Source organism: Myodes glareolus, chromosome 9, assembly GCF_982192425.1.
Source record: "Myodes glareolus chromosome 9, mMyoGla1.1, whole genome shotgun sequence".
NCBI classification, from domain to species: domain Eukaryota; kingdom Metazoa; phylum Chordata; class Mammalia; order Rodentia; family Cricetidae; genus Myodes; species Myodes glareolus.
The window spans coordinates 64,722,186-64,793,959 of NC_142034.1; the positions used below are offsets into that span (position 1 = coordinate 64,722,186).

Sequence of the window (71,774 nt, forward strand, 5' to 3'; positions counted from 1 at the left end):
AAGAAAAACCAGCTTACAATTCACAATTCCAGAGAACCTAGACAACAAAGAGGTCACTAAGAGATATATACATGGATATAATCTACATGGGAAGTAGAACAGAACAAGATCTCCTGAGTAAATTGGGAGCATGGGGATCTTGGAAGAGGGTAGAAGGAAAGGGATGAGAAAGGGAGGGGAGCGGAGAAAAATATATAGCTTATTAAAAAAATTAAAAATTATAAAAAAAAGAAAGAAAATGACCCCCACAGACTTTCCTACAGGTAATCTGATGGAAGCCCTTTCTCAGCTGAGGTTCCTCTCCTTAGATAACTCTAGCTTATATCAAGATGCAGGAACAAAAACACCAACCAGGGCAACTGTGAAATAAACGACGCCGTCAAGATACCAAAAAGTTATCCCTTTGGCAACAAAATAAAAATCCACTCAATGAAGAACTACCCAATATGCTGCTGATATGGTGACTATCAAGAAATATCTTCAGAACCCTTCACTAGAGCAGACATCAGACTTCCCAAACCACATTCACTAATGGAAAACCCATACACATTCACTAAGGGGAAACCCATACACATTCACTAAGGGGAAACCCATATCCAGGAAGAGGCTGCAAACTGCTTCAGTCCTGTTGAATGCAATTTACTCAGACACATTCTCCAGGGCAACGATGAGTCTAAAGACAATAAATTATAAGAAATCCCTCCAGAATGTTCCTCTGTACAAATACAGCCCCTGACCTAATTATCTACAGGAGATAACTCAAGTCTCAAAAGATCTAAGGGGTGAACCTCAGGGGACACCCCCCCACACCAGTGTCATCAAATTCACACTTCTTTCTGCGCTCCACTTAGTCTGCCTCCTACTCCTTAAAGCCCTCACTGTCTAAGTGCAGATTCCTTGACTCAGGCCTCCCTTTCCTCACTGTTGGTTCCTCACTCTGCACCTCTTCCTTCTTCAACCTCCAGGTAAATAAGAATGGCCAGCTAAGGTCTTATGTCTGTAGCAAGTTTCTCTCTCCTCTAGCAAATCCCACAATGGATCATAAAGAACATTCTTTTCTGTTGTTTTGTTTTGTTTCGTTTTGTTTTGAGATAGGGTTTCTCTATAGCTTTGGAGTCAGTCTTGGAACTAGTTCTTATAGACCAGGCTGGCTTCAAACTCACAGAGATTTGCCTGCCTTTAAACCCAAGTGCTGGGATTAAAGGTGTGCAACACCACCACCCAACTATGAAGAATGTTCTTACCCGCTGAGTGTGAACTAGTGTAGAAAATGAGATTTTTTTTAAATCAAGGAAAACAACATAAAAGCATCTAGGAGGCTGTGCTCTTCAACCTAATTATGACCTTCTTTACCCATCACCTCAGCGATTTTCACATCCAAGAAACTAGAATGTAGGATTTTGTGTACTCTAAGATGCCAGAGCAAATCAAATTCCAACTTAAAAAATAAGCATACATGGTAGACCAAAACAGGACAGTAGCCATTCAAGGAAAATTAAGTCACTGCATAATAAGTATTAGGATTTATAAGTCAACAAATTAAATTTTCTGACATATAACATTTAATGGTGATGCATAAAAATAGCTTCAAAATATCCAGGCTAAGTCAATAGTGCTGGGGTAGTTGTAGGGGCAAAAAGGATGAAAATGAAGTTTAGAATAATGGGGGAAAATTTACTTAAATCTGGGTAGCAATCACTACAGGCACTATGAGGAGGTAGACTAGGTCATCCTAACCTGAGCACCTGTGTGGGTGGTCTTCAGAGAAAGAATTAAGCAGATACTACGGAAGTTAATTATAATCCCAATCTGAGCAGCCCATGTATAGCCTACCTATTCATTTATGAGCAAAGAAGGGAGGGATGAGGTACAAGCCAGGCCAGAACTGGGCCAGGGCCATATGTTGAGGGGTTTTTTTATTTACCAGTTTGCTTAATCATTTTTTTCAGGTGTTATTGGTACCAAACAAACAAAAACAGAATGAGCCCTTATTACAGATTGAATTTGTCATGATTCTACAATGAGTTAGTGATATGTTTTTTTTATTTATGGTTCATATGACCTTAAAAATAATGGCCTGATAGAATAATAGAGGACAGAATTGCTGAAAATTATTCAAGTAGGTTAATGTGAACACAAGATAAAAAGAGTTTAAGTGGAGTGTGATTCCTGGTACCACCTTAATTCTCCTTCATTTGTTATTGACCTTTACCAACTGCTGCTGTCCTACCCTGGTGTCCAGCTCTGTTCTCCCCCTGCTCCATTCTGTTGGTGAGGATTTCTGATAGCTTTCTTTATTCTGCTATTTTTTTCTTAATATTTCCAACATCATTTTAGTTTGATTTTTCTTCAGCAATTCTCTTTGTTGGACACTGTTTTCAGATTAAGGGTTGATTTTTTTAAACTTTCATTGGCTCTTTGTTTTTGTTCTCTTAGAGGACTTCCATGGATTTTGTGTGTGTGTGTGTGTTTTGAACATAGTTATAAACATTCTTTTGAATTCTTCATCTAAATGTCCTCGCACCCTGTTCTCACAGGAGCTGTGGGGTTAGTGATTTGGGGGGAAGACTGTTATCTTAGCGTTTCACATTTCTGCGCTGAAGCTTGTGTGCCTGGAGTTCGCTGCCTGAGTCCTAGCTCTTCTTTCAGTGCAGGCTCCTACAACTTCCTAAACTGCAGGAAGGTTGAGCTACGGTTTTCCTTTGTTAGCCTGGTACTGGGGCAGAAGACTCTAACCTCAACCTTCCTCTTACTGTCAGGAACCATTCTGTGTCATCTCCAGCCTCCTCCCTGTGCCTGTAGTTCCTGCTCCATATTGTGGAATTTCCTGCGCCCTGGGACATTTCAGGCCCCCTTCCTCAGTCCATCTTGGCGTTTCTCTGCAGAACAGACAATTGTAAACAAAAATGCTGCTAGATTTTACATCATATCTTTGCAGTGAAAGAATAGCAGTGTTAATGAGAATGTGGGGAAACAGTCCCTACTGGTGGGACAGTAACATTGTACAAAGATTCCGCAATACGGCATAAAACATGATTATAGTAAAGTCCAGAAGTTCCACTTTTGCATGTACTCAAAAGAATTAAAAGCTAAACCTCAAAGTGGTGTTTGGAGAGCCACATTCCCAGCAACTTCATTTCCAATGGGCAAAATATAGACACACTCAAGGGAGAATTCATGGGTGAACACAAAAGACAGTATAGTAAACACATGCAATTAAGGTTAATTGGCCTCTTAAAAGATAGGAGATCCTGACTTAGCCTAGAACATAGATTAATCTGGGTGAGATGGTGGGAGCAAAATAAAGCAATGACAAAGTTTACAAATTCCATTCAATGGAATTACTCTTGGACAATTAGACTAATTGGAATGGTGGGTGCTGGGCTCTCGGACTGTAGTAGACAGGAAGATATTGTCCGATAGGTATTGACTGAGTTTGATGGAGGTAATGACTCTAGCAGTGGATGGTATTGATGGCTAGATGACAATATAAATGCATTTAATATGTCAAAACCATGTATTGAAATGTAGTTAAACAAATTTGATGAGAAGTTCACATTGCTATGATAGAATCTGGGGTATAAATAAATAAACCTCTTTATTTTAGTAACTGATTCGACGACCTCTCCCAGGAGATAAAGCTAACAGAGTTGGGTGCATGTGTTACAAACCTGAGTTTCTACGTTCCCGTCTGAGTCCCAACACCCTTCTTTGTCTACCTGCACTTAAAGGAAATATTAGATAGCATCTCCCTCTACTACAGTCAACAAAGAGCTGTCCCAGAAGAAAGGACAGCATCGTCTGTTCCAGATGACATGGCAGCACCGTGTTTGCTGAACGTATGGAAGGCAGGAGACTGCGGAGGAAAGGAACAGTGGAGCAGGAAGAGGCAGAGTGAAGCATTCACACCAACAGATTCTTCTTTGACTTGCTATGTGATGTGGGTGGCCATGGAAGGTCAGAATGTGAGTTTCCCCAACACATTTGTCTTGTTGGGCTTCTCTGATCTCCCATGGCTGGAGATGCCACTCTTTGCAGTGCTTCTGGTCTCCTTCATCTTCACAGTGATAGGAAATAGCTCGATCATCTTCCTGTCCTTGGTGGACCCTAGACTCCAAACACCCATGTACTTCTTCCTAGACAACCTCTCTGTGTTGGATCTCTGTGTCACATACACCATTGTCCCACAGCTGCTCATCAACCTCTGGGGCCCAGAAAAGACCATTGATTCCTGGAGCTGCATGGCACAGGCCTACCTCTACCAGTGGATGGGCGGCACGGAATGTGCCCTGCTGGCTGTCATGGCTTTGGACCGCTATGTGGCCATCTGCTGTCCCCTCCGATATGTTCTCATCATGCATTTCTGGGCATGTGTGTGGCTGGCAACTGTATGCTGGGGTCTTGGCCTGGTCAATTCTCTGATTCAAACCACACTCACACTCTACCTTACCCTTTGTGCAAAAAATACACTGGACCACTTCTTCTGCGAGGTGCCCGCTTTGATTAAACTGGCATGTGGTGACACCACTATGAATGACCTCTCCCTAGCCTTGGGAGCTGTTCCTTTTGGAATAGTGTCTCCTCTGACCGTGCTCACCTCCTACACCTTCATTGCTAGGGCCGTGCTGAAGTTACCTTCAGCCAAGGGAAGGCGCAAGGCATTTAGCACATGCAGCTCCCACTTGCTCGTTGTTACCATATTCTTTGGTCCAGGTATGTACACATACCTCCAGCCTCCGGGCAACAACACACAGTCCAAGTTCCTCTCCTTCTTCTACTGCGTCTTCACTCCAATGCTCAATCCACTCATCTACACTCTGAGGAACAAGGATGTGAAGGAAGCATGGAGGAGGATCCTATCCTCCCAGGGTAGGCAGAAGTCTTTGAAAGCTACATGAGCTCCTTCTGTCTCCGGGAACAACCACATGTCTAAGTTACTAATGCTAATTTGCTTTCCCAAAAAGATCCGTGCCTAGGTTCAAATACTCAAAATCAACCACACAGAGGACAACAGAGACTCTTTCGACTAGAAAGGCCTGTCTTCTAAAATCTCAGATAAGGCCACGGTACTTTTTCTGAACCCGTCCCAGATATTTCTATCCACTGAGGAGAGATGGTCTATAGATCTGAGTACTGACAGGAAAGCATGGTCTATGGATCCCTTTTAGTAACTGCTCTTTGGCTATATGCTCTCAAAAAAAAGTTCTGAAATGATTTGGGACAGATACATTCTCCTCAGCGATGTAGCTACAGACAAGTCACCCATGTCCCTGTCAATACTCTATAGCCTATGTTCCTGTCAGTAACCCTGACTGAACTCTTTGATTCACCAAGAAACAAACAAAAACAAACAAAACAAAACAAAAAAGCACATGAAAATAGAAGAGGACCAGTTGGGAAACACAGGATCATCACAAGTCAGAGAGATACAGTAGGGTAATAGGGACATGGATATAATTAAAAATAAATTAGATGCATATATGAAACCCATTATTTTACATAATATATAATAATTATAAACAATTAACATATGCTAATAAAACACTACATTTTTTAGAAAGTTGCATGTAAGAATTTTAAACAGATTTTTATTAGATTTCTCCAGACACCTACTCAAACTGTTTGAACCTCTCCTGTCTGAGAATCTCATATCTCCCTTTGTCCTCAAACACTTTGCCAACCTACAAGTAATCATATCCTTACCTCATTTATGCCTACACAATTAAACATTATTATCTATGTGATATAATCATTAAAACATCACCATTATAAATTTGTTTCATGGCCTGAAGAGATGTCTCAGTGGTTAAGAGGATCAGCTTTTCTCCCAGAGGTTCTGAGTTCAATTCCCAGCCACCACCTGGTGGCTCCCAGTCATCTATAGTGGGATCTGATGTCCTCCTTTGGCATGCAGGTGTCCATGCAGATAGAGCACTCATATACATAAAATACATAAATAGATCTAAAAATTAAATAAATTTGCTTCAGTTTTCTCAAATCATTTAAGACAAGCATCCCTCAGTATCTTTATGTAACATTTTACTTTTTATGTTTTACCATTTACTTCTACTTAATTTTTCTATTTCACTACACTTTTACAGACTTGAAAGAGCCCCTTTTTGTGTACATATGAACCTATGAGGACCCATCCGCCTAACAACCACCTGCCAAGCAACAACAGTTGAACAAGGGTTTGACCTAAGAGAACATGCGGGTGTGTCTCATTGCTGCAACCCTGACAAAAGCGTCTTAAGGAAAAGACTGGTTTCGCTCACAAATAAAGGGTATAGCCCATGAAGGAGTAATGGTGGCTTGGGTTTGAGATGGCTGGCTATGTTACATCCACAGATAGAAGCAGAGAGAAAGGAATTCAGATACTCGGCTCACATTCTCCTTTCATTCAGTCCAGGGACCCAGCCCATGAGATGGTACATCTCATCTCATACTTAAATATAGGTCTTCACACCTCACTTAACCTAGCCTATAAATCCCTCCCAGAGACGCTCAGAGGTCTGTTCCATGGGGAGTCCATCCCAGTTCCACCCCTTGTCCGTTTAACTTTCAAGCACACCACTTTTAAGCCATAAATTTCTGCCTCTTGTCCTAGCTATCTTATAAGGCAGAATGCATTTCCTCCAGCTTCAAAAATCTCATCATCTTTAACAGTTTCAACACTGTTTAAAGGTCCTGAATCTAAGTTTCATCTGAAACACAGCATGATCTCTTACCTGTAAATCTCTGTAAAATTTAAAAAAAACAAATTAAATGTTTCCAACATATAATAGTACATAATAAATATTTCCATTTCAAACCCGAATAGTGGGAACTTAGCAATGAATGATCAGACCAAGACTGAAACCTAGCAGGGTAAGCACCAAATCCTGCAGCTCCATGCCAGGCATTTGGGAATCATAATGAAATCATCTTGGCTCCAAAAGACTTGGGTGGTCCTTTCCCTCCATCTCTGCCACCTGCAGCATAGCGTATCTTCTTTCTTGGGCCAGCGCTACTCCATAGCTGCAGTTTTTATTAGCAGAAATTCCCTTAGTTTATTGCATGTTCAACATCTTGAGGTCTCCACTGCTTGCAAAGTAGGCTTTTCCTACACACATTCACAAAATGGTCCTTGAATGAGTCTAACTTGACCACATATTGCCTGACTTTGGTGGCTTTCTGGAACCTGGCAGAAAAATCCACGTTGCTCTCAGTCTTGCCTTTTCCATGTCTGAAAAGCCATCACCACGTGGATGACATTGCCAGTTCTGCTTCCCCTCAGGACGAAGCCTGCCTGCCTGCCTTGCACCAGTTCCTGTCACTCTTTGTGTGCTGGCCTAGGGAAACACTTCCCTCAGGAGCTGTTTTTGAGCAAAGAACCCCTCCAGGGGCATTTTCAGTTTAGGTTTCCTTTCAAATGAATTTGAATTTTCATAAGAAGCCTTTAACCTATATCATGCCCAGATATATCCGAGCATGCCCAGAGGTTCATTTCCATAGTGACAAAAACCCTATCAAGTTGACAACTGACATTAATCATCGCAGGTATTGTCAACCTTTAATCATTATAACAGAGAAACAGTAGGACATTTATTAATGGTATGAATCAAAAACATTCTTCTGCCACTTAGACATTATCTATGACATGACTTGAAATGGCCAAAAAGCCCAGGGATCTTCCTTTCTCTACCTCCCCGGAGCTAGGTTTACAGGAACATACTTCACCCCCAAATTTTCACCTGGGTGTTGGGGATCCAAACTCAGGTCCCCTGCTCGCACAGAAGAACTTTACGAAGGCATCTCTCCAGCCCCGTGACCTCTTTTTAGTAGGGAAACTATTGGTAAAGAGATCCAAACTTGCCTTTCAAAAGATTTACCTTTGGCTACATTTTCAGCAAAAGGAAAAACTACTTGTGAAATGGAAAGTGTGTATCCATGCATGTACATATGCATGTATATACTTATAATCATAGTTATATATAGTTATTTATTATAAAATTTTCATCTTAAAAGCTACTACATTTTTATTAAGTAATTATATTAAATGTGAATCTCTGTGATTTCCTCACTGAGTCTGGATTCTAATCCTAAAATTGACACGGTAGAGGACTGAGACATGGAGAAAGTCAGCTCTTCATACATACAATTTGTAATTCTATTGTGTAACACAGTGTGTCACATAAGTGAACACACATTTTCCATACACACACTTGTGTGCTTCTGTGGCGAATTCTGTTCAAGAAAACCAGGTCAGGACTGATGAGACGGCTCAGTGGATTAAGGCACCTGCTGTTAAGCATGAAAACCTGGTTCCATCCTGGGAGTAACACAGCAGAAGGAGAGAACCAACAACCTCAAGTGTCTTCTAACCCCTGCACACACCATGGCCCACACATGTCCACGCGCACATCTACGACCAAACAAACAAATGTTTGACTTTTTTAAGTTATTTTTTCACTTTATTTCCTTCCTTCCTTCCTTCCTTCCTTCCTTCCTTCCTTCCTTCCTTCCTTCCTTCCTTCCTTCCTTCCTTCCTTCCTTCCTTCCTTCCTTCCTTCCCTTCTAGAACTCAGCTGTCAGTCATGATGGTTCATGCCTGCAATCCCAGCACTCAGAGAGCAGCCAGGTTGACCTCTGTGAGCTCGAGGCCGGGTCTACATAAAGAGTTCCAGTTCATAGTGAAACCCTGTCTCAAAACAAAACAAAACAAAACAAAACAACAATGTGTTATGGCCATGGTGGCTTACATTTGTAATCTCAGTATTTGATAGACTGAGGCGATATTGGCATGGATTTGAGGCTAGACTGGCAACATACTGAGTTTATGACCAGCCTGGCCCATAAAGCAAGGCTCTGTCTCAAAATAACAACAGCAAAACACCGCATGCGACATTTCAGGGCTGCTGGAAGCACCATGCTCCGCGGGAACAAATCCAGAGCCTTGGGGCGCATGTAGTTTTTTCAGCACCTGGACAGCGCCTCTCGCAGTTACAGTTCATAAACCTGAATGCAGAGAAAGGAAATTAAAAGAACAAGGTCTCAAGAGTCCTTTGTCACTAGTTGTCCCTACCCATATTCCCTTCTTTATCCTGCCCTCCAAAGAAAAGCCACACTGAAGCATAATACTGTAGAAGCTTCTTAAAATATACACATGTATGAAAGGAATCTCATTGGAGTTAGCAAATCACAATGGAGACAATGTCCCATCTAGACTTTTTACACCATTGAATAAAACCTTCCATGCCAGGAATGGTTATATCTTGTTGATTCATTGGCCAAATGTCCCCCATGAAACCCCAAACATCTCAGATTATTACCAAGTCTATTGATTGCTTTCCACAACCTGATGGTAGAGCCCTATTGCTGAAGACAGCACTTACTTAAGACATCATCAATACAAAGAAGTCAAGCTAGTATCTAGCTGGAAGCTTTGCCTCTACTAAATAATGTTCATGGTGCTGGAAGGCAGTCTGCGTGACACAGGAAAAAAAAGTAATCATCAATATCGCCAGTCCCAAACCTGTGGCCTACAACAGTGACCTGCCTGCAAGGTACGGGGGTGCAACAGTGGCATGGGGGTTGTGGTAGAAAGCAAACACTTTTGAGATCGTATCTAAGCCCCATTCCAGACATGTGACCCATGCCTGGCACTGCTAATATGGTCAAGAACCTGAGACTAGACCGGTCATGGGCCCCAGGGGAAAACCTGCTACTGTTGTTCTGCTAAAGAAACACAGCAATAAAATGACTCCTAGTGACATACTGATGTCCCCATAGATCAGTGCCTTGCTCAGCTCTCATCAGAGAAGCTGATTCTTGCAGTAGATGGGAGCTAACACACAGACAACACTGGACAATGTGCAGAGAGTGAGAGGCTTTGGTGATGGAGGAGGGTTATCTGTTTATTGTGTTATTTTCATTGGTCAATAAAGAGACTGCCTTGGCCCTCTGATAGGACAGAAAATTAGGTAAGCGGAGTAAACAGAACAGAATGCTGGGAAGAGGGCAATGAGGCAGATGCCATGGAGCCAGCCACCAGGTCAGACATGCTGAATCTTTTCCGGTAAGCCACTACCTCGTGGTGCTACCACGAGATTATTAGAAATGGGTTAATATCAAGATATGAGAGTTAGTCAGTAACTAACTCTCTAGAGATAATGGGCCAGGCAGTGTTTAAATGAATATAACTTGTGTGTTATTATTTCTGGGGCTAAGCTAGCTGTGCGGGAGCTGGGCAGGATGAAAAGCAGGCCTGCCCGCAGCCCCTCACTACACTTTGGAGCACTCAGCCCTAAACTCGAGCTCTGGGGACATATGCAGAAGAGAAGGCAGAAAGATAGTAAAACCAGACGTGGTAGATGATTCCAAGGAAATGGTCAGCACAAAACAGGCTCCATATATTTTGTGTTCTTTCTGTTGTTTTGTTTTGTGTACCTTTTAGTATTATTGGAGTTTTTAAGTTCATTTTGATTTTTAGGATTTTTTTTTTTGAGAGAGAGATAAAATTAAGTTGGGAGGGTAAGTAGGCAGGAAGGATCTAGAAGTTGGATGAAGGAAGAGAACACAAGCAAATATATTGTTAAAAATGGTTAACAAGCCATTTGTTAAAGTCCGTATTGCATGCCAGACTCCTGTTTGCTGGTGATACAAACATGAAAAATATGAATATTAGTCTTTAAAAACAAAGTCAACATCTTAGGTACAGGTTCGGTGATGAAAGAAATTGTGCGTCATGAAGCCAATCTCAGTGGCACGGGTGCACATGATGTAATGGTTCCTTTCATCCAAACTTCTTTTTCACTCTCCAGGCTGCAGGATGAAGCAGGTCTATTAATTAGCTGGTCTGCTGGTGCTCCAGAACCCTGCACTTGCTTTTAGGTATTAACGAAGCTCAAGAACGAAGGTCTTTGTGGGCCAGCCCTAACCTGGCATAATGTTCTGTGCTAACCCAAATTTGTCAGCTATTGACAGCCAACTTTTTCTCAGGCTGGGCATGGTGACACCACACCTTTAATCCGAGCATTCCAGAGGCAGAAACAGGCAGATCTCTGAGGTCTAGGCCAGGCTGATCTTCCTACTGCGAGTTCCCAGAAAGCCAGGGCTACATAAAGAGACATTGTATCAATTCTTTTCTTTTCACATTCCATATTTTATTGTGGTTTTCTTCTCTCATATCCTCCCAGCTTCTCCCCTACTACCCAACTTATTTTTTCTCTCTCTCAAAATCAAAACAAACCAAAAATCAGTATGATTAAAAAAATAATAATAACAAAAAACACACTTAAAAGAAAGAAGTTCATTTGTGCTGGCAAACTCCTGAGCATGGGTCCTGTCATGGAGTGTCACACACCCAATGACAACTCACTGGAGAAAACTGATTCTCCTTTTCCCGGCGGGTAACAACTGCAAGTATTTTCTTGGTCAGGGGCAGGACATTGTGCCCACTTTTCCTTCTCAGTGCTGGCACGGTCTGCTTTGAACCTGTGCAGGTCATGTGTAAACTATCACAGTCTCTGAGTTTATTGTGTGTCGATCCTGTTGTGTCTGGAAGGCACTGTTTTGTCAGAGTCATCTTCCACGTCTGGTTCTTACTGTCTTTCTGCCTCCTCTTCTACACAGGTCCCCGTAGCTCGAGAGGAGGGCTTTGATGACCACATCTGTTTAGGGCTGAGTGCTCCAAAGGCTCTCACTCTCTTTACATTGTCCAGTGTTGTCTCTGTGTTAGCTCCCATCTACTGCAAGAAGCAGCTTCTCTGATGAGGGCTGAGCGAGGCACTGATCTATGGGGACAACAGTATGTCACTAGGAGTCATTTTATTGCTGTGTTTCTTTAGCAGAACAACAGTAGCAGGTTTTCCCCTAGGCCCCAGGACCCACCTAGTTACTTGAAAGAAACAGAAACAACATAAAGCTGACAAGATTCGGAGCAGCAAATGAAACAGCAGAATAATAGAGAGCCTGTGGGACAGAGAGAGATGCTAAGGAAGAAATAACTCACGGCCAAAACATGTTTTCAAAGGTAATAAATTGTAACATGAGGGGGCTGGCTTGTTGGGGTTTCCATCCCTCCAAGTACCCCAACAGCTGGCAAGCACCAAAGAAAATCACACACAAGACTCCATAAGGTTATAAACTGATTGGCCCATTAGGTCAGGCTACTTATTAGTTCTTATGACTTATCTTAACCCATTATTCTGATCTATGTTAGCCACATGGGCTCAGTACCTTTCTCAGTGTGACAGCTTACATGTTGCCTCTTCGGTGGTCTGCACAGGAGTGACAGAGGAACCTCCCTGCTTCCCAGAATTCTCCTGTTCTCATTGCATCACCTCTACTTCCTGTCTGGTTTTCCTGCCTATACTGCCTGCCTGGCCAATCAGCATTTTATTAAAATATGATTGACAGAATACAGACAATTCTCCCACACCAATAAATAGGGGTGAGAAAATGGCTCAGGTTAAGGGAATTTTTGTTCTCGTGGAGGACAGAAGCTCAGTGCCCAGCACCCACAGCTACATCTGACTTCATCTCCAGGGGATTCAATGCCACTCAAGGCTCCATGGAAATCTCTTAAGACCTCCCCCACCCACAAAGAGGGACCTGGAGGAGTTCTTCTCCACAGAAAAAGGGGAGCTTTGCTGGGGGTATTGAATAAGAATGGCCCCCATAGGCTCAGTCATAGACACATTCATCAAAAAAACATTAGACCTAGCAGGAGACTATTGGGCGGTGCACTTCAGGCCCTGAAAGTAGAATATTGTCAAATAAAATTAGCAGTAAAGGTATCTCGGTTTTTAAAAATGTATGTGTATGTATGTGCCATGTATAAGTCACATGTATTTGGGTGCCTGTGAAAACCAGATGGAGCCCTTGGATCTGGCATTACAGGGAGTTGTGAGCTACTTGATGTGGGTGCTGGGAACTGAATTCAGGTCCTCTGGAAGAACAACAAATACTCATAACATCTGAGGTACAACTTCATCTCCAATCTCTCTCTCTCTCTCTCTCTCTCTCTCTCTCTCTCTTCATTTTAAAGATTTATCTTTATTTCTGTGTCTTCAAGTCTGTGTCAATGTTTACCACACATGTGCAGGTCTAGCAGAAGCAAGAAGAGGATGTTGGATCCCCTGGAACTAATATTACATGCCAGGGTGGGTATTGGGATTTGAACTCAGGTCCTTTGGAAGAGCAGCAGGCACTTCTAATCACTGAGACATCTCTTCAGTCCCTACCAAAGGTACCGCTTTAAATTAAGGAAGAAATAAAAATCTTCCAAGATAAGCGCAAACTAAAGCAAGTCGTGCTAATGAAGACAGCACTTCAGAAGACAGATAAAAGAATTCTATACACAGGAGAAGAAAGGCAGTCACAGAATAAAAGACCACGAAGTAGCCAATCTCATGCAATAGACCCATGAGTGAGAACTAATGAAGATTAGAAACCATCTAATTCAATAAATCTCTACTGTGCATATGGGCAAAACAGAAGGATGAACAGTTTGTGAACTTGCCAGATAACATAAGTAAAATTACAGACATCATCAAAGTCCTCTCAATAATAATCCAGATGTTAATGGTCTACTCTCCCCCAATTAAGCCAAGAAAACAGGCTGACTGGATGAACACACATGGTCCAACTATTTGTCGCCTGAAGATGACACACCTAATTGATAAAGACTCACACAGAATGGATGTCAAGGGATGGGATACTATATTCCAAGCAGACAGAGGCCAGGAACAAGGAGTAACCAGCCTTGGTATTCTTGATCGAACACAGCAAATATCAAGCCAGAATTGCTTTAAACCATTTTAATAAAAGGTGCAGCCTACCAATAAGACACAATGATTGTGAATATTAATGCCCAAATGTTCGTACATTAAGTAAGCACTGGTCACAAAGGTATAGATAAACCAAGCTTCAATAATAGGGAGTAGCGTAAGAAAACAGGTAATACAGATGAAACTAAAACCAAAACCCTCGAGCTGAAACTGTCGTATACATTAAATGGATGAAACCGACATCTGGGGAACATTGTACACCAAAGCTGTAGAATGCACGTCCCCCTCAGCATGCACAGACTTTCTCCAAAGGAGAAAACATTCTGAACCATAAATCAGATTTTAACAAATATGAAAGAATAATTTCCTGACTTTTATCAGATCATAGTAGTATAAAACTAGCAGTCAGTCACAGGAGAAATGCTAGACACTATATGAACACATAGAGATTGAGCACCACACTCTTGAAAGTGCAATCATTGATGAAAATCATGGGGAAAAGTTAAAAATTCCTGTAATACAACATGTTGTGGAGTATTATTTTAAACTGTGTTACATTTGTTTATGCTGTGGAATATTTGGTTAATGATGCAAAGATGGGTTGCATTCTTTTATGTTGCATTTGTTTAACTCTGCGAGCTGTGTTACTTTGCCTGCCTAAAACACCTGATTGGTCTAATGAAGAGCTGAATGGCGAATAGCAGGGCAGGAGAAAGGATAAGTGGGGCCGGCAGGCAGAGAGTATAAATAGAGGAAGAAATCTGGGTAGAGGATCAAGGAGCAAGAGAACACCAGGGACCAGGTGCCCAGCTACACACAAGCCACAGAGTAAGGAATAAAGAAAGGTATACAGGATAAAGATAAAAGCCCAGGTGCAAAAGATAGACAGGATAATTTAAATTAAGAAATGCTGTCTAGAAACAAGCCAAACTAAGGCGAGGCATGTCATAAGTAAAAACAAGCCTCCATGTATTCATGTGGGCTGGGTGATGGGACCCCTCCCCAAAGGATGAAAGAGAAAAAAAGAACCAACTACACAAATAAAAATGAGAACACAGATTACTAGAACCTTTGGTATACTGCAAGGTCAGTTCAAAGAGGGAAGTTTATGAGTGTGCATTTCAAAAAGACAATCTCCAGTCAGTGACCTGAAGATGTACCTCAAGGTCTTACAAACAACTAAAAAATATTAATACATGCCAACAAACTGAGGGGGGGAGGGGGCTCTGTGAACATCATGGCCAGAAAAGTAGTAATCTTTGGGAGGCAAGAAGCCAGTTAAATTCAACAGGACTAAATAGCCAGGGTTGATTCAAACTTTGGGAGTCTGACCCTGAGTAATTTATTTGAGACATATTTAAGCACAAGACTATTTGGTGAAGACCTTCCTGGTGATAATTACCTCAATCCTATGTGCACAAAAGCTAAAGATCAGATGTGGCACACGCCTTTTCATCCCAGCACTTGATAGGCAGAAGCAGGCAGCTCTCTGTGAGTTGGAGGTCAGCCTGCTTGTGACTACCTCAAAACTCTTTGTAAAATAAATGTGACACCTGCCTTGAAGATGGGTTCTATAGATTGGCAAGCTCATGATAAGGATGTCTAGAGGGGATCTGGTGTGGTCTTGGCCACACAGATAGCATTAAATTCACCAGGCTACTAACCATGTTTGCTCCCAGTCTTCTAAGGGAATAACAGGTCATATATCCCTCCCTTTTAAGGAACACACAAATCCCTGTGTGTCTAACACTTCTAGTCCTCCTGGTGCTTAATTTCAAACACAAGGATCTCCATGCCCCCTACAATAAACAATCAAGAGATAGGTTCATGAAATGCAGACTAAAGGGGCTATGCAAAGAATAGAAGAAACCAAAGGTAGTTTTCTGAAACAATAGACAAAGTTGGCAAATCCTTATTCTAATTAAGCAAAAGAGAAAAATAATCAGATATATACAAACAATTGTTTTATAATTTATTTATTTTATCTTATGTATATTGAGTGTTTTTCCAGCATGTATAGAGGTGTACTATGTGTGCACCTAGTAACAAGGGGGATCACAAGGGGTGTTAGATCCCTTGAAACTGGAGTTACAGGCAGCTGTAAGCTGTAAACTGCCATAGGGATACTGGGTCAAACCTGAATCCTCTGTAAGAGTAACAAGTACTCTTAACTGCTGAGCCATCTCTTCAGCCCCTACATTATTTTACCTAGAGGGAAGAAGCAACTGTCTAAAAGCACACCCAGTCACCATGGTTCCACAGCTAGCTTCTGCTCACATGATTTGCTGCTTGTGACTAAGGATTTGTCCTTCAAACTTGGTTCCCATCCAGAGTTTTCATCCCTTCCATGCAACAAACGGAAGAGGCGTCTCAGACAGCATTGGCAATTAGGAACAAATCTGTACTGGATTCCTCTGTGTTAGTCATTGTTCCAAGTCCTTTCCGAACCAACTCATTGCTCCCTCGTGACAGACTTTGGAGGGCAAGTTTAGCGTTCCTTACGCTTTGCAAATAGAAATGGGGCACAGTGAGGCTAGGTGAGCTGCCTAGAGACTCGGAAATTGACTTTGGTGCTGAAACCAGTTCCGCTTGTTCTCTACCTGAACCACAGGCTACACAAGTCAGTCCCCTGCTAGCTTTGCAACATTACAGAACAACATTACAGAAGTGAAGGAGGAGGAGGAGGAGCCTTCAATGTCCCATGACTGCTCCATTTCCTCTGATCTTCTAGGATCTACCATTAGTTGCAAATTCTATAGTTCACACTACATCCGTGATCAGTTAATCCCTTAGACACTAATTAAATAAAACATCAGGGATAACTTCCCAGCCAGAGGAGAACAAGCCGAGATGCTGTCTGTGTCTGGGGAGAAGGCACATTGCCTTCCTGGAAAAGAGCGCAGAGGATGAGGTCAAGTTTAACCTGGGGAATAGCTGTGAAGCGTGACGTGAGCCGCCTAAGTGTGGTAATCACCACCCAGACACCCTGGCTGCGGCAATAAGCTGCACTGTTTATAGAAGTGCAGAAGCAGCTCCATCATATCCAAGTGTCCGCAGCACAAGGTTGTTGCGATTCTGTAGCCCTCCTGTGGCCAGAGGAAAGCCCAGGTGGCCCTGAGTCTTCCCAGCAACATGGCAGCAAGGAAAAGTCCTTCCCACCTCCAGGCCAAGAGTGAGCTCTCTCCACCTGCTGGGCGCCCGGTTCACATAGGCATGACATCTCTGCAGGTTCATCAAAACAAGCAGTCAGCATCCTCCTAGCCCATCACCTGCATTTGCAGTGACTGCCTTCTTAAGCACTCCTCCCATTGCAGACCAGCACAGGCAACAGAGAATCTCCCACCCTGAACCAAGTCCTCTGGAGATGCCAGAGAACCATGGAAGGTAAGGGTCAGTCCTGGACTCTGGACAAGCCAGAGTCTGCATCACAGAGAGAGTTTGTGACATCTACTTTGGGATAAAATTACAGGAGGGGGATAACTTGAAGAATGAAACTTTTTGCTGTACTTAGAGTGATGTTGGCCAGAATCTATAATGGTGAGAGTGTGCATTTACTTCCTCACCATACTGGGAATGGCCTAATTTTACTCTGATCAGGGGAAGATTGCCACTGAGTGAGGATACACCCTGCATATCCCCCTTGTCTTGAAAAAGCACCCACTAACATCAGCTATGGAGAATGCTGCCCTTTGCAGCCTTAGTGCCAAGGCTCAGTCTCCCAGAGCGTAATCCACTTCCGAAGGCAGGAACTGAGGCCTTGACTTTACTATCCAGACTGAGAAAATTTTAAACTGAATTTTCAGATTGAATAAAGAACTAGTAAGAAATAAAATCTCATAGCTGAGTCTGTTTGTCCATGTCAGGGGCTGTTCTCTGGCAATTTTACTTACTGCTCCAAGTTTGCTTTCCCCTCTTGAAGGGAGAAGTAAGTCACAATTCTATTAGGTCCCAAGGGAATGTCAACAACAGTTGTTATGGATGAGATGTGATAGATAAGTAGACAAATAATTTAATAGATAGTGGATGGATGAGTGGATAGATGGATGGACAGACAGATAAAAATCAAGATCAACTAGAGGACTGTATATCACACAAAGGGGGACACATGTCATAAGGGTGTATCTACATGTCCTTCAGCAGGTATAGTCCGAGTATTGTCATTAAAATATCCATGTGTTTCCAAACATTGAAGGATATGGTCCTTGTTGCTTGGGGACCTGGATTACTTGAAGGCATTTTGCTCTTAGAACCTGAGTCTTAGGAAGATGCATTATTGTGTTTGGGTGCTAGGTAGGGAATAAAGACTACCTGGAGATCATGTCTGCAAGCTCTGAGGTCTAGACAAGCATGACTTCCTAGGACAGAAAGGAAGATCAGACAGTGCTCGCCAGCCTTGTGCAGATAGGACCAATAACACAAGATCACGGCTGGAAGTGAAAATGAGTAGAACCTCGTAAGAAGTGACCCAGTTGCTCTGAGTCATGATGGCCAGGAGAAGTCAGTTGTGGATTAAGAGGAAAAGTATGGATTGGAGTTGGGAGTGTGGTTGATAGGTGACATTTCACAATGTCAGGCAGTGGGGGGTGGGGGGATACAAAATCACAACCAGAGGCACAAGTCTAGAAGAACTTCGCCGCAGTGTGACTATGCCAGATATGGAAATTAATATGATTACCCTGGGAGGGAACTTGGATCTCAGAGAGCACTTGAGCCCAAGGGGCACGTGTTGGTGCAATAGTGACCGATAAGCACGTTCCCAGAGAGCCAGGAAATGCAGAAGCCTAAATGCATAGAGACTAGAGTGAAAGAAAGAGCTGGCTAACAGTACGTGGCAGCCTGGAACTCAGCTGCTTTGCCCCCAAGGAGGCTGCCACGGACACCATAGGGCTGCGATCCCACCACTACCACCATGAATGAAGATGACTCTAGCCTTGGTCTCCAGGGTGAGCCTTAAAACATGGGATTTTTAAACATGTCATGCCCTTTCATAGTTCACTGTGTTAAAAACTGAGTTCCAGAGCTCCCTAGAGATAAATCCTGCTCTTTGAAATCAGTGCTTTCAAGGATTTTTGATAGAACCATGCAGTAATTGAATGTTTCACAAGCCTACTGGGAACATAAGGTAAAGAACATTAGCTTGGAAACTATACAGAGTAGAGGAATTTGGCACTCATCTATCTAAACTTTAGGGTTTGGGTTGTTTTCAAATAACAACAGTTATTTGGTATCACATTTGGAAGAGAAGTGCTTGCTGCAACATCTAGATTGAAGAGAACTCCATTAATTTTTGGATGTGTGGACAGAGTACCTCAAGAATTAAGATGAATATTCTGTAAATTACCTACATGTCAGATTGATTTTCTGTCTTATCCTGAAGCATTACGTGCCCATCATGAACTCAAAGGCCTATGTCCTTGGGGAAGCCCAGGAAGCTGGAACTCTAGATGACCCTGCAGTAGGTCAGGTAGCAAGCTGTCGTGGCTGCAGCTGCAAACTGCCGTGACCCTGGGATCAGGTCTTGCAGACAGTAAGGAATGAAGACCACAGATTCAAGAGTTGAGCACTCCAACCAATGCTATTAGAGAAAATAATTGGAACTCTCGGAGAGTAGGGATTTTTAAGAGGGGATTGCTGTTTAAGTGACAAGAAATCTGTGTTTGAAGTAGTTACAGACAATGGAAACAGAAATGGGTAGGACATAAAAAGGTGACTTTTCTCCTGGCATATAGATGACCATGTCTCCCCAGCACCACCACACCATCATGAGCTAGCACAGTTATCAGCGTTCATCAGGCATAGAGCCTTAGCCCTTACGGCACCTGCACATAGAGGGGCGTTAGTCGGTGGAGCATCTTTGGTTGCCATCGGAGGGGTTTTTCCAGATGGTTTGGGTTCCCAGGCTCTCAGAGGCTTACTGGGACCAATCCCCAAATGCCAAATTTCACTTTGTCTCTTACCTAAGCCGCACGAATCAGTGACGGCAGCTCACGTGTTCCCTGCTAGTGGTGGCACCCAGAAATCAAACTGGCCGTGGGGTAGTGCCCCCCCCCCGCCATTCTAGTCTTTTGTCAAACAATTCCAATTTTTTTTCTTCCATGTTTTTCTTCACAACCGCATTCTCTTGGGTCTCATTAGGGATCAGGAACTAATTAGGAGCTAATGTATCATATCTCTTGGCTACTCCAGGATTCAGAGAGCCTGGGACCCTGCTATTTTTACTGCTTACATGGGTGATAGGGCTGCCATCGTGAGCAGTTATAGGACAAGGGCTTCCGAAGTCCTGAGAGCCAGAGCAGAGCCTCACAGCCACGGGGCCAGGTGTCAGTCACTAGAGGTGGGAAGGCGGTGATCTTATCAAGAGAGTCCCTCCCTGCTTACAAAGCCCGTCTTCCTGCCCTGTGTCCCCTCTTTCTTCTACCCTACCACTATCTCCAGAAGACAAAATGAAAAAGCCACAGAAAGAGGACCCTTGCCCATCAGTGTGTTTGTAGAGGAATCAAACATTGCCATGACAGTAGGAGCTGGGGTAGTCATGACCGGATTCGAATGAAACCTACATCTGTGCGGAACTCTAGCATGTAAGCCTCTCTGTCTTCTCCGATATCTACAGCTGACGGCAGGCTTCCTTCCCCGCTCCCCTGGTAACAGATGCAGGAGTTGAAGTTTGGAAAGGCTGGCCGGCTTGGTGGAGGTTAGAGCAGGAGGGGTGTGAGATGTACATACTGCTGCCCTGACTCCCACTTCCCAGGGGTCTCTGCAGAGTAAGGGGGCAGGCAGATGGCGTCAGCCTGAGAAAGAGCAGACATGGAATGAGGAAATTGATTCATCCCCTCCATTGGCTCATTCAAACTCGCTTGACTCCCACAGCTGCCAGAAGATGCCTCAGCATGAGAAGTGACAACCAGAGCTACTTCTGGGACCCCCCAAAGGACTTCATCCTCCTGGGCATTTCTGACAGGCCATGGCTGGAGCTCCCACTCTTTGTAGTGCTGCTGGGGTCTTACGTTCTGGCTATGCTGGGAAACATCTCCATTATCCTGGTCTCCCAGCTGGATCCTCAGCTTCACAGCCCTATGTACATTTTCCTTAGTCACCTGTCCTTTCTGGACCTCTGCTACACCACCACCACCGTCCCTCAGATGCTGGTCAACATGGGCAGTTCCCGGAAGACCATCAGTTATGGTGGCTGCACCGTGCAATACGCCATTTTCCACTGGCTGGGCTGCACCGAGTGCATTGTCTTGGCCGCCATGGCCCTGGACCGCTACGTGGCCATCTGTGAGCCGCTCCGGTATGCCGTTATCATGCACCGCCCACTCTGCCAGCAGTTGGTGGCGACGGCCTGGCTCAGCGGTTTTGGCAACTCCCTTGTTCAGGTCATCCTGACAGTGAAGTTGCCTTTCTGTGGGCAGCAGGTACTAAACAACTTCTTCTGTGAGGTGCCGGCCATGATCAAGCTATCCTGTGCCGATACTACAGTGAATGACGTCACTCTGGCCGTGCTGGTAGCCTTCTTCGTGCTGGTCCCTCTGGCCCTCATCCTTCTCTCCTATGGCTTCATTGCTCGGGCAGTGCTGAGGATCCGGTCCTCCAGGGGGCGGCACAAGGCCATAGGGACTTGCTCGTCCCACTTGCTGGTCGTTTCCCTTTTCTACCTCCCTGCCATCTACATGTACCTGCAGCCTCCATCCAGTTACTCTCAGGAACAGGGCAAGTTTATCTCCCTCTTCTACTCCATAATCACGCCCACCCTCAACCCTTTCATCTATACCTTGAGAAATAAGGATGTGAAGGGAGCACTCGGAAGACTCCTGGCGAGGACTGGGAGGCTGTGTGGGAGGTGAAGCTCTAACCTGGGACAAGCTACATAAACTGCAGAACCCTAAGCAAGAACTCGAGGGGTGCGCGGGGATGGGATGGGGCAATAGCTCAGTGGCAGAGCCTTTGCTCGGCATGTGTGAGGTCCTGAGTTCAACTCCTAGAACTGAGGAAAATGTTTGGAACTATAGGATCTTTGAGAAACTTGAAAACTTAAACACACGCACACGCACACACAAACTCCATCCCAAAATATTTCACCTTCTATGTGATGATAATGGTAAATGTCGCACATCTTAGAGTAAGGTTATTCTCAACACGCAATCCTAAGAAGCCATATAGCTTCAAGAATCATGTAAATGACCTGGTGTTCACCAGTACGTGTTAGACTGCTGGGCTTCTGATTTCCCAGCTCTTTCCTTTCTTCTTCTTCCTGTATTTCCTCTCCTGTTCCCCATTTATATCTTTTTAAGCCTCTTTCTTCCTTTGCAGTCACTCCAGATGTGCACAATGTGAACCTGACACAGTCTTGCCTATAATAAACATCTATCTGTTCTTCATCCTGATAAATACAGTATTTTTTCCAAAATGTCACAAGAATGACATGACTGCATTTTTCTTTTGTAACCATAGATGATTTTCTTCTTTCTGGCCCCTGACTGCCTTAAAGAAAGTTTTCCCACCACTGACTGAGAACTGTCTTTCTGCTGTGGGCCTAGAAGACTCCTGCTTAGGGTGCATGGATGGAAACAGACGGCTCTAACCTCTCACCTTACAGATGGGCAGATTTCCGTGGAGATATGGAGAATAAGGCAATAAATATGATCAATGTTAGAGACAATAAAGCGTCACATAAAAAATTCAAGAGCTTAGCTTGGAGATGCTTAGCTCAGCAGTCTAGCTGAGCTGGTGCATATCCTGGTTCTGGTTTGGGTCCCCAGAAGCACATAAAAAAACATGTTGAAGGTGACTATTATAGCTACCATTTGTAGAAGGCATCTGTGATGTTGGTGATATAGTGAGAGTACGTAAGTACCAAGCTGTATGATACTGATCCTCATGACATGGTCCCTTTTCCAATTTCCCTTTTCATAGAATAATCGATTATTAAAGGCTGCAGTAACTGCTCTAATTATTACAGAGTTCTGGTAGCCAAGGAAACTGAGATGCTCACAAACACCCTACTGGCCACCCTTGGAATGGAGCTATTGCAAGTACCTTATATTTATGTGTATTTGCTTTTCTTTCTTTTTTATTAAACCATTCTGGAAGGTTGTATTTGATTTTGAATTATGTGTGTATCTGGGGAGCAGGGCATGTGCGTGTGAGTGCAGTTGCTCACAGAGGCCAAAGAGGGCATCAGAGTCACCAGAGCTGGAACTGAACTCAGGTCCTCTGCAAGGGCAGCAGGCTCTCTCAGCCACAGAGCCATCCCTCCAGCACCTTGCCTGATCCTCTTATACTTAGTTCTTTGTTTCTGCCCTGCTGCCTCGGTGAGATGCTACTAATGCAACCAAGCCTAGTAAATTAACAACAAATGGATGAAAATCAGGAAAAGAAGAATATTATCTAGAGTAAAGGAAATGCTTAAATGCAAGTCACAGAGCTGAAAAAAAAAAGTTGATTTAAGAAATGCGAACCATAATTACTGCCCCGGATCCAGGACCACTGTGTTTTTTCCAACGGATTTCCATAGAGCTATCACTGCACAACAGTTCAGAGTCCTTTATATCCCAGAATAACATAGAAGAGCCCATAATCAATGGTACAAATTCGAACCAAAATTAATAAAGCAACATGGTAAGAATCACCCAAAAAAAATAACCAGAGAATATATCAATACAATGATTTGATCTAACTCTAGGACACTTTTGGGTGTTGAGAATTATGTTTCCCGAAACAGATGTGCTAATTGTCAATCTCACATTTTCTTTACTTTGTGAAGGCTAGGTTTAGCAACTTGCTCGGCCACTAGAACTCAGTGAAAGATTCTTTAGATCTTCCTGGACAAGGTTATAAGTTACCTGGCAACTTTTAGTGGTAGTCCTGGGTATCCCGAGTTACCAAGAAGTCCATTATTTGTAAGACTGACCTTGCTGGAGAGATTACAAACAAAGGTGATAGTCCTGGGTACCCCAAGTTCCCGAGAAGTCTGTTATCTCTAAGACCAACTATGCTGGGGAGATTACAAACGAAGGTGATAGTCCCGGGTACCCCGAGTTATTGATAAGTCTGTTATCTCTAAGACCGACCATGCTGGGGAGATTACAAACAAAGGCGATAGTCCTGGGTACCCTGAGTTATCGAGAAGTCTGTTGTTGCTACAACTGACCATGCTGGAGAGATTACAAATGAAGCGCCATGTGAACCAGTTCAGCCAGCTCTCCAACTCTTGAATGGAGCTGACTCCTCTAACCAGATGGTCTCCCAGAACCTGAACAAATTCATGGGTCCTCAAAGATGAAATATAATAAACAGTCATTATTCTCAGGTGTTGTCAAGCAGCAAAGGTGCCTGGAGCGATAGGGGTCCCTTAGAATATCTATTTTCGCAGATAAGCATAGAGGATTTTAAAAAACATTTATTTTATGGATGTTTGCCTATGGAGGTCAGAAAGGGTCCTCCGAAACTGGAGTTACAGATAGTTGTGAGCCACCATGTGGGTGCTGGGTAATGAACCCAGGACCTCCGGAACAGTAACCAGTGCTCTTAACCACTGAGCCATTTTTCAAGTCCTGAGAACTTCTTTTACTTAGAGTTATAAAGTATTTAAGTGATTCAACTCACAAGTAAATTAAAACATGTTTACATAACAGACTGATATGTAATAGAAAAAGTGGATTTTGATAACGCATGCCAAATTTTGACAACAGTGAGATAGCGTGTCACAATTCAGGTTCAGAAAGCAAACATGTAGATAATATTCAAAGTCCTAGACTGAGGCTTGGGGTGCATACAGCTCAATACTAGCATTCAATCACCATCATTACTGATGTTGCTGCTACTGCTGCATGTGTGTGTGTGCGCGCGCACACACACACACACACACACACACACACACACACACTCCTAAGCCGACAAAGAGTTTGCACTGACTTGTGCACCGCATAGTTTTCTTTATTAAATTAGTCTTCCTAGGAAGCTATAGCTCAGTTGGTGGGATGCTTGCCAAACATCCACAAAGAACTCTAGCGTCACATAAACCTCGTGGTGGCACCTGCAATACCAGCACTGGCGAGGTGGAGTGAGGAGGACCCGAAGTTCAAGGGGGAAAGTGGGCTGTTATTTAAAGCCAGTTTATCCAAGGAAAGTGTTAGTGGCACAGTTGCTCTGCCCTTGCATAATCTCCCTATATTACCTGTTCACCAACCACACTTCCATAGCAAAGGTCTGGAGAGTCCACTAGACAATATAAAACAATATCTCCACTCTGGGCAATGATGTATTGTTTAAAAGTTGTTCCTGCCAGGTGGTGGCGGCACACGCCTTTAATCCCAGGCACTCAGGAGGCAGAGGCAGGTGAATATCTGTGAGTTCGAGGCCAGCCTGGAGCAAATTCTAGGATAGACTCCAAAGCGACACAGAGAAACCCTGTCTTGAAAAACAAAAACAAAAAAAAGAGAGAGAGATTTTAAGTATGTAAAGTGATTTATTTTTAGAAGCTTGGACAAATAACTTAAAAGAATTCTAGATATATTTCTAAATTAAGAAAGTAGTACATACATACAATAAATACAAAATGGATTTTTATAAATCTCTGGATTTTCAAGTAGCTAAATAGACAACATAACTATTAAAAAATAAAAAAATAGCTACCACGAACTTGCCATCCAGCATACAGCCAGCTACTTACATGGTGCAGTCAGTTAACAGAAGACCAAGAACAAAGGTATGGGCAAATGTAAAGAAAACAAGGGGGAGAGACGTGGGGGGAGGAAAGAAGACAGCATGAGAGGAGGAAATGACAGAAACGCTTCTGTAAGTTGGTTCCATGAGGCCACCAAGAGGGAACGCCTTGCCAGCTGAGGACGTGATGGAGCCGCATCCTCTGGCATCTTCGCACTACCAATGTCTGCACTGGGGAAACATCCTTGGCTCCCACACAAGCCTTTGCTCCAGACCTTGAGCTAGGAGGGCCCTGGCTGTGGTCCTGATGGTGGAGGAGGGCCTGACAACCCTGAAGAATGGTGTGCACTAGGGCACGGAGCAGGACTGCGGCAGCTGGCAGTCCTGTGCCCACGCCTACCAAGAAGGCTCAAAGATGACGGTCAGCTCTGGCTTCTCTTCCCGAAGCGCTTCTAAGGCACATTTTGTTTCATAATTAAAATACATTTCACCCAACCTATGAAAACAGAAAGAAAGCTTTGGTTAGATCCTCAGGAAACTGGGAATTGGGCCTTTAAAATGTCAGCTCATCTGGTGTGGGGGTGTAGGCCTATAATGTGAGTGCTTGGGAGGCTAAAGCACGAGAAGTACCACAGTTCAAGGGTAGCCTGGGTTACTTAGTGAGTTTGAAGCCAAGCCAGCCTGGGCACTTAAGACATCATCGTTTGTGTGTGTTTATGCATGTGTACACATGGATGTAATCTCATTTCCTTTAATCCCATCTCCATGTTCTGAAATACTGAGTTTCCTAACCAATGTTGTTTCTGTGCTTTCTAAAGAAAGTCACACTGTTTTGTCCAGTTGTCCTCGAACTTCTAGACTCAAACAATCCTCCTTCCTCAGGCCCCTGACAAGCTGGAGCTATAGAGTTTTGTAAGCAGCTTATGGTAGATTGATCCTATTTTCAAATAGACAGGAGGGAGCATGAATCCCCATACATCATTTCCCAGGTTCAACAGTTGAAGCAGCTCATGGCCAACCATGCTCGTCTATTGGCTTCCCACACCTTCCTGACTGGACGCCTAGACTCCATGTATTTATAGTTATTTCACTGTATAACATCCAATGGCCAACACTTTTTACAAGAAAGCTGCAATGTCCTCTCACATCTTACTGTCAATGTTCAGCATATGTTGAAATTTCCTCAACTGTCTTGGAAATATCTTACAAAATGCTTATTTAATCGAGATCGCCTACAAATCTACACATTGCTATTTCTTGGTATGTCTCTCAAATAATCTGCACATATTTTCTTATTCAGGACCTTGTTAGGTAGTGAGGCTGTTCTCAAATTAGACATCCTCCTTCCTTCACTCCCTGAATGCTGGGATTATAGGTATGAGACACCACAGTCAACTTAAGTACCAAATCCACTTTCTTCATTAAAATTTCCTTGCAAGGAGAACCACCATGAGCAAGTAGAACCAGGTGTCATGTGCGCCCCACCAAACCTGCCTTCCTGTCCTGCCTCAAGGAAAGCCCCACTGTAGAGACCAAGAAAATCCAACCTCGGCTCTCAGATGATGATGGGAATCACAGGGACAACAAAGATGAGCAACCTCAAGTAGTGGTTTTAAAAAGGGAGATCTAACAGCTGAAGAAGTCATGAAAATTAAAGCAAAAATAGAGGTTGCCAAAGCAGATGATCTCCAACTGATGGAAGAATCAGGTATCAAAAACCAGGCAAATGTTCCTCAGTTGTAAAGTGTTCAGGTTTAACAGCAAGCTCCAAGAAGAAAGAAAGAAAGAAAGAAAGAAAGAAAGAAAGAAAGAAGGAAAGAAAGAAAACAGATGAAGATGATGTAAATAAGCAGAATTCAGTTAGAAAGAACTCACAAAAGCAAGTAAGAAACAGTGGCCTCCTTTCTTTCAACAGTGAAGATGAACATGAGTGAGTGTAAACATTGTGGACGTGGTTTCCTTTGAAAACAATGAGGTATTTTTTACAACATTCCTTTCCCTGTATCTTAAAGTGACACTATTCCCTGGTACTTCAGGTTCATTCCAGAAAGCTTCAAAAATACAGAAGAGAAATTCTTGAAATAAAACCCATCCAATAAGGCCCCTTTGGCTGGAAATGCTAGACATTCTCTACTGTTAGCATTTGGTTACCTCCCACCTGTGGGTATGTACATATGTAAATTATACTTTTAAACAAAACTGAGATTGTCGTTTAAAAAAAGTTTCCTTGAAAGTTAACTAAGGAGATGGAGCACTGGCCCTGTTTCTTTTCCTACGACGTCTGGCTGAGCTGTGGACTGTACGTTTGCACACCTTCAAAGTGCGCCTGTGTTGGAGTCCTGAAATGTGAGGTACGGTCTGCGGGTGATGACTGGAGTTGGGCAAAAGTGTAAAAACAGAGTCCTTGTGACGGGACTAGAACCCTTATCCCAGGGAACACGTCCTCTCCCCGTCTCACCCTGAGTGTGAGCACATGGTGAGCCAGCCCTCTGCTAGTGTGAGTACAACATGAGCCAGCCCTTTGCAAGTGAAGGGGAACCCTTTTCCAGCAACTAAATAAGCCACGCCTCATTTTAGATGTTCTGGCTTCTAGAGCTCCCGTTAAATAGACTCCTGTTGTTTAAGTCGCCTGATCGACAGTGTTTGTTTTACCTAGCAAGCTGGCTACACCCCAGAGTCCCATAGGCTATTTTGAGCCAAGCCCCTGGCTCCGTCATGACAATCCCTCTACTGGATCCCTATTCCCAGCTTTGGTCTTTTTTTTTTATGTTTTCTTTATTATTTATTATGTGTACAGTGTTCTGCCTGCATGTACACCTGCAGGTCAGAAGAGGGCATCAGATCTCATTTCAGATGGTTGTGAGCCACCATATGGTTGCTGGGAATTGAACTCAGGACCTTTGGAAGAGCAGTCAGAGCTCTTAAACTCTGAGTCATCTCTCCAGCCCCCCAGCTTTGTTCTTCCTATGGCTTCTGGTCCATTCATACTAAGAATTACAAGCTTCTGGGGGTGTCTAGGACCCCTTGTCATGTGGCTCTGGATGTCTATAAATACATCTTTTCTTGGTCCTTGTTCATTCTGCTCTAAGCCCTCCATATTTCAAACCACTTAGGATTCAATTGGGTATGAAAAAAAACTTCACATCCTTAAAGAAAAGCAAATCTCAATGAAAAGCAGCCACACTGAACAATATTTATTTTCAAGAGATTGTTGGGTTGTTTTTTTGTTTTTCAGGATAAAGTCTTTCACACTTCATTGAATCTTGACTAGTCTAAATATCTGGCTGCTGTTGAATGTAACTTTTCCCACATTGCTCTGTTTTTTAAGATCTCCAACAACTGGCCCAGATCTATCTAAGCCCCCATGCCAGTTAACCCAGAATTGGGCCCAGCGTCACTGTCGCCCTTAGCACTCACTGTAGGCTCTGCAGGAGGCAGCCCTGGTGCTTCAGAACCTCGCAGAGCATCACCACAGCCAAGTCGCCCAGGTCGTTGTTGCCCAGGTTCAGCTTCCGGAGGCTCCGGTTGCGGGTCAGCATTTTGGAGAGATTCCAGCAGCAGTGTGAGGTGAGGCTGCAGTTGTCTAACCTTCGAGAAATGGAGGGCAGTGTAAAGACAATATCCCCAGCCACCCATCCTGCCATGGTCTCCGAGGTCTTAGCCAGCACTGTTTCACACCCAAAAAGCCCGGGAATGAGCAGCTTGAAGCAGCTGTATACGGTACTGATGTTTCTCTTCCCCCTTTAGATGGAAATTTCTTTTCCCAATGTACTGGATTGTGCAGACCAAAATAGTAACAGAAATATGTTAGCTGACTTTTAAAAACACTGTTTCTCCTAGATTTCCACAAAACACCAATGCCATATTATATGAATTTGCCTCTGGTTTTGAGGCCTGGGTTTGGCAGAAATTCACACCGTCTAGAAACCTCCCAGATTGGCCTAATGAACCGACACCAGGAAGACTCCTCGCTCCTCAGACTCAGATTTGCCTCCTGGTTGCTCCCCAGTCTACCTCACACCACATCTCCCCATCACCTCAGGCAGCCCGTGGACTCACTCCAGCATCTGTAGCTTGCAGTTGGGGTGCAGAAGTCCCTCACAGAGGAGCATGAGCCCCGTGTCTCCAAGAGCGTTGTTTCGTAGGTAGAGGTGCGTGAGGCTCCGGCTGGCTTTGAGGACAGAGGTCAGAGCTGAACAACAAACGGAAGTGAGGCCAGAATTCACCAACCTATAGGAAAACCAGAGGAAAGAGTCCTCAGTGACCAGGCTCTCTCAGACATTGCACGCTGCTTTGAGCTGCATCCTCCAACTTAAAGGTCAGAAGCCAAAATCTTGGATACAATCTGAAGAGTGAATCCACATCTCTGGATCCCACAAGAGAGGGGAACAAGGGCCTCAGCATATGCTCTGCTTGAATGAGAACAAGAGAAAGAGAGAAAAGCAAATGATTGGACGCATCCACACTTCTCACACGGATTCCCTCTGGCAGCAGACACTCCTCCGTACCGCATCATCCGAAAGAATACCCCACATTCCCCTAACTATGATCCTCTGACACTGCAGACAGCCATCTTGACTCTGATATCACCCAGGCAAGATAACAATGCAGACGCCACAAGTACCACACACCTGTCACGGATTGGAAATCAGCGGTCATGAGTTTGTGTCTCCCTGAAAGTTAAGGACAGGCGTGCAGTAGGGACAGACTCAGGCTCAGCAGGGATTCTGGGGACTCACTGTAACCTAAAGTGATGGGACAAGAGAGGGGGCAGGGACCTTGTGGGTCAGGTAAGGTGGGGTGATTTCACCCTCCTCTCCCGCATCTGTCCTCTGTCACACCTTCCATCCATCTGTCTGTTCCTTACCACAAAACCACTGATCTGTATTACTACCAATGGAAAGAGAACATTACATTTTTATTACATTTTGTGAGAGACAGAGACAGAGAGCATGCTCCTCTGTGGAGATCAGAGGCCAGCTCTGAGAGTCCCAGGAATGAACCTCAGGTTATCAGGCTTGATAGAAGGAGCCTTTACCTCTCAGACCTCACAACAGTCCAAGAATTTTTGACTTACTCTTCTTGGGTCAAGTTGAGCACTGTCTACAGCCAAGTGCTGTGCTTTAAATTTGTGTGCCCCCCCCTTCAGACTCACATGTTTGAATACTGGGTCCCCAGTTGGTGGTACTGTTTACACATGTTTTTTGTGTGGCCTGGCTGGAGGGAATAGGTCACTAGAAGGCGGACCTTATAACTCTGGCCAACTCAGGTCCATGTTCTCTGCTTGGCCTCATCCACCAGATCCACCCAGAAATAAACAGTCTCCTACTGTTATAGATGGAGTCACCTGAATCCATGCCTAGCACGGATGAGACCCTGGGTTCCTTTCCTAGTACCACACAATAGAGGACAAGGCCCTAGCCAGGTGATCAGAATGTTGGTGACCATTGAGGCTGAGGCATGCGTATGTATGGCAAAATGTTTAGAAAAATCAAACAACCGCATACTGTCAGCCCACCAGCTGGCAGTATCTCAGTTCCAGCCAATCCCCGTGAGGCTTTACATACTGACTGTTAACTTGACAAAATCTAGAATCACTTTTAAGACAAATCTTTGGACATATCTGTCAGGAATTGTCTAGATTAGGTTAGCTGAGGTGAGAAACCCTACCTTAAATAAATGTAGGTGGTACCATTCTGTGGGCTGGGGTCCCAGACTGAATTAAAAGGAAAAAGTCAAGTGAGTACCAACCTTTGTCTCTCTCTGCATCCTGTTTGTGACTACAATATGACCACTTCACACTCCTGCCTCTTCACACTCCTGCCAATGTATCTCCCGGTGTCTTACCCCATCCCCCACGCCTGCCCACGAAGCTGTACCTTCATACTGGGAACTAAAATAAACCCTCCCTAGATAACTTTGTTCTATGTCCTGAGCACAGGTTGCTACATGCTGCGTTCAGTTAATTCCATACGGTTTTCCTGTTTATCAGCACTCTGACTTATTTCACAAAACGGTCTCGTGATGACACCTGAAGAAGTTCTAACATTGTTGAGTATTTATTATGTGGAATAATGGTATCAAATATGATTGTTTTATCTCATTATTACAAACTCAAGATAGTAGTGTTAATTTTATTTCCTTTTTGTTTTTTGTTTTTGTTTTTGTTTTCTTTGGAGACAGAATCTCCCATAACCCAGGATGGTCTCTAACTTGCTGTCTAGTCTGGGGTGACTTTGAACTTCTGATCCTCCTGCCCCCACCTCTGGAGTGCTGGGATTACAAGCATGCAGCACCACACCCTATTTAAGACATGCTATGAGTAAACCCAGGGCTTTGCATACCAGGCAAACACTACCAACTAAGCTACAACCCTACCCTCCATATCTCTGCTTTTAATAAAAGTAGAGATCAGAATAATTATTTGAGGTCTGGTGAGATGAATCGGCAGAAAAAGGCTCTTGGCTGCCAAATTTGATGGTCTGAGCTTGATCTCAGTGACCCATGTAATGAAAGAAAGAGAATGAAGCCCTATGAGTCATCATCCGACTTCTACATGCACGCAATGGCATGCATGCCCACCGATACATGTAGGCACTCTACACAGAACAGTTAAAAAAATTGCAATAATTATTAACTAGAATAATTACTTGAAAAATAATGAAAGCTTCCTATTTGTCAATGGGAAGAAAAGGATCAACCAAGCTTCCATGAGGAAGAGATTATGAATGATAAAGAAAAGTAGAAGAACAGGCCAGGCCTTGTAATATAAAACTAATTCAATACAGCTCAGAATGAGGGGAAGGTAGGATGAAAACTGGTCCTCCCCTCCAAGAAAGAGAGAAAGAAAGAGAGAGAGAGAGAGAGAGAGAGAGAGAGAGAGAAAGAAAGAAAGAAAGAAAGAAAGAAAGAAAGAAAGAAAGAAAGAAAGAAAGAAGATAAGGAAAGAACTGAAAGTTGCTGGGAAATACTGTAAGGCATACTACTTTTGTTTATGTTGCATTTGTTTAACTCTGGAAAGCTGGGATGCTTTGCCCATCTACAACACCTGATGGTCCTAATAAAGATCTCAACCGCCAGGCAGAATGGTTCAGAGGTTAAGAGCACGGCCTGTTCTTCCAGAGGTCCTGAGTTCAATTCCCAGCAACCACATGGTGGCTCACAACCATCTGTAATGAGATCTGGCTCCCTCGTCTGGCCTGCAGGGATACATGCAGACAGAACACTTTATACATAATAAATAAATCTTTAAAAAAAAAAAAAGACCTGAGCAGCCAATAGTGAGGCAGGAATAAGCCTCCATGTGATTTATTTGGGAACTCGGTGGTAGCAGGCCTCCAAAAGAGTAAAAACAACATCTTGCTACAGAAAGTAGTGGAAGTGTGTAACTACCATCTGTGGATTGCTGGGAAATCTCTGGAAAGTATCCTGCTCAGCAAGTTAGAGCAGAGTCAGGGAGGGCTCTAACAGTGGTTGGGGGGAGGGATGCTACAATAGCTAAGCCACGTTTTATGTGGCCATGCGTGACACTTCTGTAACCCAGGGGATGAGGAACTAGAATATATTACGCAACCAGAGACACGATGCAAAAGTTCAAGTGAAGAAAATAATAATAGATAAACGCCTAAAATTTTTAGTTTGTTCCTTCCACACTGGGGATCTACCGTGAAAGAAGCAAACACACTAAGTTATATACACAAGCGTGTGCTTCACAGAGGGATTTGTAACAGTAAAAAAGGGAGAAACATGCCCAATTTTTGTGACTTAATGAGTGGCTAGATAAATAATGGCGAAGGGTATTACGGGGTGTTGTGCTCCAAACAGGATTTTCATGAAGCCACATGAAAATTTATCCAGATAAATGAAAAGCAAATGAAGGAAAAATATTTCTATTGTGTTTCTAGTTTAATTAGCTAACTACACTATTCGGTGCCACCACCACTCAGCAAAGAGATTTATTTATTTATTATATATACAGTGTTCTACCTGCATGCATGCCTGCATGCCAAAAGAGGGTACCAGATCTCATTATAGATGGCTGTGAGCCACCATGTGGTTGCTGGGAATTGAACTCAGGACCTCTGGAAGAACAGACAGTGCTGTTAACCACCGAGCCATCTCTCCAGCCCCTGAAGTTCCAGTTCTTTAAAATCTGACCCTAACCTGGCAGTGATGGTGCACACCTTTAATCCCAGCACTTGGGAGGCAGAGGCAGGAGGATCTCTGCAAATTCAAGGCCAGTCTGGTCTACAGAGCTAGTTCCAGGACAGCCAAAGCTACACATGGAAAACCTGTGGGGTGCTTTGAATGTAATTGGTCCCCATAAACTCATTGCAGTGGCACTATTCGGAGGTATTGCTTTGTTGGAGTAGGTATAATCTTGTTGGAGGAAATGTGTCACTGTAGGGGGTGGGCTTTGAGGTCTCATAAATTGTCAAGCCATGCCCAGTGTCTCAGACCACTTCCTGTTGCCTGCAGACCAAGATGTAGGGCTCTCAGCTCCTTCTCCAGCACCATGTCTGCCTGCAACCACTCACACCATGATGATAATGGACTAAACCACTGAAAATGTAAGTTACCCTGTGGAGGTTTAAAAGAAAGTAGCCCCCAAAGGGAAGTGTGGCTTGTTTGGGTAGGTGTGTTCTTGTTGAAGGAAGTGTGTGTCTCTGTGAAGGCAGGCTTTGAAGTCTCATATATGCTCAAGTCGTGCCCAATGAGAAAAACCGCTTCCTGTTGCCTGTAGTCAAGATGGTACTAGAGTCTTAGCATCATGTCTGCCTGCAGGCATCCTTGCTTTCTGCCATGATGATAATGGACTAAACCTTTAAACTGTAAGTGAGTCACCACAATTAAATGTTTTCCTTATAAGAGTTGCCATGGTCATGGTGTCTCTTCATAGCAATAGAAACCCTAAGACACCTTGTCTCAAAAATAAAAATGTGACCACAACTGGACATCAAACCTCACAGACATAATTGGCTAAAATGAGGTCATTAGGTGGGTCCTAATCTAATGTCTATGACAGACATCCTCATCAAACCCAGAGCTTCTGATTGGAGAGATGGCTCAGCAGTTAAGAAAGCCTGCTGCTTTTCCAGAAGAGCCAAGTTTGGTTCCCAGTACCCATGTCAGGCAGATCACAACCACCCATAATGCCAGTTTCCAGAGGACTCGGTGCCTTCTTCTCACTTCCTTGGCACTGCACTCATATGCAATAGCTTCCCCCCGATATGAATTCATATACATAATTGAAAATAAATAAATAAAACCTTAGAACCAGAACATGAGACTCAGAGTTATACACAGAGACACAGGGAGAATCCTGTGTAAAGATGGAGGCCACACTCAAGAGATTCATCTACAAGCCACGGTGCCAAGGACTTCCCGTAAGAGAAACAAAAGGATACACCCTTGCTCGTGGCCCTCAGAGGAACCAACTCAGCTAACGTCTTAATCCCTGCCTCTAGAATTGAGGAACAATGCATTTATGTTGTTTAAGCCATTATGTTTTGGGAACTATGTTATAATAACCTTAGTAAAGTTATACATACAGGATACTTAGATAGAAAGGTGAATAGTTAGATAAATATATTGAGGAGTAGTTATATGGATCAATATGTGGATTGATAAAGCAATTAGTGCTTATGGGTGGATGGGTGTTTGTGTAGAACACAGGGCCTGGAATTTTGCTTTCCAGGTTTGCAGAGACAGAGACACTTTTCACTTTCACCGTCACGTACCTGAATAATTGTTTACGTTAAACTAAGCATGATATTTTTGTAGCAAAACTCGGAAGCGGCAGCTGGGTGTGAGATCTATTTGGGAAGACATCTGTCTATGGGTAGTTATTGACACTTGGGGGTACAGAAGATATCTTAGAGAGTGTAGAAACAAATAGCAGGAAGTCAGTGGGGAAAGCTGCAGATCCCAGCGGGAGAAGCCAGGGCAGAATTTACAGAAGAGGAACCTGTCACCTCAACAAGAAAGGCAGCATGCACAGGGAAAGGAGGAGTCGCAGGAATGAGCCAAGCTAAGGACTGGGAAGGACCGACAGGAGTGGGGCCGGATCCTGAGGCCAACACTACCACATCCTGGTCTGTGGTCGATGGATTACCCCTTCCCTAGTGCTGTGCATGGAAACAAGATCACATCTACCATTAGCACCCGTAACAGAGCTCCAGCCACCTTAGAAAACTCAGGGGCCAGATCACATCCGTTGATTCAGAAGCCACGTTGTAGCATTATAGGAAAGCAATCTGGTATTGTCTGGGGCTGGGCTAATAGAGAAAGCTCAACGAAGAATCAAAGTTTACAATTAATATTGGTGGTTAATTATGGATAATTGATATCCCTCAGAAAAAAAGTCTATCTTGTTAGTGTTGGGTATTTTGGATTTTTTTAAAGACTTAGATTCGTGTAGCCCAAGTTAGTTTCAAACTCACTATGTAACTGAGGATGACCTTGAACTTCTGATCATACTGCCTTTTAGGATTACAGGAATGTGCACAAAATCCAGTTTACTCTGTACTAGGGATGGAACCCAAGGCATGATACATGCTAAGCATGAATTCTACCAATTGAGCCACATGTCCAGACTCATCTTGTTATATTTATCTTTTTTTTTTGAGGCAGGATCTCATATATAGCTCTGGCTACCCTGGAAGTCACTAAATAGACCAAGCTGGCTTCAAACTCGTGGAAAACTACCTGTCTCTGCCTCCCAAGTGTTGGGATTAAAGGCCTGCACCACTATGCTCAGCTTGCTTTATTGTGTCCTAAATATTTATCTAGCTGCCATTTCTATCAATAATGTGAATGAAGACATATTCGGTTTGTTCATTTTATTTATAGATATTGACAGAATGGACATTTTAGTCTTTCTTAGCTGATTTAGCAGAGGCAGGGGTAAGGTTAGGAGCAGATGCTAAAGCCTTGCAGAGAGTACAATTGCAAACAGAACCAGACCGAGGGCATCCTACTCGCAAAGGGGTGGGCTGGGGAATCGCACAAGGGCGTCTAGTTCTAGCCAGCACCCACAGGAGAAGATCTGAAGCTCCTGAGCCTCATTTTCACCTCTTCGTGAAATATAGGCCTCGGTGAGTACTTAGCTCCAGAGGTCAAATGAGCTGATTCACATGAGGATCATGAAAGAGTAGTGAATGGCCACTAGCTGGCAGTCTGTGCTTTTACTTGCTACAGAATTCCAACCTCAAAAAACCTGATGTGAGGCCAGTAAAATGACTCTGCTGGGGAAGGTACCTGCCGCCAAGCTGAACAACCTGAGTTTCATCCCTGGGATGTGTGTCCAGGTGGAAGAGAAGAACTGACTCTGTAGAGTTATCCTTTGACCTCCACACAGGTGCTGGGGTGCACATTAAATAAGCAAATGAGTAAATCTATAAATGAATATATTAAGTTTTTTTTAAAGAAGTATAGACTACCAAACATAAGGAAATCACACTGAAAACAGAATGCCCCACCACCAGACGTAAAAGTCTCATTGGGTCTTCGGCTCTGGATGTCAAGAGAAGCATCCCTAATCCAGCTGTTTCCTGGGAGAGCTTGGCTAGACTGGTGCTGATGCTGAGCTGCACCACAGCTGAGGATTTAGAGACATCTGTGCCACATTAGTATGATGCTATCTTTGGGGACAAGAGACTGGGGCTGCTGTTTCAGTGCAGAAGGGCAACACCAGAGTCCAGAACCTGAGGAGCTGCGGTTGGGGGATGAGAGCTCAGGACAGAGGACATGCTTTGCAGAACTCATTTACATACTTGAAAGTGCTCACACATTAAACGGGTTACTACTCTCGTGCATGGCTCAGAAGCAAGTTTCTTGCTCAATGGGAGAAACAGGGCCGCATAGCTGCTAGGAAGCTCCGACTATATTGCCTAAGACAGTAGGACTCACCTCGTCAGTGGTAAGGCAACTGTTCCCCGGTGTCTTTGGGTAACTTGTTCTACGACACCCACAGGTGCCAACATCTGTGGGTGTTCATGTTCCCTCACGTAAAATGGCAGAGTATTTGCCTACCACCTCTGGGCATGCTCCCGTGGACTGTAAATTATCTCTAGATTACTTATGATACCTCTCATGGCATACGTGTTACTCCATAAGTAGCTATTGTGCTGTGTTGTTCAGAGAATAATGGCAAAGAGAAAGGTTCATATACATCAAACGCAGACATAATTTTTCCTAGTATTTTTAGCCCACAGCTGGTTGAACCTGTGGCTCCTTGACTCTGCAGTGCAGAACCCCTGCTGTGTGCTGCATGAATCTGAGGCTTCAAACCACGTCTGATGCTCATGCTGTGACTCCCACCTTCATCTCCAGCTGATGAGCCTTTCCCAGAGTGGCCTCACCCATGTTTTCCAAATAAACCGTCTCTGAAGAGAATTGGATTTTCCACAGAGATACGAAGACTTACTTACCCCAGCTTCTGCAAGTTACATTGAGGGTGCTTGATTTTTTCACACAAAACTTGAACTCCTGAATCTCCCAAGGCATTTTCTCCAATGTACAGTCTGGTCAGAGAACAGTGGGAGCTCAGAACCAACGCGAGATCCTCACAGCACGCGGATGTGAGACAGCAGCTGACCAACCTTGCATGCAGAGGGGACAGGGTCAGTGCCATCTCTCATGCCTCTGTACCATGTGCTAGAGACTGCACCTCCTGATGCTCCCTCCCTCTGCTGGAATCTGCACCTCAGCTTCACAGACCTCTCTCCCATCCCTTCCCTGTTTGGTGAGACAACAGCTACTAAACCCATTCCTGCACTAGAACATCTGTCCCGCTCCCTTCACTGGTTTTTATTGAAATAAAATGTACATATAGGGGCCAGGGAGCTGGCTCAACAAGTAAAGGCATTTGCTACCGAGCCTGACGACCCGAGTTTAATCCCAGAACCCACATAGTAGGAGACAGCTAACTCCAAAAAGTTGTCCTCTGACCTTCATACATGTGCCATGGCATGCATATGTGTGTGTGCATGTACATACACACACACACACACACACACAGAGAGAGAGAGAGAGAGAGAGAGAGAGAGAGAATATAAGAACAGATTTTTAATGTATGCATGATAAATTATATCATCAAAAACACTTTTAGGGCAGAATTTTTTGAGACCTGGTAGCAGAGGTCTACAGTCTCAGCTGTTCAGAAGGCTGATCTTAAGTTAAAGGGCCCCCCGGGAACTTAGCAAGATCTTGCCTCACGATGAAAAGGAAGTTATGCCAGGCGGTGGTGGCGCATGCCTTTAATCCCAGCACTCGAGAGGCAGGTGGATCTCTGTGAGTTCGAGGCCAGCCTGGTCTACAAGAGCTAGTTCCAGGACAGGCTCCAAAGCTAAAGAGAAACCCTGTCTCGAATTCAGGTCTCCTAGAAGCATTCAGTAAAGACAAGGCAGGTGACGCACAATAAAGGAAGCGCCTCCATTGCAGGGGTCTTATTTTCTCAGACATACTTTATTTGGTTATGTATACACACACACACACACACACACACACACACACCACTGTTATATTTCCACATGTGGCTTTCCCCACAGCCACCACTGGCTGCCTAAATGACTAGAAAAAGAGCAGAAGAGAACACAGGAAGTCCTCCTAGCCACTGAGAATATTCTAGTCCATCCTGAAAGGGACCTCAATGGCAGAGCTTCCTGGGGGATGGGCCGCACTCACCAGAGCTTCTGCAGACTGCAGAACAGGTGCTTCAGTCCCACACACAGAAGTCTGACTCCAAAGTCCCCCAAGGCGTTGTCGCTCAGATCCAGCTCCGTCAGCTTCTGGCTGTGGCTCAGCACAGACGAGATGTCGAAACAGCACTGATGGGAAAGTCCACAGCGTCCCAACCTTCAAGGCAAGCACAGAATCAGACACCAGAGGGTGGCTCCGTCAGAGTCTGGATCCTACAAGTGCCCCAGGCCCGCACGGTCAAACTATGGGGAGGTGGCGAAACTTCTGGGAAGCGGAGCCTTTAGGAGGACTTGTGGTCACTGTGAGGGGTGACCTTAAAGGGAGACTGAGATACTATTCTCTCTCTCTCTCTCTCTCTCTCTCTCTCTCTCTCTCTCTCTCTCCCTGTCAATCTGTCTGATCTGTCTATCTGATTTTATCTCTCTCCCCATCTGTCTCTCTGCTTCTCCCCATCTCTATATCTTTCCCCTGCCCTCTTCAGTCGTCATGATGTGCACAGACTCCTCTACCATAGAATACCACCATGACATTCTGTCTTGTCACGGACTCAAACAACAGGCTCAGCTAAAACAACAGGCTCACTAAAACCCTGAACCTAAAGAGCCTTTCCTCCTTTTTGAGTTGGCTATCAAGTGGAGGGAGAGCTGATGCACAGCCTCCCTCACCGCTCTTGCCTTCCAGTCTGGATTTGGTTTCCGCACAAGGCAGAAGCAGATGTGTTCCAGAGTAATCAGAGAGTTCCTGAGTGACACACAGGAAGTGTTAAGAAGTGAACTGCTGCTCACCTGGCCATAGCCCATGGCTATGGTGTTCATCCACTTTCAGGTTTTTAAATGTAAAGAGTGAGAAACCTGGAGCTCTAGTCCTCAAGAATTTCTAACAGGCATCGCTGGGCATGTATCATCATTGGGCATGCATCACTGGGCATGCATCACTAGGTATGCATCATCATTGGGCATGCATCACTGGGCATGCATCACTGGGTTTCTCATCTACACAACAAAAAGTCTTTGCAAGCCTCATGCCCCCACTGATTTTGCTTGACAATTTAATCCCAGTGCTCTCTCTATACTGAAGAGGAATTTAGAAAGGTGAGCTGATAGGCATTCACACAAAGTTCCTAGTCTTCTGGGTGGGGCAGGGTCACCAATGTCACAACCAGGAAGATACAGCTAGCAGGGATAGGGAAAGAGCAGCCAGAGTCTCATTCGCATTTTCCCAGTCTACGTGGCATTGACTCCCAGTCTACATAGATATCCTTCCTAGTGAACAGATCTCCACGAGCCAGAAAGAAGAACTATGGGGAGTGTCAGCAAAGCTGAAGCAGAGCCCAGGACCAGTGCCTGTGTGAGCGTTCGTCTGTCTGTCAGTGCCCTGCACAGCTTTGATCAGCACTGATTACAATCGGTGATTCATTTCGTGCAGTCGTCTAGTGGTGGTCTGTCCCCACGAGGCCACATTTGTCCCCAGGAGGTCACGTTTGCCTTCAGGAGGCCACATTTGTCCCCAGGAGGCCACATTTGTCCCCAGGAGGCCACGTTTGCCTCCAGGAGGCCACATGTCAGAAACTTGATTCTGAGTGTGGTGATGTGAGACGTGCTGACACCTTTAAAAGGTGAGACTAAGTACAAAATAATGATGTCATCACCAACACTGCCTCAAAAGGAATTAATGGAGTTTCCTTAGGAATTCAGCTAGCTCCTCACATTGGGGCCAGTGAAGTAACTTAGTGAGTAAATGTTCCTGTCACCCAAACCGAGTGACCTGAGCTCTGTCCCTGGGACCAGTTTTCATAGTTGACCTCAAACTTCTGCATGCATGTTGTTACATGTGCAGGCCCACACTCATACACACACACTCACACACAGAGACATAGACAACATACACAACACACACACTTTTTACAGAAAAAAAAATAGAAATTTTTTTAATTGTATCATTTTTTAATTTATTTTTTCTTGTTCCATATATTTAGAGTTAATTACTTAAATAAAATAGATCATAGAATGGGGTATAAGAAGCTCACATCCCACAGCACTTTGGTGTGTTCTGATACTGCCAGCCATTAGCATCTGAGATGAAGCTTCCCAGCTCTCACCCAGAAGCCTGGTCCCAGAAGGAATGGAAGAAACAGGCTTGGCTTGGCCACCAAGAAATAATTTTTTTTCAGTTCTTCTTCATCTTCTCCATCTAAAACTCCCCAAACTTTCCTCCCATCATTCAACCTGCCCATTCATAATAGAGTCAACTCTGCTTCTCCAAACTTTATGTGTCAAAGTCCTATTCCAGAAGTCCACAGAGTGCAACCATATTTGGAAATAGGCAACTTCAAATGCGTAGTTAAACTGACTCTACAGTGTTGGCCCTAGTCCAGTGGGGCCGGAATCAGATACAAGAAATGACTGTAAGAAGATTGAGCCCGAACACGCAACAGGAAGATGATGCAAAGACTCAAGGAGGAGCCAGGGAGCGAGACTCATAACCAACCAGCAGATGTGTGATTTTGAACTTTAGCGTCCAAACCTGAGGTAAAAAATGTTAAAGCCTTTAGGGCTTGGCCCTTGGTCCTTTTTTACATTAGCATGGAAACAACTGACCAGACCCAACAAAGATTTTTTTCTAGTGTCTTCTCCCATTCATTTTCCTCTCTCTCTCTCTCTCTCTCTCTGTCTCTCCCTCTCACACACGCACACACACACAAGCACATGCACACGCACACACACACACACAAGCACACACACACAAGCACACACGCACACATGTGGGGACTCACCACAGTCTCTGAATGTTACAGCCTGGATGCTGGAGTGCCTCACACAGCACCCTCATGCCCGGATCCCCCAGAGTATTGTCGCTGAGGTCCAGTTCAGTGAGGTTCTGGTTGGTGCTTAGACTTGAGAAAAGGCCTCGGCAGAAGCCAGACGTGAGATAGCAGTTCGCCAGTCTAGGACGGCATGGAAGAAGGACAGAAAAGAAAATCAGTTTCTAATGATAACAAACTAGAGTTCAGGACAAGGCTCCTGGCACCTGTTCATAGAAAAGTCTTCTAGACGGCAAGCCCCCAGCCACAAACCCACTGCTGATTCAGAGGGAAGCAGGCGGGTGAGCCCTGGGTAGAGAGATTCAAAGAAGGAAGCTTTAGGCTTGCTGCAAACATCCTCAGGCACCTTCTTCCCAATTTAGACCGCTGTTGTGCCCCTGACCTGGACATGCAGCTGAGTGGCCCAAGGAGCATTTTTGACCCAGGCTGCCCAGTGCACTGGGAGTGTTGTCGACAATCCTGAGCCCATGCTGCAACCACAGAAGAAAAGTCCGAGTCTTAAGAGCAACACCCGTCGACATTGGTAGTTTTTAGTTTTACAGTCATTTCCAGAGACTCACGTTAGAATACCCCGTAACTCTTATGGAAATGCAGAGCCTGAGGAATGGGAATGGAGCTTGACCAGTATATCTGAGATCCTGGATTTGGCTCCTCACACTACATAACAGCAGAGCATACTTGTCAATACCTGTAACCCTACTACTCCAAAAATAACAACATTAAAAACTCAAGGTCATTCTCAGCTACACAACGAATCTAAAACTAGCTTGGGCTACATGAAACCCTAGCTTTGAAAGAAAATAAAAAGCATAACTTCTTTGTATATGTGCAGGATTGGCTTTGTGACTCCGAAACTCTGATGTGGATACCCACATAGCTAGTTGTAGTGATGTTTTATTTGTGTTTTAATAAATAGAACTCGCCTGAAGATCAGAATGCAGAGTTAAACCACTAGAGGTCAGGGAGTGGTGGCACAGACCCTTAATCCCAGGACTCAAGGCCACTCTGGGCTACACAAGACTAAATCTGTCTAAAAGAGAAACAGAGCTCACACAAAGGTGATCCCAGCACTAGGGAGGTGGAGACAGGAGTGATATGGCTGGGTGGAGAGAGGAATATAAAATGGGAGGAGACAGTTGCAGTCTGAGGTTTGATGGAGACAGCTGCAGTCTACAGTCATATTAAGGACCAGATTGCCTCTTTGTTTGTCTGAGCTTTGGTACAGGTAAGAACTCTCCAGTGGCTTGGCTGCTTTATTTTCTGATTTTCAGCTTGAACCCCAATGTCTGTCTCTGGCTTTTTAGTATTCATGATACAGCTAGTCCTCTTAGAAAGTTCTGTGACACACAAAGAAAGCCTCTGCCCAGCAAGTAAAATGGCTGTTACCCAAAGTAAAGGATCCCCACTTCTCATCAGGGGATTTAGCCAGAGTCTCTGCCTTCCTCATGGGTGTATGGTTCTAGTCTGGCCTCTTAGCCTTTCTTCACTACAGTTAGGGCCCTAAGGAGCACATCTGTCTTCTTCTATCTCCTCTCTCTTTCCCTGTCCCACTGGTGTCGTCTGAATGTTCACCTTGCCCTTCAAAAACTCATATTGGTACCCTCGTCTCAGAAAGACGGGATCAGGAGGTGGGGTCCTTGGAGGATGGTTTGGTCATTGGGTTAAGCCTCATGTATAATAACGGTACCTTGTGAAAGAGAGAACCAAGGAGTTGCTTTCCTCGTCCCAACAGGCAAAAATGGTATGTGGCGTGCTCAACCTTTGGCCTTCCCATCCTCCACAACTATAATAAATAAACCTTTATCTTCAAAAATAACCTAGTTTCAAGCATCTGTTGCAGCAGCATGGATTAAAGTAAGACAGTGAGCTAGAGGATGCAAGCAATGGGGTTTAGGATCATTCCCACACACCGCAAGTAATGGGGTTTAGGATCATTCCCACACACCGCAAGCAATGGGGTTTAGGAACACCCCCACACACCGCCACAGTCCAGCCTCTGTCCACCTGGTACCTTGTGCTGAAGTGGGGTGCTTGCTCCCCAGATGCTTATTTCTTGGTTTATTGGGTTTTGTCCTCAATCCCATTTATCTGCCTAGCACACATCACTCTCTACCAATAAAAGGGTGGCAGTCACATTATCACGAAGCTTGGCAATTATATTTGGAAAATTGGAAAGAGAGGAGAGGAAGAAAGGATCAAGGAAAGTAACCATGAGGCATAAGACACAGGCTACCATCTGCTTGAGGTCAAATTCCCTTACCTGGAAGAACAGGCAGCTTGGGGCTCTGGGAAAGCACACTGGACCTGGTCCACGTGTTGACTTCCTACTTTCTCTTCTTCTTCCTTAGGTGAGTTGTGAAATCCCAGGGAAAGTGTTTTCACCCGATGACAGTTCTTGATACAGAAAGAAGAAACCACATGATCCATTCTGGTAGAGAGATTGATCTCAATTTTGGGGAAGTGGTCCATGGCTCTCTGCACAAAGTCTTCCTCCTGCATCTCATACAAGCAGTAGAACAGTTCCAGCTGGCTGGGCTGCCTCTGCAGCTTCTTGGCCTTGGCTTTCACTTCAATCCATTTCAGCAGTTCCAGTCTGACTTGCTGAGAGATCTTGCAACTTAATTTCTTCTCCAAATAGGAGCTTCTCTCCTGGTTTACAAGGCCAAAGAGGAAACGGACAACAAAAATCAGATAGCCTTTTTCAAACTTGCCGTAATTCTCTAGGAGGACCTTCACGTCTCGGTTCAGAAGATCTGAACAGCCTGCTGATCCCTTCCTCATAGGCACCCCCTCTTCCTCCTCTTCCAGCAAATAGTACATAGCAGCAAAGAACTCCTGGAAGGTCATGTGGCTGAAGCTATAGACTCTCTCACAGTCCACTTCCTTCTGGAACACGTTCATTCTCAGGAAAGCAGAGACGTCCGTCATCTGCAGGCCGTGTTTCCTCAGGTCACACTCCTCAAATAGGATCTTCTGGTTCCAGATTCCATCTGCAGCCAGTGAGCAGAGCCCCTGTAGGTGGGAAGAGAAGAGGTGTTCCTCCGCATCCCCTCGGGATTGCAGCAGGCTGGAAAGGAAGAAGACATAGACGGCAGTAGTGGTCTTGGAGGTCTGGGCCAGGCTCTTCCCCGTCTCCATCTGCTGCTTCAGCCCCGTGCACACGATCCAGCAGACTAGGGGGATGAAGCACATGGTAAAGAGGATCTCATTCTCTTGGATCAGCCTGAAGGCTTCCCTGGCTTGCAGTTCATTTGAGAAATACTTAAAGAAATACTCCTTCCTTTTGGCCTCGGAGAAACCCAGGATCTCGACATGGCGAGGGTGGTCCAGCAGATGCTGCAGCTTCTCCAAGGCTACGGGCCTCGTCGTAATGAGCAGAGAGGCCTTGGGCAGCAGTTTCTTTCGGATGAGGCTGCTCAGCAGAATGTCTCCCCTCACAGCCTTCTGCCAGTCTGTGCAGACCTCTCCAATGTGCTCATCAAAGGCCCCCTGCAGCTCGTCAAAGCCATCCATGAGGAAGAGGATCCTGGAGGGCTTGTGCAGGATCTTGCACACTGGTGGGTTTGGGTCAGGACAGCAGCTGACAATCAGGTCTCCCAGACTCCTTGGTGTCCTGAGGCTCACCTCTCGACAGTGGATAAAGAATACATAATCAAACTTGTCTTTGAAGAGCTTCCCGGATGCCCAGTCCAACATAATCTTCCTAGCTAGTATTGTTTTCCCGATGCCTGCTGCTCCCTGGAACACCACTGTGTGCACAGGCTCTGTGTGCTCATCCTCGGGCTCAAACAGCAGCTCCAGCTTAATGGAACTGATGGGTCTGTCCCACGTTTTGGTCCTGCCAATGGTCAGTAGTTCATATTCCCTCTCTTGCTTGCTCGGATGCTCCTTGACCAGTTGTAGCTGAGTGTAGCGGTTGTTGAGGTCCACACTCTCACCCAGACGTGCATTCCTGTCTTTGATACAGTAGAACCTGCTTCTCACATGTTGTCTGTACATCTTACAGTAATCTACAGCAGAGACAGCAAGGTAGACTTGGAAAAGCCCACACACATCTCTTCCCCAACAATAAGCTATGAGCGGACCTATGCTCTTAGAGGAAGAACACTGAGAATAGTGAGGAGCCAATAGCAACAATAACAAAATGCATAGAATGCTGAGTGTTGACTAGAGATAATGTGCTCACCAAACATTCATATGTATATAGCAAGGTTATACTCACTGATGTAATAGTGGCATGATTGTCATGGCAGTAACCAACCATCTATGATTGGATTTGGAGTCTAGTTCCAAGGTAAAGATCCATGTCAGGCATTGAAAGTCCAGTCAAAAGCCTGAGTGGCTAGGGAGCCATAGGCCCTAGCAGCAATGTGTTCTCCAGGTATCTCATTGGTGTAGGAGGTCCTTCTGTATTTGTATTGCTTTCATTGGTTAATAAAGAAACTGCCTTGGCCTTTTGATAGGGCAAAACTTAGATAGGCGTGGAAAAGAGAACAGGATGCTGGGAAGAAGGGCAGTGTGGCAGACTCCACAATTCTCCTGCCTGAGACAGACGCTGGTTAGAATCTTTCCCGGTAAGCCACGACCTCGTGGTGATATACAGATTATTAGAAATGGGTTAAACTAATATGGGAGAGTTAGCCAATAAGAGGCTAGAAATAATGGGCCAGGCAGTAATTTAATTAATACAATTTCTGTGCAGTTATTTCGGAGGTTAAGCTAGCCGGGTGGCGGGACATAGCCCACCACTCCTCATACAATGTCTTATTATATCTAGTACTGTTTTCCCCAAAACATGAAGGCAGCATAAAATGTAAATTAATATTAAAACATGCCATGTGCCTGAAAGGAAAACAAGTACTCTAAAGGAAGTAACGGCTGGGTTGGGGAAATAGGAGGTGTAATTTTCCTCGCTGCTCAAGTGTATCAGGTCCCCAAAATTCTGTCCCAATTACTTCCCACTCATGATAGAGCAGAGAGACAGTACCATAGGCACAGCCTCCAACCAGAAAATCTGTTATTTCAGCCTTATACCTTTAATTAAAGCCCGCATCTACCTGTAGTAAACCTTTTCCCTGGGACTTTAAGAAACAATGTAAATATGCATCTACTTCTTCAGCTGAAGGTGGATTTCCTTTAGCAGGCCTTGTTCCCTGAAGAGGAAACCTGAAGAGTGGCCAAGCTTCCCCGCTTTCCAGTCCCTTGGCCTCCTCTTCCAGGTCTCAAAACAAAGCTGAAAGCAGCAGCCCCATGCCTACCTTTCTTTTTCTTACAAATCGAGATCTTGGAAAGATAGCCCAGCAAACCCATCCACTCCTCTTCAAGGCTGTCTTCCTGGCATACCACAGTGAGATTAGAAGCATACGAATCATCTAAACACAAAAGGAAAAAGCACAAAGTACATCAAAAAGTCCTAACACTGAGGATTGAATTGAGCCTAGTCTATGCGGTGGGTCAAAGGCCCTTCTGAATTAAACATAGCTTAGCCAAGCATGACAGCCCGTACCTATAAGCTCAGCACTTGGGAGATGGAAGCAGGAAGACCAGAGCTTCAGGAGTTACATCAGCTGGTAGTGAGTTCAAGGCCAACCTAGGCTGCATGAGATCATGTCTCAAAGAGGAAAAGCAAAGGAAAAAAAGAAAAGGAGGAGGAGAGGGGAGTAAACATGGCTCAGGTGGCAGGCCATAGTTATTTCATCAGAACCCCAGTGCGCATGATTCTGCTTGCCTCACTTTGAAAGAGTAGCTGTCAACCATCAGCTCAACACTGTGTTCCCAAATGCAGAATGTCTTTTCCAGGCCCAGACGTCCATAGAGTACATATGACAGCAAACAAGGTTCCTTTGCCATCATCTGTCCTTGGCCTTCCCTAGTACCCTCACTTGGAGGCTATGTGCACAACCCTCAGTGTTCTCCTGACAGCCCCACCCTTCCCTGACCTCAGCTGCGTGTACGTAGTTCATTTGGGTCATATCCTGTGCTGCCGTGTCTAGATTTCTAGGTCTTCAGAAATGACTATTGTCAGTCTATATAATGAAGAAATTCAGAGCACTGGTTAACTAAATTCACATAGAAAAAATTAAAATTCTGAGTAGAACTCTACTCAAAGCAGTTCTTCTTACTCTGTGCTGAAGCTTGGGCATCACTATCCATAGAAAACCCCAAGGAGATTCCAACATATACCTACAGCTAAGAACTACATGTCCAAATAGTCTGAACTTTCTTCCTAGGGGAAATTTAGGAATGCTGTAGCAAAAACCCCCTCCTGGAAAACATATCCAATAGATTAAGGACACAGACAGGAACTTAAGGGTAAGACATATCCACTCCTGTGAATATAAAATTATTCTGTAAGATGATGCCAGGGTTGTAGCTCGGTTGGCAGAGTGCCTTCTTAGTATAGACCAAGTCTATCTATACCACATAAACCAGGGAAGGTGTTAGTACACACCTGTAACCCTGGTACCCAGGAGGATCAGGAGTTCAAGGGAATCTTTGGCTACTCAGAAAGTTGGAGGCAAGCTTGGGCTATGTGAGACCCTATCTAAGAAGGACGATCAGGAGAGATGGAAGGAAAGAGAAAAGACAACAGCACTAGCAATGAGATCACAAAAGAAAAATCTAAACATTGAGCAAATTAAGCTCTCAATAATTATATTCTCACTTAAGGTCTCACTTTAATCCAAAAGAGAACTTCAAATACTGGTGGCAATTTTTACAATTAAAATCCAGATATGAAAGCCGATACCACATGGCTATGCTTTTTCAGTCTTGCCTGGCTTTTTATTCTGGATATGCCTGGCTCTGAGTGGGGAGCCCTGGGTAATTAGAACCTCTCCCTGGCTTATGCCGCTCCTTTGAAAGCATGAATAGTACTGGTAATTACTTTATGGGGTTAGTGAAAGAGCGAAATCTATCACAACTGCCCAGTACGGGGGTTCTGGAGAGGTAGCTCAGTGGTTAAGAGCACTGATTGCTTTTTCAGAGGATCTGGATTCAGTTTCCAGCACCCACATGGTGACTCACAACTGCCTGTAACTCCAGTTCCAGGGAATCTGATGCCCTCTTCTGGCGTTCTCAGGTACCAACACATGTATGGTACACATATAGGCAAGCAGGTAAACACTCATACACATAAAATAAACATATTTCTGGGGTTTTTGAGACCTGCTCTTTCTATTACCTAGCCCTGGCTGTTCTGGAACTTGCTTTGTAGACCAAGTTGGCCTCTAACTTACAGAGATCCACCTGCCTCTGCCTCCCAAGTGCTGGGATTAAAGGCATGCACCACTACATCCATCCCAAAATAAATCTTATTTTAAAAATCTACCTAGTAAAGAGCCAGAGAGAGGTAACTCAGTGAGTAAAGGCACAAACCCGACAGACTGATTTTGATCCCCAGGACTCATATGGTAGAAACAAAAAATCAATCCCTGCAAGTTGTCCTCTGACCTCCACATATGGGCCATAGCACACACCACACATGCACATGAAATAAATAACTAAAAACATTTAATGTTTTAATTTTAAAAAAGTAAATTGTTTAGTAAGTACTTCCACTGCTAAGATTAACACTTCACTCTTATGATATGTGCTCTCAATACAGACACCACTATAGTTGTGTAAGAGATGTGCAATTTGACTGCAGCATCCTCTGCCACACAGCTCCGTCTCTCTCTCCTATATCACAATTGTCTTTCCTTGCTATGCACCTCTTCATCTCCACTGACTCAGTGGTGTGGGATGGAACCCAGGGCCCTGAGCATGCTAGGCAGATGCTCTACCGCTGAGCTATCCCCACCCCAGCATCTATCTGACAACCCATTGTGATTACTGCCTTCTGGCCTTCCAACTCCGCATCCGCTGCCTGTGACTTTCTGGTTACTCTGAATCCTTTCTGCTTTTTCGCTTGTTCAGAGCAAACAAGCATCCACTAGGAGCTGATTGGAAAACCAGAGGTGGGCCTGAGCAGGAAACAGACTCAGAGAGCAGGGTACCAGTCACAGCAGGCTACAAGTAGAGTTTTTACAGAATTAGAAAAAGCATGCTGCTTCCTCCCACTCTCTCATACCCCACCAGGAGAAGGAAAAAAAAACATGATTCTAAATTAACATTTTAAAGATGCCAACTTCTTTGTAGCCAGGGACATAATCTCCCAGCACTTAGAAGGCAGAGAAAAGAGGATTTTGAATTTGGGGACAGCCTGGAATACATAGCAAATTTGAGGTCAATCTGGGATATGTGAGACTCTAATTCAAAAAAAGAATTCCAGGGGCTGGAGAGATGGCCCAGAGGTTAAGAGCGGTGACTGCTCTTCCAGAGGTCCTGAGTTCAGGTCCCAGCAACCACATGGTGGCTCACAACCATCTATGAGATCTAGTGCCCTCTTCTGACCTGCAGGTGTACATGCAGGTAGAACACTATATACATAATAAATAAAATGTTTAAACAAAAAGAATTCCAAAGAAAGGAAGACATTGAGTAAACAAAATTATCCACTGGCAGATGAAGAGACAGCAAAGTGTAATATTATATATACACAAATGTTTGTCATTAGTCTTTTTCAAAGAAGGAAATTCTGAGATACATGAAGTCATTATGCTAAGTGAAGTAAGTCAGTCACAAGAGAAAAACACTTCGTGATTCTGCCTGCATGAGGAATCCATAGTGGTAAAGTTCACAGGAACAGAAAATAGGATGGTGGTTGCTAGGAGACAGGGTGAGGTAATGGGGAGGATTACCTAGTGAGGTAGGAGTTGTCAGTTGTGCAAGAGGGAAAGCACTCTGGAAGTTGGTTGCACAATAGTGTGAGCTTCCTTATTACTAAGCCTTAAAATTACTAAATTACTAAAACTTAAAATTACTAAAATTCTATATTTTAGGTTACTTGTACTTTACTGTGAGGGAAGAAAATCTTCTTGTTTACTCACTCCACTCTGGCTGGTCCTTCTTAGCTTTTTCCCAGAGGTCTCTCCTGTTGATAGCTGCAAAGATCCACACAGCCATGGCCCAGGCCTTTTCCTCCCCATTGAAGTCAATCATGAGTGTGGCTAGATCCAAATGGTCGGCCTTCTCCATCTGGCCCCTGGGGAGTGGGATGCAGCCACTCTCGGGTGGATAATCTTCTAAGTGCATTTTGAATTTCCTGAGGTCCACATCTTCGAGATCCTCTAGATACTGGGCCAGCTTGCAGCGGACACTTGTCATCTTCATCGGCAACCCTTCTGAAGGTCTTTGCTCTCAGGGCCACACTGGATCGCAGGAGCGAAAACCCCATGTGGGTAAGAAGAATCTTATTAAAAGTCTCCACTTCCAGAAAACTAGATGCTAATATTGAAACATCACAGGGTACCCCATAAGTTGGTAAAAGTTTTAAAGTTTCTCAACTCAGAAAACTCAAACAGGGAAAAAGAGGGAAAAAAAAAACCAATCACTCAACTCTATGAATCACCACGTCTGGCTTTGAAAAGTAAACCAAACACTTACCAGAAAGTTCTCTTGGCTTGATCCAGGAATGTGTCCTGAGCCATGGAAGAAAAGCTCCCCTGCAGAGATAAAAATAAATAAGCCATCAGCCAGGCAGTGGTGGTGCGTGCCTTTAATCCTAGCACTCAGGAGGCAGAGGCAGGAGAATCTCTGTGAGTTCGAGCCCAGCCTGATCTACAAGAGCTAGGTCCAGGACAGGTTCCAAAGCTACAGAGAAACCCTGTCTTGAAAAAACAAACAAACAAATAAGCCATCAATACAATCAACTATAGTACACAGAAAACAAACGTACAGGAGAGCACTGGGACTGTGGTCCCGTGGTGACGGACACTCTTTACTATTGCTCAATTTCAGCTTCCTCATTTAGTCACTGAGGAAGCAAAAGAGATTTGCTTTCTGATTTCTTTTAATGGAAGGTTCTGGCTTCTTGTTCCTTTTTTCATCTGAGGGAAAGGAACAAAGAAAGGAGAAAACCAGGAGAAAAGATGCTACAGTCATGACAAAGCAACAGAGGGGGAGTACTCCCAGCACAAAGGGGGAGGACTCCCAGCACAGAGGGGGGACACCCCACGCAGAGGGGAGGACTCCCAGCACAGAGGGGTAGGACTCCCAGCACAGAGGGGAAGGACTCCCAGAACAGAGGGGGAGGACTCCCAGAACAGAGGGGGAGGACTCCCAGCACAGAGAGGGAGGACTCCCGACACAGAAGGGAAGGACTCACAGCACAGAGTGGGAGGACTCCCAGCATACAGCGGTGGGCAGTCTTTCACTGCTCCTCTACTTCCCACTGACAGAACCCAATCAGGTGGAACCTGGGTGTGTATAAAGGAGAACCAAATGCATACATCTCTTCAATGGCTCTTAGAGAGTTTCATAAATATCATGAGTATCACAGTTCACATTTAGTTAGAACTCATAGGTTAGATTAGCCTGATTATTCTCCCTAATCTAGTTTCTCAATTGAAATGTGTAGGTTCCTTCTGCTGAGTAGTAGAGACTCTAAGTAACTTTCTTAGAAGGTAGCCATTAATGACAGGGGAGGGGAAAGAGCCTGCAAAACGGTAATGGACTCTAAATTGGTATTTATATGACAGCGGGTTGACACTTGAGGCCCCTCAAGCTCTGTGATCCCTATCCCTTTTCCAGTCTGTGTCTCCTCTCCCTGCCCCATACAACAGCTCACACCTTCCTTTCACTCAACTCTAGGGCTTTCGCTGACAGCTACCCCAGCTCTACAGATCCTCCTAGACTGACCCCTCTGCTCACATCTGTACCAGGAATTTTCAGTCCTCTGCTCCCTGTCCCTGAGACCTGCTGCAATAGCTTTGGTGTTTACTTTGGCTACCCTGGGCTTCCATCACACTCCCTCACGGGCATCCCACCCTCTGCTGCCCTGAGTAGATGCTGGGCAAGCCTGTTGAAGTCCTTGGAAGCTATAACTGCTTCTTTTGCAACCCCCACAACACCTCCCCAACATGCACAAACCAAGTAACCAGCAAACAGAAGATCCCAAAACACTTTAAAGCTAGACCTAGAGTCTAGAAGAAATTTCTAGTTTATTGACCAAGACAAGTCATGCCATTAAATATAGCTTCCCATTCCTTCCTGGACCTTTCGCCCATATTGCTCCATGAAACTGTACTCACCCGGATACCAGCCTTAGGTAGAACCGAAGAGAAAATGAGATGACTTTATAGTGGTCACTGACACTGGAGGCAGGAAGGATGTGGTTTCCGGAAGTGTATGAGCTTGCATCACCAGCAAATTAACAGTTACTCATCTGGATGGGTTTTCCAAACCCAAGCAATAGACTTCTGAGACTAAGTCTGGGCTGCAGACCAAAATTCCCCAGGGTCCTTGGGAAAGCCTTTAGAATAGTGGGCTCAGCTCACACTGCAAGCACCCCAGGAGGAGCTGGGACTCCAGAGAAGAGGGAAGTGCGCAGTGATAAGCAGAACTGCTGAGTGGAGAGTTGAGAATAAGTTCAGGCTCTGAAACCCCGTGCTCCATGTTCTTCCCCTTCACATGGAGACGGTCAGCAGGCAGCTACAAGTGTTTGCTGTCCCCCGTTATTTTTGAAGGCAGATGTCCTACTCCACGACTTTTGGACTCACCTGTCGGGTTGATTTGGAGAATTAGCTGTGTCCAAGGAAAAAGCCAAAAGCACCTGGCTTTCTTTACCCCTGAAGAACAAGGGGACAGATGGCCACGCAGACCTGCTTTCCCTGCTCCTTTTAGTGGCCGTGGACCCCAGCCGGACGAGGGCATGGGTTCCGCCAAGTTCTGAGCAAGAGGTACTCATTCTCTCAGTATTGGCACAGGGCAGTTGCTCACGTTAAACTACAGACGAAGTGGCAGACCCACATCTCAGAGACTCTGTAGATCCAGAGGCAGCAGCAACAAGAGCTCAGGAGCTAAAGCTAGACAGGAAGCGGACCAGACACATTCAGGAAGACTGGAGCTACCGCCTATAGGCAAGAATTTTTTTTTTTTTTTTTGTAAGTCGGTTGTAAATCGCGTTGACTGAGATATATTTTATGTGCAGCAAAAATCCACACCTTTATAAAAACAGATATGTAGATTAGCAGAAAAGAGTAGAAAGTGCAAAAATAAGCCCACTTATGTGAGCAACTGATTTTGACAAGGACCACCGAGAAGATAAAAAGAAAGGAGATCTCTTCAACCACTGGTCTCTCAGTCAGACCGTTGTGGTGCGAATCTGCAGTACCAGTTGCTTGGGAGGTTAGAGCAGGGATTTACAAGTTCAAGGCCTTCCTGGGCAACTTAGTGGGACAATGTCTCAAAATAAAAAGGGGGTGGGAATGGAGCTAGATGGTTGTGCCTTATGTAGTTGTTGCTGTTGTTTTTATTCTTTACTCTTTGGGTATCCACCACCCAGCTCCCAAATAAATACACGGAGGTTTATTATTACTTATAAATGCCCCGTCTTAGCTTAGCTTGTTTCTTGCCAGCTTTTCTTAAATTAAATTATCCCTTCTATGTTTTGCCTCTGGGCTTTTACCTTTTTCTATTTCTGTATACCTTTCTTTACTTCATACTCCATGGCTGTGTAGCTGGGTGGCTGTCCCCCTGAAGTCCTCCTCCTTCTCTCGCTCCTAGATCTCCCTCTCCCCAGATTTCTCCTCCTATTTATTCTCCTCCTGCCAACCCTCCCTATCCTTTCACCTGCCTTGCTATTGGTCATTTAGCTCTTTATTAGACCAATCAGGTTTTTTGTTTGTTTGTTTTTTAGCTGTCCTGGAACTAGATCTTGTAGACCAGGCTGGCCTCGAACTCACAGAGATCTGCCTGCCTCTCCCTCCCAAGTGCTGGGATTAAAGCCACTGCCCAGCTTTTTAAAAATAATTTATTATTAAATTTATTTTGTGTGCATTGGTATGAAAGTGTCAGATCCCCTGGAACTGGAGTTGCAGACGACAGTTGTGAGTTGCCATGTGGGTGCTGGGAATTGAACTCAGGACCTCTGGAAGAGCAGCCAGTGCTCTTAACCACTGAGCCATCTCACCAGCCCCCTAATCAGATTTTTGACTTTTTTTAAAATTTATCTATTTACTAAAAATTTCCACCTCCTCCCCTCCTCCCACTTCCCTCCCACTCCCTCCCTCCCCTTTCCCCCTCCCTCTCCAGTCCTAAGAGAAGTCAGGGTGTCCTGCCCTGTGGGAAGTTCAAGGCCCTCCCCCCTCCATCCAGGTCTAGGAAGGCGTGCATCCAAACAGACTAGGCTCCCAAAAAGTCAGTACATGCAGTAGAATCAAAACTCAGTGCCATTATCATTGGCTTCTCAGTCAGGCCTCATTGTCAGCCACATTCAGAGAGTTCGGTCTGATCACATGCTCGTTCAGTCCCAGTTCAGCTGGCCTTGTTGAGCTCTCAATAGATCAGTCCCATCATCTCAGTGGGTGGACGCACCTCTCATGGTACTGACTTCCTTGCTCATGTTCTCCCTCCCTCTGCTCTTCATCTGGACCTTGGGAGCTCAGTCCAGTGCTCCAATGTGGGTCTCTGTCTCTATCTCCATCCATTGCCGGATGAAGGTTCTATAGTGATATGCAAGATATTCATCAGTGTGGCTATGGGAGAAGGCCAGTTCAGGCACCCTCTCCTCTGCTGCCCAAGGACCTAGCTGGGGACATCCTCGTGGACACCTGGGAATCCCTCCAGAGCCGAGCCTCTTGCCAACCTTAAAATGGCTCCCTTAATTAAGATATCTTCTTCCCTGCTCCCATATCCACCCTTCCTCCATCTCAACCATCCCATTCCCCTAAGCTCTCCCCAATCCTCCCCTTCTCCCTTCTCTCTCCCCATCTCCCCTTCCCCCCACCAAGCCCCACCCCCGTGCTCCCAACTTTTGCCCGGCAATCTTGTCTACTTCCAATATTCAGGAGGATAACTATATGATTTTCTTTGGGTTCACCTTATTATTTAGGTTCTCTAGGATCACGAACTATAGGCTCAATGTCCTTTGTTTATGGCTAGAATTCACTAATGAGTGAGTACATACCATATTCATCTTTTTGGATCTGGGTTATCTCACTCAGTAATGTGTTTTCCATCCATTTGCATGCAAAATTCAAGATGTCATTGGTTTTTACCGCTGAGTAGAACTCTAATGTGTATATGTACCACACCTTCTTTATCAATTCTTCCATTGAGGGGCACCTAGGTTGTTTCCAGGTTCTGGCTATTACAAATAGTGCTGCTATGAACATAGTTGAACAAATACTTTTGTAGTATGATTGGGCATCTCTTGGGTATATTCCCAAGAGTGGAATTGCTGGATTCTGAGGTAGGTTGACTCCCAGTTTCCTGAGAAACCGCCACACTGATTTCCAAAGTAGTTGCACAAGTTTGCATTCCCACCAGCAATGGATGAGTGTTCCCCTTACTCCACATCCTCTCCAGCATAGGTTATCATTGGTGTTTTTGATTTTAGCCATTCTGACAGGTATAAGATGGTATCTCAAAGTTGTTTTGATTTGCATTTCCCTGATTGCTAAGGAAGTTGAACATGACCTTAAGTATATTTTGGCCATTTGAGATTCTTCTGTTGAGAATTCTCCGTTCATTTCAGTACCCCATTTTTTAATTGGGTTATTCAGAATTTTAATGTCTAGTTTCTTGAGTTCTTTATCTGATGAGGAGTTGGTGAAGATCTTCTCCCATTCAGTAGGGTTTTTTTTCGTCTTAATGACAGTGTCCTTTGCTTTACAGATGCTTCTCAGTTTCAGGAGGTCCCATTTATTCATTGTTGCTCTTATTGTCTGTGCTACTGGGGTTATATGTAGGAAGTAGTCTCCTGTGCCCATGTGTTGCAGACTACTTCCCACTTTCTCTTCTATCAAGTTCAGTGTGGTCAGATTTATACTGAGGTCTTTCATCCATTTGGACTTGAGTTTTGCGCATGGTGAGAGATATGGATCTATTTTCATTCTTCTACATGTTGACATCCAGTTGTGCCAGCACCATTTGTTAAGGATATTTTCTTTTTTTCTTCCATTGTATAATTTTAGCTCCTTTGTCAAAAATCAGGTGTTCATAGGTTTGTGGATTAATATCCGGGTCTTCAATTCAATTCCATTGGTTAACATCTCTGTTTTTATGCCAATAACAAGTTGCTTTCATTACTGTAGCTCTGTAATAGAGTTTGAAGTCAGGGATGGTAATGACTCCAGAAGTACTTTTATTGTATAGGATTCTTTTGGGTTTTTTGTCTTTCCATATAAATTTGATTATTGTTCTCTCAAGGTCTGTGAAGAATTTTGTTGGGATTTTGATGGGGATTGCATTGAATCTATAGATTGCTTTTGGTAGAATTGCCATTTTTACTATGTTGATCCTACCAATCCAAGAGCATGGGAGATCCTTCCATTTTCTGGTATTCTCTTCTATTTCTTTCTTCAAAGACTTAAAGTTCTTGTCAAATAGATCTTTCACTTTCTTGGTTAGAGTTACCCCAAGATACTTTATGCTATTTATGGCTATAGTGAAAGGTGATGTTTCACTGATTTCCCTCTCTGCTTCTTTGTTCTTTGTGTATAGGAGGGCTACTGATTTTTTTTGGAGTTGATCTTGTATCCTGCCACATTACTAAAGGTGTTCATCAGATGTAGGAGTTCTTTGGGAGAGTTTTTGGGGTCACTTAAGTACACTATCGTATCATCTGCAAACAATGAAAGTTTGACTTCTTCCTTCCCAATTCGAATCCCCTTGATCTTGTTGTCTTGTTGCTATTGCTAAAACTTCAATCACTACATTGAAGAGGTATGGAGAGAGTGGACAGCCTTGTCTTGTTCCTCCCAATCAGATGTTTTAGGTAGAGAAAGGAACATAGCTTCATAGAGTTAAACAAATGCAACATAAAAGAATGCAACACATTTTTGCATCCTTAAACAAATGTTCCACATCATAAACAGATGCAACATATCTTAAAATAATATTCTACAATAGCCTTACCTAGCATATGAGATACTGGGTCCCATCCTTAGTACTGCAAAAATTAAAAACAGAAAAGTAATAAATTAATGATCTTCAGAAAACAGGATAGTTACATGCTGAAGAATAAAACTAGATCTTACCTGATCTTCCCACATTTAAGTCCACTCGGTAATAAAGAGCTAAACAGATCTGAAGCCCTGACTCTCTAGCAGACAGGGAAAGCCTGTTAATGCTGATGCTGGCGAGGGTTTTTATGTATCTCCTGAAAAGCAATGCAACAAGAGGTTAAGTAAGCTACCAGGACTAACGAAACTGAAAAGCTGCCAGGGACACAAGGAGAAGAGTGAGGAAACCGCTAATGTCCTTGAAGAAGACATCTGTAAACCACATCTTAGATAAGGGTAACAGCCAAAACACGCAAGGACGTCACTCAAACCAACAGCAAAGGACGTGAACAAACAACAGTCAAGAAGAAACCGAAAGCCCGATAGGTGTGTGAAGGGTGTTCAACATTACCAGTCCTTGGGTGTTGACAACGATGACAATGAAGAAGCTATGGACTTATCTTAGACACAGAACTTTTCTGGCATGTCTTAAGCCCTGCATTTGATCGCAGTACCACGTAAAAACTGGATATAGCAACATGCACATAATGCCAGCACTGGAGAGTCCAAGATCAGCCTTGCCTACATAGTGAGTTCTAGGCTAGCCTGGGGTACAAAGTGAGACTTAGTCTCAAACAAACAAACAACAAGAACAAAAAACAAAAAAAATAACAAAACTTTGTTGTTGTTAACGAATGCATTTTAGTGGGTTACTTATAGAAACGTCAGAGAGATCATTTACAGGAGCACGGGCAGTTTGTCAATAGTTACACAACTGATAAAGGACTCTCTCAGTGGCATCATCTGCCTATAGATCCTCAGGGAGGGAAGGGGCTTTGTGAGAGCACTCCCTACTCCTGACAGGGACCAGTTATAGAAAGCTTCTGCAGGGAATCTCAGCTACTAAGAGTTCAAGAATGCAACAGCCAGAGTTGGAGACATGGCCCAGCAATTAAGAGCACTTGCTGCTCTTGTAGAAGAGCTGTGTTCCAGGTTAGAAAGATGGCTCAGCCATTAGAATTTAGGCTCACAACCAAAGTATAACAAGACCTGGGTTCCATTCCCAACACCCACATGGTGGTTCCAGAGGTTCTGATGCCCTCTTCTGACCTTTCTCAGCATCAAACACATACCAGATACATATGCATACATGCAGACAAAGCACCTATAAACATAAAATAAAGAAATCTAAAAAAAAATTTTTTTTAAAAAATACAGTCACCATCTCATAGCCAGGAGATAGCATTCCTTATCTCCCCACTCCTTCTGGCTCTTTTATTTCTTTCTGGCCCTTATTTTACAATGTTTCCTAAGCTATGAGTGAGTGAGATACATATTCTGTCTAAGACTGAACATACAACAGTCTCTCCTTTAAAAAAATGTTTTCGGCCAGGTATGGTGGCACACACCTGTGATCCCAGTACTCAGAAGGCAGAGATAGAAAGCTCTCCATGAGTTTGAAGCCAGCCTTGACTACACAGAAAGTTTCAGGATAGTTGGGGCTACAAAGAAAGACTCTGTCTCAAATAGTAATAATAACAGTAATAACATATAAAAGAAAATTTTTCTATAGTAAATTTCATTGATGAACAGTTTACAATCTTCTAAATTACATTTATTTATTTGTTTGGAGGGGTAAGGCATGCCACAACACAAGTCAAAGGACTGGTTTTCTCTTTCAACCATGTGGGTTCCAGGGATGGGACTTGGGGCATTGGGCTCACAGCAAGCACCATTACCTGCTGAGCCAGCTCATTGGACCTTTGTCAGTCTCTTAATCTCAACACTGTGGTCGGTTATGAATCTTTGCAGTATCTGCTGAAAAAAAAAAAAAAAAAAAAACCAAGAATCTCCCCTGACCAAAGTTGACAGCAGCTCTGACCCTAAAAGCATTTGAAGGCAACTTCAGTGGAAAATCATGTCTATTGAGCCAAACAACAGCAGTAGCTTCCCCACTCAGGCCTCCCCAATCATAGGGGCTTGACCATGTTTATAATAGCAAATATGAATTTCCTCTCACATGCAGGGCTCTAATCCAATAAGACAGTGGTTGGTGACACCCTGTAACTCTCATGCCACCACAGCACCAGCAGACTCATCTCACTTGGTTGGTCCATAATATGGCAAAAAATAAGACTGAAACTTTTCATATGGAATCAAGCCAAGCATAGTCATACTTTTTTGCAATCTTAGCACTTCAGAGCCTGAGGCAAAAGAATCCTCACAAGTTTGAGGCCAGCCTGAGCTACACAGTGAGTTCAAGGCCAGCCTGGGTTATAAAGCCCTGTCTCAGACAAACAAACAGAAAGCACCATGAGACATTATCTCAAGCCTGGCAGAATAAATATCATCAAAAGGACAATAAATGTTGGCTAGGGAAAAAAGAAGCAGCTTTCTCCTGCTGAAAATATAAATACATACAGCTGTGGTAGAAAAACAATATGGGGGTTCTAGATAAATTACAAATAGACTATCAAATGTCTCAGCATTCCTTCTGGGTATAAATGCAAAGAAAATAAGGAACCCAGTGATTCTCTGCATATCCGACGCAAACACAAGCCACACTGAGGTACTAACTGTTGTACACAAAAGAAAAAAAGACAGCCTTCGTCAAGTTCCCAAACCTTACTCTGAATAGTGAGCTAAAACTGAAGCCTAAGCTACCGCCAGTTATTTAAAAACTATGCAAATTCACACTGTTGTCTAGTGTGGTACCAAGACAACCTGCTGAAGAGCAAGAGGAAAGATGTGGGCCAGGAACATGGTGCCCAGGGCAGGCCTGTTCCGACAGCTAGAGGAGGGTAAGACAATGCTATGGGGCTTCGCCGAACACACATACACAGAGACAGAACATGAGTAGACACACGCTGTGCATCAGTAGTCTGCTGGGCAGAGTAGGGTTGACGCTGCAGTTGCCTTCAGTCGGAGTCTAAGCCCTCTCTTTCTGCGTCCCTGCTGGCATCATCATCTCCAGGCCTGTAGGGGAGGCTGCTTTACCTCTCCTCTGTGTCCCTAGGTCACGGGGATCCCAGTCGCTCCATGTCCAGCTTTACTCCATCAAGTACAGGCTATAGAACTCCAAACATAAGCTCATTAGAATCAACAACTCCAGGGACTGGAGAGAGAGCAGCAATTGAGATCTCTTTGTGTTCTTACCCAGGACCCAGGTTCTGTTTCCAGCACACTTATCAGGTGGTTCACAACCCCCTGTAAATCCAGTTTCAAAGCATCCTACTCCCTCTGGCCTCTGTAAGCAACTGTACACACATGGTGCTCATAAGACTTCATGCAGAGCCAAGCATGGCAGGACATGCCTTTAATCCCAGCACTTGGGACGCAGAAGCTGGTGTATTTCTGTGAGCTCCAGGTCATCCAAGGCTACACAGTAAAACTACTTTTAAAAAATTAAAGTTCATGCAAACACACATACAAATAAGTAAAAATTTGATAAAATAAATCTGGAACAGAGAAGAAACTTAGCTATTAAGAACTTTTCCTTGGGGCCAGGCAGTGGTGGCACACACCTTTAATCCCAGCAGTTGGGAGGCAGAGACAGGAGAATCTCTGTGAGTTCAAGGCCAACCTGGTCTACAAGAGTTAGTTCCAGGACAGGCTCTAAAGCTACAGAGAAACCCTGTCTCAAAAAAAAAAAAAAAGGAACTACAGAACTACTCCTTGGAGAAGGAGGAGTGGAGGAGGAGTAGAAGGGAAGGGAGGGGAAACTGGGGTCAGTATGAAAAATAAATTTGCAAAAATTTTATTTAAGTAAAATTTTAAAAAAAAAACTACTCCTTGGAGCTGGAGAGATGGCTCAGGAGTTGGGAGCAGTGTGTGCTCTTCCAGAGGCCCTGAGTTCAATTCACAGCAACCACATGGTGGCTCACAACCATCTACACTGGGATCTAGTGCCCTCTTCTGGCCTGCAGGCATACAACATGCAGAACACTCATACATACACTATAAATAAACATTTTTTTTAATTAAGATTTAAAAAAAAAAAGCTACTCGTGCAGAAGACCCAAGTTCAAGTCTCAGCACCCACAAGTAACTAACAACTGCATGGAACTCTGGTTCCGGGGTCCTCTGCCTCTGGCCCCCACAAGCACCCGCATTCAGTGCACACACAAACACACATACATACACATAACTTCAAATAATAAAAATAATAAATAAATAAATAAATAAATAAATTTTTAGCAATGGCTCAGCCATTAAAAGCACTGGCTACTCTTCCAAAGGACCTGGATTCCATTCCTGGCATCCACATGGAAGCTCAGTTATGTCTGTAACTCCTGTCCCTGGGAATCCAACACCCTTCTTTTATGGCCTCTGTAGGTGCTACACACATAGTGGACAGATACACATGCAGGCAGAGCACCCATACACGTAGAGTAGAAATAAAGGCTAACAAACACTTTTTAAAAAGAATGAACAACTTCAGCTGTATAAAGAACACACTAATAACTCAGTGTCCTGTGGAGGCCGAGTACTCCAGTGGGAAGTGTCAGGGAAGCCGATGGCCCAGCACTGCTGAGAATCCTGCAGGTCAGAGCTGCCCTCACAACTCTCGTCACCCAGAAAGGCTGTGCAACCAAGCATTGAGAAAGTTGTGAAGGACAGCCTGATGGTAAGACAACACTTATTTATGTCATCAATCAGAGAGGAGGGGACCTGTGGCAGGCCTAGAAGCTTCATCCTTATTGACTAGCATTCACAGTGCTGCAGGAGGAAAAAGTAATCATCAATGTCACTCAGCTACGACCCTTCAACCTACAACACTGGCCTGCCTGCCAGAGAACCGGTGTGATCCAGTGTGACAGTGGCACAAATGTTATAGGAGTAACCAACCATTTTTTTAAAACTGGACTTAGGGCCCATGAGATGGAACCATGCTTGATGCTGAAAAAATAGCCAAGAACCTGAGACTAGAGCAGTCATGGGCATAGGAGAAAACATAATACTATCACTCTGCTGAAGAAATATAGCAATAAAAGTGACTCTTAATATCTTACTGCTATACCCATAGATCAGTGGCTTGATTAACCCTCATGAGAAGCTTTTTCTTGCAGTAGATGGGATTTAACACAGAGACCCACAACTGGACATCATTCAGAGAGAGAGTTATTTTGGAACACTCGATCCTAAATGGGATGTCTTCATCAAACTGCTCTCCTCAAAGCTACAGGGATCTATTTGGAAGAGGAAGCTGGGGGATTATAAGAGCCATAGGAGATGGATGACTTCAAGGAAATAATGTCTTTCAGACATAACAGGACTGATGCATGTATGAACACACAGAGGCAGTGGCAGCACACATGAGACTGTCACAAGCCAGATCCAGCAGTTGAGAGGAGAAAGTGGACATAAGGTCCCACCCCTAGCCAAGAAACTGTTTGCATCTGAGAGCTGCCTGCCAAGGAGAATCAGTTTTCTCCAGTGGAGTGTTACTAGGAATATCAACCACATTCCAGGGGGGATCCATACTCAGGAGTAGTTGACTGATACAAAAAGAACCCAGTACCGTTTTTGTGGACTTTTTTTTTACTTTCTTTTGTTTGGGCATTTTTTTTTCTTTTTGGTCTTTTGCTTTTTTATTTTTATTTTTGTTTTTGTGATTTGCTGTTGCTATTGTTGAGAGAAGGGGGGACATAAAGTTGGGTAGATAAGGAGAAAGGAAAGTTCTGGGAGGAGTTGGGGGAGGAGGAAAACATGATTAAAATATATTGTATGAAAACTTTTAATTAAAAATATAAAATTAAAAAAGATAGTTGTGGGGGGCTGGAGAGATGGCTCAGAGGTTAAGAGCATTGCCTGCTCTTCCAAAGGTCCTGAGTTCAATTCCCAGCAACCACATGGTGGCTCACAACCATCTGTAATGGGGTCTGGTGCTCTCTTCTGGCCTGCAGGCATACACATAGACAAAATATTGTATACATAATAAAATAAAATAAATATTTTAAAAAAAGATAGTTGTGGAGGGGCTAGATAGATGGCTCAGTGGTTAAGAGCACTTGCTGCTCTTGCAGAAGATCCGAATTCCATTCTCAGGACCCACAAGGTGGTTTCTAACAATCTATAACTCTACTTCCAGGGATCCAATGCTCTCTTCTTACCTTCCTGGGTACCAGACACAAACATGGTACACAGCAATACATACAGGCAAGCCACTCACACTTAAAATAAAAATAAATCTTTCAAAATAAGTTATGGAAAGTACTAACTAGCATTACTTATTTTTAAAATGCCTATTTATGAACCTGGAAATATGGCTCCATGGTTAAGAGCACTTGTTTTCCCAGAGGACTTGGATTCAGTTCCCAGCACCCACGTGGTGGCTCACAGCCATCATTAGCTCCAGTTCCAAGGGGTCCAAGACTGATACCCTCTACTGACTTCTGACTTCTGACCTCTGAAGGTATTGGGCACAGCATGTGGTACACACACACACACACACACACACACACACAGAGAGAGAGAGAGAGAGAGGCACACAGGCACAACATTCAGTACATAAATTTTAAAAATAAATCAGTAATATGCCAATTTGTGGAATATTTTCCATGAAAAGAGAAGTTCCTGCCATTTGTGAGCATTTGTGAGCCTGGGAGCCATCGTGTGCTACAGTTGGAAGGCTGTGTTTTCTCTAAAGGTCACATTGAGAATGAATCTCCAGGTGACACTATCAAAAGTGAGGTTTGTGAGGGGTAAGAAAACCACAAGCGCTCCACTTCAGGAGTTTATTAATTCCTCACATGAGGCCTCCCAGGAGAAGGTAATACTTTCCCATCTACCTCTTCCAGCTGCTGGGCAGACAGCATCCGTCCCACACGGAGGACACGGCACGAGCAGACAGTGTCCATCCCACGCAGAGGACACAGAGTGGCTATCTTGATGGCTAGGATCATCCCTCATTAGACGCCAAGCCTTCTGCCGCCTTAACCTTGGACTTGCAGCTTCCAGAGCTGTGAGAAATATGCCTTAAAATGTTCCGGATTCCCCATTCTGTGGTGTTTTTCTCTTCCAGCACTGGGGACAGAAGCCCCAGACCTTGTCTATGTCAGAGCAGTGTTATACTAGTGAGCTGCATCCCCAACCTCCTGGTCCAGCCTTTTGTTACAGCAGCACAAACAAGTTTGGTACTTTACACTTAGTGAAACAGGACAGATGCAGAAAGGACAGGCTGCTTGCTCTTCTGTGTATGTTATTTGTATGCTCGGGATGAGAGGGAGATAGAGCAGTGAGATGTAGGCCAAAAGACACAGCGTTGCCATCATGGAGGCTGAATAACTCTAGAGGTGTGATGTATAGCGTGAGGACTCTCATCTAGGAGATTGTATTACATACTAGAAATGTGTGCAGCCAGGGGTGCAGCTCGGCGGTAGAGAACAGCAGAGGTGAGGTCCCGGTTCCATCACCAGCACCAAAGAGCAGCGAAAACAGTTGAAAAAACAATGATGAGAGGTGTTAAGTGTTTTTACTGTGTGCCTGCACACAATTGAATGTGCACATGCGTGCACACACACATACACAATCCTAAACACAGAGCTATAACCTGCTCAGTGTGTATGTTACTTGTACATATGTTTTCAGGGCTGATGTTGACAACCAATTGGTGTGCTCTTCTGGGGGGAAGACTCTTTCTTCCACTCTCAGCATCCCTTCGTTGCCTGTCGTTCTTTGTGTAGGGTTAAAGTCTTCCACTTTAACATGTCTATTGTTCAGCGCATGCTTAGACAGTCATGTTGGTGAGACTCCATGGGTGCCACTTCTAACATCCCTAGGAGATACATTCTCACTGCAAATTCCCTATCCATCGGTACTGAACTTGACAACTCCGCATTTTGGCTGGCTGTGGTTTTCTGTAACACTCTCTGTCTGTCGCAAAGAGAAGTTTCCTTGATGAGAGGTAAAGTCTACACTATCTGAAGGAGAGGGAGAAGGGTTTAGATTGCTGTCAGAGAACTTGCTGGTTTACTAGAATAACGGTTACAGACTCTCCCCCAAGATCCATTACTTCACTAGTACCAGTTAGCTAGGCTTCTGGCACCAGGCAAGGTTTTCCTCTTGTGGAGCAGGACTTAAGCCCAATTAGAGAACTGTGGTTCTGGTCAAGGCCTGAGATCAGTTGACTCTGAGAAGAAGTCAGAGCCCAGTTCTACACCTCAGGCAACAGAGAAAACCTCTGTATGAACCACAAGGAATTTTGAGGAGCCAGAAGCAGAGTCCACAGAATACTGAGTCATAAACCAAGACAGGAACCCAGTGCTTCCCATGGGGGAGAACAGGGTTTAGGCCTCATGTAAGGAACCTAACACTGACAATCCCCACAGTCTGGATCTTAATCAACCATGTCCAGAGCAGATGGATTAAGACACAAGTACATCTTTCTGGAGGACAGAAAGGAGGTAGTTCATGTGGCTTGTCCATCAAGAAAAACTGTAAAAGAAGAGGCTTCACAGAGTGGGAAAAAATCCTTGCCAGTCATGCATCTGGCAAGGGATTAATATCTAATATACACAAAGAATTCAAAAATATCAAACACCCAAAACAAATTCAATCAAAAAATGCATAAAGAAAATAAACAGGGGGCTGGAGAGATGGCTCGGTGTTTAAGAGCACTGGCTGCTCTTCTAGAGGTCCTGAGTTCAATTCCCAGCAACCACATGGTGGCTCACAATCATCTGTAATGAGATCTGGTGCCCTCTTCTGGCATATGGGTATACATGGAGGTAGAATGTTGTATACATAATAAATAAATAAATCTTTAAAAAAAAGAAAAATAAACAGATACTTCTCAAAAGACAAAGTGAAGATGGTCAATAAATCCATGAAGAAGAATCCAAGCTAGGCATTTAATCCCAGAACTCAATGAGGCAGAAGCAGGCAAGTCTCTGTGAGCTCCAGGCCAGCCAGAGCTACAAAGTGAGACACCTTTCCAAACAACAAGTGTTAAGTATCTTCAGCCATCAGTGAAATGCATATGGAAACTACACTGAGTCGTCTCCATCTCATCTCAGTCAAAATAGCTACCTTTTGTAATGTTTTCAAGGATGCAAAGAAAAGGGAACCCTTATAAACTGCTGAGACATGCAAATCAGAATCACCCCTATAAAAATCAATAAGGTGGCTCTTTTATAAAAGCATTAAAATTCATGTGACCCCTGGGAATATGCCCAAAGGAATCAGAACACCACAGAGATATTTGCACAGACACGTTTATTGTTGCATTGTTCACTAGAGCCAAGCTACGGACCAGATGTCCATAAACACACAAAGGCATAAAGAAAATGCAGGCTATATCGACAGTGGAGTTTGATTCTGACATAAAGAGTAAAGTCCTGCCACTTCTAGAACTAGAGACCATCATATTAGGCAAATGAATCCTCTCAGAAAGACATATTTTGTTGTGGGCAGTCCTTCTGTATGTGTTTCTTTTATTGGTTAACGAATAAAGCTGCTTCAGCCTACAGAAGGGCAGAATAGAGTAAGGCAGGAATTCCAAGCAGATAGAGGAGGAAAAAAGGTGGAATCAGGGAGATGCCATGTAGCCGCCAAAGGAGACAGATGCCCCAGAACCTTGCAAGTAAACCATGAGCCCCGTGGTAATACACAGAATAATAGAAATGGGTTAATTTAAGATGTAAGAGTTAGCAAAAAATATGCTTAAGCTATTGGCCAAGCAGTATTGTAATTAATATAGTTTCTATGCGATTATTTAAGATCTGGGCAGCTGGGAACAAAACAAGCAGTCTTCACCTACATATGTGGAACCACAGTAAATACATACTCTGTGTGTGTGTGTGTGTGTGTGTGTGTGTGTGTGTGTGTGTGTGTACAGGCACATAGTTGCTATAAAATAGGTGGAAGACTATTTGGGAATATGAAAAGGACTAGTGATAGAAGGGGAGGGGTCAGCAGAAAGTGACGAGTAAATATGGCCAAAGTACAAGATACACTTGCATAAGAGCACTATTATAAAGCCCTTGCTTTGTACAGCAAAGATAAACTTTAAAAGGGAATGGGCTAAGGGCTGGAGAAATGGCTCAGTGGTTAAGAACACTGACTGTTCTTCCAGAAAGACCTGGGTTCAATTCGTAGCACCCACATGGCAGCTCACAACTGTCTGTCACTCAAAGATCTGACACCTGCACACAGACAGATATACATGCAGGCAAAACACCAATGCAGGTAAAATAAAAATAAAGTTTAAAAAAAAGGAATGGGCTAGGGTTGGAGAGATGGCTCAGCAGTTAGAAGCGCATTTGCTACTCTTCCGGAGGTCCTAGTCCATTTCCCAGTACCCACAAGAAGGCACACAACAGCCTGTAACTCCAGTTCTAAAGATCCTGCCTCGTCTTACCAGGCATGCATGTGATATACATTCACGAGTGCAGGCAAAATAATAATATACATAAAATAAAAATGAAAAGAGCCAGGCGTGGTAGTACAACCTTTAATTCTAGCAGTCAAGAGGCAGGGGTAGATGGATCTCTGTTCATTTGAGGCCAATCTAGTCTACACCGTGAGTTCCAGGACAACCAGGGTTGTTAGAGAGACCCTGTCTCAACAGAACAAAACGTAAGAAAGGAGTGAGCTGGAGAAACGGCTCAGAGGTTAACAGCACTTCCAGAGGAAATTTTTATCACATGGTCTTACAACAACGTGAATTGTAGTTGTATGATGATGAAGATGATGATGATCCACAACTCTGAGCCTCTGATTCCTCCTTGTAAATGTTAAACTGAATTGCAAACAAACCCCAAAAAGACTTTGACCTCTGTGGACCACCACTGTGAGAGCGGAAGGGAAGTGTGTGTAAGCAGGAGGAGAAGGTTTTCCATGATGGGCGTGAAGAGGAACCTGCTGCTGTGGGTCAGCTGAGCAGAAAAAAATAAATTACAAGAAACCTGCGGTGTGTGCAGGGTTGGACATGAGTCAAGACTTCTCATCAGCCTTCAGAAGGCCACACCGCACAGAGCAGAGCAGAGAAACTAGATGAAAGCAGGAACCTGGACTCAGCTGTCTGGGTCACCACCTCACTGCGGGCCCAAGGCAAAGAGAGGTCCTTTCCTAAAGAACATTTTTAAATACATTGAATAAGCCATAGATGATACGGGTTAGGGTCTGAGCGTGAAATGTCTCCCAGTTCATGTGTTTGTGCCTCTGACCCCAGTGGGGCTGTGTGGAGCTGCAGACCATTCAGAGCGTGGGACCTAGCTGGCAGAGACAAGCTGCAAGGTCTGAGTCATGGAACCAGGGCTGCTTTCTGCCTCCAGCAGGTCACCACACACTCCCACCTCTACAGACGAAGCTACTCCGGGCACCTCCCCTTCTCCACCATGATGGACTGAAATTCCTCTGAAACCAAGAGTTCAAATAAACCAGGGCTGGGGAGATGGCTCAGCAGTTTAAAACACTGTTGCTCTTACAGAGGACCTGGGTTTGGGTTTCAGCACCCACAAGACAGCTCACAATTATCTGTAATTCCAGCTCTGGGCATTCCAATGCCCTTTCCTGGCCTGCAAGGCTATCACACACAGTCATACATGCAGCAAAACACTCACACAATTAAAGTTAAAAAAAAAGAAAAGAAAAGAAAGTAAATGCTTAAATAATCCTTTTATTCCTTAAGTTCTGGGGACCAAATGCAGGTCCCCTGATTAAGTATTCTTAATCACTGAGCCATTTCTCGAGGGCCTTCCAACTGATTTTCTTTCCTTCCTTCCTTCTTTCCTTCCTTCCTTCCTTCCCCCCTCCCTTCCTCTCTTCTCTTCTCTTCTCTTCTCTTCCTTTTCTTTTCTTTTCTTTTCTTTTTTGAGACAGGTGCTCACTATGTAGTCCTGGCTGGTCTAGAACTCACAATGTAGACCAGACTGAACTCACAGAAATCCACCTGTCTCTGCCTCCTGAGCTCTCCAACCACTTCTCAACAGGGGAAAACAATTATTATCTCAAAGAAAAGTAATGATTTTCTTAAAGAAACCATCATGAATTCTGGCAGTGGCAGCGCACACCTTTAATCCCAGCACTCAGCAGGCAGAGGCAGGAGGATCTCTTTGAATTCAAGGCCAGCCTGGTCTACAAGAGCTAGTTCCAGGACAGGCTCCAAAACTACAGAGAAACCCTGACTTTAAAAAAAATCATAGAAACTATAGAAAATAAAGAAAGGAAATACAAGAGGAAAAGGCATATGACCGACAAAATATGCAAAAGCACAGGGACTAATGGAATAATGGCCATTCACAGGGAAGTGACAATGCTCTGGTTGGTGTGTGGTGACCCCAAAAAGTTTATGCTACTCAGGATAGTCATTTTCCTGAAAGCGTAGTCTTGAAAAGGATTAAGGTAGACCTCATGAAACCCCTGAGTTCTCAAGTTGTTAGAAGAATAAGCCTGGCTCCTAAATATTGTCTGGTTTCCCAGTCTCAAGATGTGAGCTCTGCTTCTCATCATTGATACGGTCCTTACCATCCATGAGGTGGTGTAGCCAAGAAGGATGCACAAGAGCCTGGACACACCCTTAGACTTTCAGCCCCCTCTTCCTCTTATGAGAGCCAAAGTTACATCTCTATGCCTAAGACATCTATGAAATGAAAATGCCTCTGACCTGCAAGCCCCTTGCTCAAGGACAGACAGTTCCTGAAATGCTGGAGGCCGTTGTTTATGGGAGATGACAAGCCACATGTTTTTGTTTTTTTTTTTATCGCCTAAACAAGTTTGTTTGACCCATCTACACTGATGTAGGCATGTGGGCAGGAAAAATGCCAGGATGTATGCTTGCCCCTGATTGGACACGGGTTTTCCTTCCTAAGTCATTGCAAAATGTGATTCTGGGTCATTTCCTGGGAACCTGGGTATGGACCTGGCCAGAGCCCATCTACCTGGCCAATATTTAATTAAAGTTTGCTTCAAATTTGGCTTTAAACTGTGGTGAGGGTCTTATTCTCTACTCTCTTTCTCTCTCTCTCTCTCTGTTTCTCTCTCTCTCTCTTTCCCTCTCTCTCTCTTTCACACATACACACACACACACACACACACACACCATCTGGGCTGAGTGTGACCAACAAGACATCTTCTATTTTTTTCCTTTTGAGACAGGTTCCCACTCTGTAACACAGACTGAGTGATGTATCATCAGCCTGTACAATGCCGGGATCATTGAAGGGATCTGACCGGTTGACTGTAGTGAGCACGGCTCTGGCAGGCCTTGCCCTTCTCCCCATTCCCTCTGCCTTGCTAAAAACCATTAGATGACATTCCTAAAGCTAACCCCCAAGATCTATTCCTGTATTTGGTCACTTCCTCCTCCTGAGGCTGACTACCAAGATCCAGCTATCAAAGCATCGAAGTCCAGCAACCAAAAGCCCCCTTTTGCTCACCTAATTAAGATGCTCAATCAAAATTAGACCCTCACGCTAACAGAGAGTTTCCCCTTTACCTTTATAAACAACTGTTTTCCTATGCACCACGTCTGTCTCCTCTCTATCCAGAGGCAGTCCTTTGTCCTCTTGGACAAATAGCCTGCCCCTTCCCCTTCCTCCCTTCCCCTTCTCCCTCATCCTCTGTCTCTTGGATTTGTCTCTTATTCCCTGGCCTCTGTCCCTTCGGTGCAAATAAATCTCCTTTGTGTTGAGAACTTGGTCTTGGGTGTCCAGAGCCAATACTTTTCCTTTCAATTATAGGCCTGTTCATCACACCTGCCTAGCTTCTCAAATGTTATTCAAATTTTCTTTTAAAAAAATTCATGTTAACAGCAAACGTATGATTTCT

General features: G+C 44.2%; 3 protein-coding genes and 1 pseudogene across 5 annotated transcripts; 3 read left to right on the forward strand and 1 right to left on the reverse strand.

Moving 5' to 3' along the window:
• Positions 1–3,938: 3,938 nt before the first annotated feature.
• Positions 3,939–4,898, forward strand: LOC146892937 (olfactory receptor 2G3-like). Its single transcript, XM_085694390.2, has one exon. It carries the CDS (start codon positions 3,939–3,941, stop codon positions 4,896–4,898), a length of 960 nt encoding a protein of 319 aa, XP_085550516.2.
• Positions 4,899–18,256: 13,358 nt separating this feature from the next.
• LOC146892936 (uncharacterized protein KIAA1143 homolog) lies at positions 18,257–27,370 on the forward strand (annotated as a pseudogene).
• On the forward strand, positions 20,660–21,616 carry LOC125404238 (olfactory receptor 2B11). The gene has a single exon (XM_048440072.3). The coding sequence runs from the start codon at positions 20,660–20,662 to the stop codon at positions 21,614–21,616; it is 957 nt and encodes a 318-aa protein (XP_048296029.2).
• Positions 25,220–53,777, reverse strand: Nlrp3 (NLR family pyrin domain containing 3). Of its 3 annotated transcripts, XM_087910577.1 has the most exons (12): positions 53,091–53,777; positions 52,166–52,256; positions 51,445–51,503; positions 50,889–51,209; positions 47,217–47,330; positions 44,219–45,968; positions 41,911–42,081; positions 39,123–39,293; positions 37,868–38,038; positions 29,496–29,666; positions 28,854–29,024; positions 25,220–25,932 (listed from the first exon to the last, which is right to left on the reverse strand). In XM_087910577.1, exons 4-12 carry the CDS (start codon positions 51,169–51,171, stop codon positions 25,833–25,835), a joined length of 3,102 nt encoding a protein of 1,033 aa, XP_087766703.1. In that variant the 5' UTR covers positions 51,172–51,209; positions 51,445–51,503; positions 52,166–52,256; positions 53,091–53,777; the 3' UTR covers positions 25,220–25,832. The 3 variants fall into 3 exon arrangements, with proteins under 3 accessions (XP_087766703.1, XP_048296026.3, XP_048296027.3); XM_048440069.3 differs by lacking the exon at positions 52,166–52,256; XM_048440070.3 differs by lacking the exons at positions 52,166–52,256; positions 53,091–53,777 and adding an exon at positions 51,737–51,820.
• Positions 53,778–71,774: the final 17,997 nt, after the last annotated feature.

Bases quoted from the DNA above. Each gene is read 5' to 3' on its own strand.
- LOC146892937 (XM_085694390.2), top strand. From the start codon at position 3,939: ATGTGGGTGGCCATGGAAGGTCAGAATGTGAGTTTCCCCAACACATTT.
- LOC125404238 (XM_048440072.3), top strand. From the start codon at position 20,660: ATGAGAAGTGACAACCAGAGCTACTTCTGGGACCCCCCAAAGGACTTC.
- Nlrp3 (XM_048440069.3), bottom strand. From the start codon at position 51,171: ATGAAGATGACAAGTGTCCGCTGCAAGCTGGCCCAGTATCTAGAGGAT. The intron at 38,039-39,122 runs GTGAGTGCGGCC...TCTGCATGCAAG, and splicing joins TGCAGTCTGCAGAAGCTCTG to GTTGGTCAGCTGCTGTCTCA. The intron at 29,667-37,867 runs GTAAGTAAGTCT...GTTTTCCTATAG, and splicing joins TGTAACTTGCAGAAGCTGGG to GTTGGTGAATTCTGGCCTCA.